Genomic DNA, 72,089 nt, shown 5'->3' with positions numbered 1-72,089 from the left:
GACCCTATAGGACAGGGTAGAACTGCTCCCTAGAGTTTCCAAAGAGCTCCTGGGAGATTCAAACTGCCGACCTTCTGGTTAGCAGCTGTATCACTTAACCGTTACGCCACCAGGGTTTCAGCCTACAGTCAGGCAAAAAGATACAGAAAGAAAGAAAAGAAGAGAATGTGGATCCCAACCAGCCTGTGAAGACATCAGTTGAATTCAATCGAAGTAGAAGTAAATTAGCTGCACTCCCTTTATGCATGAGAATTCCACATACCAAAATCAGCTTAAAAACCTAACGAAAGAGGTGTAAGGTAGGAAAAATGCCAGGATTTGGAGATTGGAACACCAAACGCAGTAAAAGGATAAAGACCTGGAATTCCTTATTGACCTGAGAGTATAACAATGGACTCTCTGGTAGAATCACTCTGGAAATATATAGCCCTGGGCCTCATTCACATGTCCCACCAGTAGGCTATCATGTTGTGGCCTTGTCCTGAGTGTATTCATGCGCCTCTGAGCTACATCTTCCCAGACTCTGGGGGACCAAGAACCTGCTCCATCTATGTCACTCATGACACATGTCTTGGGGTAGAGTTGGACCTCAACTCAGAACCATGTTCTCTGTCTGTAAATAAGAGGGTGTCTGCCATAGTTTCTAGAGATTCCTCAGATTTCTCAGGCTCTCTAATAATTCTCTGAAGAACTATGATTGGCTGTGTTTCCTTGGGACTTAGTGTGTTTTTTGTGCCCTTGGCCTGAGAGATTGCATTAGGAGATTCCATCACAACAAATAAGTTTTTACCCCCAGGTGGGCTCCTTTTTTACTTTTCAATAGCCAGTTTCCCTGTATGTGGTATGGGTAGCACTGGTAGTACTTGAGATAATTTTAGGTGGTACAACGATGAGTGATGAGTATTTTAACATGAATAAGTATGTATCTAATTCCATACTCATGCCCAACATGCATAACAAGCACATCAAGCCCACTTTGATGCCTTCTTTGTAGAGATGAGAAATAGCATTGGTATCATAAGCCTGGTGGCAACACTTCATCAGATGCCCTTTCCACATCTAAACTTTCCTTGGACTTCTCTCCTTGGGTGACAGCTGTCCTGCTTGATGTCTTGCTCCCAAGTCCTACATCTATTGTCATGCAGCTTCCCCAGATACCACCCCAACACACCTGTGGTGACTTGAGATCCTTTAAGTAACCTTTTGCCTTGGTTCTTTGGTAAAACAGCTTGAGAGATTTTTTTCCCCCTAAAGCCTGAGGCATGACGTTTGCCCTAGTTTTCTATCCCCAAAGGGTTTGTTACTTTTTTTCAGGCTGATTGACATTTCCTGAGTAAGCTGTAAACAACTTGATGTTTGATACTTTTTGTCTGGCCCTAAGCTGCTTGCAGTCTGTCCTGTAATTAGTATGCACCTTGCTGGATTGGTCAATATACCATGCAAATGCAGTGACTATAGGCTATGCAAGTGGAGTATCTGTAGGCTACTAAGCAAATGGGGTAGCTGCAGGCTACTATGCAAATGAAGTGTCTGTGGTCTACCAAGAGGGGATTGTTCAATTCATGGCCTTGGTTGGAGGGCCATGTCTTGAAACTGATCAGGAATTTGTATATATATATATATATACAGTAAACCCCCCAGGGGTTTTTTGGACAGGAAGAAGCAGAAGGAAGAAAGAAGAGAGAAGGAGCAGAGAGAGAGAGAGAAGAGGTAAAGAAGTTCTTAAAAGAGCTGTAACACAGGTCAAGGGCTGTAACACTGAACATGGTGACAGGCCTGGAAGGGGCCCAGTGGCAGACTCAATGGTGATACAGAGCAGAGCAAAGAGGAGCCTGTCCTGAGGGGGCCCAGAGGATCCATGAATGGCTGAGAGGAGCTGAGACAGATGCCCTACACTGAAGAAGGGAGACTTGCCTACATGGTTCCTGATCTTGACCCTGAATTGCAGCCTTTTCATCCTGATCCTGAATTGTACCCTGTTACTTCCTTAATAAACCACTAAACTGTAAGTGTGGTTCTATGTGGACATGGGAACAGATCATTGACCCCAGAAGAGAAGTAGAGCGTGCCGTGGGAGGGATGGCTGGTGTCAGAATTGGTGAAAAGTTTGGAGGGTGGAGATATATCTGACTGCCTCTTCATGGGAATCAGCTTTGGGCTGATCCTGCTCATTATCCCCCATGAATTCTGAAAGGTTCTGACACCGATGCTAGTATTCCCACCTTTTTACAACATCCGTGGCCCATAAAGCAGCCTCTTTTTTTTTCTGGCTCCGGTTTTGAAACAGGCAGTCATGGAAGGGTTATTAAGGGTTATTAACCATCCCATAATAGTTTTTTTTCAGAAATGCCTACTCTTGCTACATTTTTGTTAAAACTTTTACAGCACTTGACCATGATTCGTCAGATTCCCAGGTTTCTTCTCTTCTCTTGGCAGGAGACCAAGGTGCAGGTGCACTGACTCTGAATCTATCCACTATATGACCTTCCCGGGGTGGCAGTAGCCAGCCATCGCCATTTTTTCAGGGTTATGTGTAGTATTTTTAGAGCCCTGTGCAAAAAACAATTCTCTAAAATTATGTGGACTGAGCATGCATCGAAAGACTGAGGATCCTCCCCTCACTGTTCATACATATGTATGTCACTCCTTATAAGAGGAACAAATCTGCCCTGGGTCAGGGAGCTGGCAGCCTTAGGTCAGGAGACTCTGCCTATCTCCCAGTTTGCAACTGTGAAGAAAACTTTCTGTTCTTTCAACCTTGTGTCCGGCTGACTTGAATTGGCTAGCCTGCTTGACAAGAACCTGTGAGTTGATGGCTTCAGTTTCCTCTTCCCCCATCTGTTTTCTCAAGGCCTCTCTTACCTCCTTCATGGGCAGACAGCATTAGCTCTCCGTGTGCCTTGGATTTGCACCTGACATGCATCAGGAGATTGGAAAATTAGGAAGGTCCCTTAAGCTGCCCTCTCTTTCAATGCTGCTGGAGACTGTAAATGCTGTTGTTGCTAATTGCTGTCAAGTCGATTACTACTCATCACGACCCCCTGTGTGCAGAGTAGAACTGCTCCATAGGGTTTTCAAAGCTGTGGTCTTTCAGAAGCAGGTTGCCAGGTGTGTCTTCCAAGATGCCTCTGAGTGGATTTGAAACACCAAACTTTGTGCTACTAGTTGAGGGTTTGACTGTTTTTACCATCCAGGGCCTCCAGGAATTTAAATAAAAAGGACATTATCTTCTCACTGTCAGAAATAAGTTTAGATTTTTCCTTTTCTGAAAATGCTGAATATTAAACTATAGAAGAAAACCCTAGATCTTCTGTTGGCAGGTGTGGGCGTTTTGCCACCAGTTCCCAGGGTGTGTGCTCACCTCTCTCTCCTTCTGAGCCACAGTGTCCTAGTAAATTGAAATAACCTGGAATCCTTCTTCACTATCTAAACTGAGAAAAGGGAAGAAGGGCCATGGCGCCCCCTGGTGGCTACTGTGGGCACAGCACAGAGAGATCTGCAAGGCCCCATTAGATACTAGGGGGGGTAAGGAGCTGCGAGACGGGAGAAGACAAGGGCAGGGTCAAAGAAAACCGGCTAAAACGTGAAAGATGCCAAGTGATTCTTCACGACATTGAACTACAAGCCGTGCATCCTACAGAGTGATACAGCTCGATGAAGAAGAGCTGTGAACTTTTCTCCCCAGAGCAAGAGATTTCCTTGCCCAAATATAAAATACCTGAATTAAGAAGGAAGTCCATTTTCTGTGCCTTTCCAATGAAAAAACATGGCTTTGCAGAGAGATTAAGGGCTTTCCTCAGTCAGAGCTTAAGGTCTAAGTTTGCTGTGGCTCCCTGAGGGAGGAGTTTCTGACCTAAAGGAGTCTATCGACACAGTGGCTAGGAACTCCTTGGATACTGGGTTCCAGGCATATCAGATATTCCAAGGTTATTACAAAGATCTTTGATCTGGTCTGTGGCTAGGGGCACTACCTCTGGGAAGGCCTCCCTTCCAGTCCTGGCACCACTACTTCCCTTCTGTTTGACCTTGGCCCAAATCCTTCAATGTTTCAAGTCTGATATGAAAATAATCGTATTAACTGTCTCGTAGAGTTATTGTATAGATTAATGGGATGATATAATAATACACATAACATAGTGTATGGCACATATTAGGTATACCAAAGAAAATCCAAACCTATTGCCATCAAGTCGATTCCAACTTGTAGCGACCCTATAGGACAGAGTAGAACTGCTGCATAAAGTTCCTAGGGAACACCTGGTGGATTTGAACTGCGGACTTCAGCACTACGCCACCACACCTTGAATATCAGGTATGGGAGATAGGAAATAACATCGAAGATAAGTTTTTCCTCCCTTAATTGTTGAAATATAGGAAAAGAGTACATGTTTCTGCTTTGGGCCATAATGGAGTAACAGAGATGGCATTTACTTTTCTACCTTAAACCACTACAAGACCAGACAAAATATATGTGAAAGAGCTCTCTGGAGAAACTGAACCACAGGAAGTGTAGGACAGAGCTCAGACTGAGCCCCTAAGAGTGTGTGTTCCCACCAGCCTGAATGGAAAGAGCATCTAACACATGTGGCATGAAGGAGAGTCTTCAGAAGGGTAATACCTGAACACTGTGTGCACATTAACCTTAGACTAAGGATTTTCTGAACCCACCAAACAAAGCTTAAATACCAGCCTGGAAAGAATCAAACTGTTTCCAAGCAGCTTAAAGACATCCCAGAGCAAAGTCCAAAAATATTTAAAGGATTATACAAAAATATTTTTTAAATACTTAACATAAAGTTCATAATGTCTGGCATCTAATAAAAATTTTTGGGTATGCCAATACTGGAGTCCTGCTGCCAGATGATATGATCCATAACCATGAGAAAAGTCAACAGAAACAGACACAGAAATAACCTAGTTGATAGACTCAATAGACAAAATATTTAAAAAGCTATTATGAACAGACTGTATTCATTCAGAAAAATGGAGGAAAGCATAAGCTTGATGAGGAGAGAAATGAAAGACATATATATATTTATGACTCAAATAGAACTTCTAGAATTGAAAAACACACTAAATGACTTTATCAGTTAATTGGACAGTGTAGAACATAAATTATCTAAAATGAAACCCAGAGGGAAAAAAGAACTAAAAATGAAAAGAACAGAGCATCATTGACCTGTGAGAAAACATCAGGTGGTCTAATGTCCATGTAACTAGAGTCCTCTCAACAGAGCAGCTGGAGTGACAGAGAAAGAGTTTGAAGAGATAACAATAGTCCCAAGGGGAAAGGTCCTGGCTCCTCCTTGTGGCCGCTGTGGAGACAGCAGGTAAGGATCTATCAGTACAACCTGAGGGGCCACCCCATACCAAACAAGTAAGCAAAGAGGTGGATCAAGGGTAGATACAAAGAAAACTAGGCAATGTGCAGGACCTTAAAATGAGAAGTTGTATGGCCTATAGACTGAACTGCCTTGATGAGTAAGAGCTGAGAGCTGCTCTTCTCCTTAGCATGGAACATTGCCCAGTTATATCTGAGCCAACACTGAAGGCAAGGCTTAGCGAGTTATGATGAGGAAGCTGAGATTTGCAGAGTTTAATGGACTGTTTACGCTAAATCACATCCAGTCCTCTCAGTTGTTGATGCTTCAGAGCATGAGCTATAGAGACAGTTATATGTGGGAGGATCTTCAAGTCTATTAGTCCATCTGCTCAGCTCATGAAAAGGGGAACAATGGATGGTCATTTGCTTCCAAGTTGCCCCAATAACATTTTTATAATCTTACAGTGAAAGGACTGAAGAATGTGACACAAACCCCACAATCTTTAGAGTGATGGTACGTAGGAGTACATCAAAATTTAAATTCAAGTAAAAAACACTCTACATAACAAAGAAGTTATTTTTATTTTGTGTATTTTTTTTACCAAAGTACTCTATTATATGCCCAATAGTTTTTTTTTTTTTAATGAAAAACAGTAGTGCCCTGATCATTTTCTACATTCCCTATTCTCCGGAGATAACCAGTTTCAACCCATATAACCAATTATCTGTCTCGATCTCTCTTTACCTCTAAAGAAACATTGTTATGCCTTGATATTCCAGTTTTCCACTGCAGGCCCTGCAGACTGCCTGCAAAGGGAAAAACGCTGTGCATATGGGTGCATGGGTGCACCACCTACTAGTCAATACCAAGGGAGTCCAAAAGGCCCTTCACTTGGCTTCCACTCACTTGCCAACCAACTTAATCCACTTCACGCGTCCACACAGTGAAAGGAAACTTTGCAAGAACAAATGCCAGGCAAGCAGCTTTGAGGTTTACCGGTGGAACGGGTTCTCCAGTGGAACAGGAAGCGATGGGGGCGCTCCTGAGTAAGGAGCATAGGTGGTCCACATCCAGCAACTGAAACCCCTGCTGTGAACGCCCTGTTCTTCTGCCTACCATTCCCTACTTCCTCCTTTTTTCTTTCCAATTCTCTTCTCTGTTCTTTCCAGTCTCTCCTCCTTCCTCAGGTATTTTCTGAGGGTTTCTGGGACCTCAGTTCCTGAAGAGGAGACGTGAGGAAAAGGGTGCAGGGCCGCCAGGCGGAAAAGGCCACAGGGAGCAGGAGGTGAGCAGGGATCTGCAGCAGCTCGCCCTTCTTCCTTGGAGGCCCGAAACCTTTCTAACTCCTTAATGAGGATCAGAGGCGGGACGCGGAAAGGGGAGTAACAAGTTTCATTCACAATTTGAGGTGTTTTTTCAATCCTTCACTTAAAGGAAACACTAAGGTTCCACCGAGACTTGAACTCAGATCGCTGGATTCAAAGTCCAGAGTGCTCACCATTACACCATGGAACCACAAGTCTTTGCACCGGTATGGCGGTAGGAATCCCCAAGTCCACTGCCCAGGGGAAGTCGATTCTGACTCATATCGATGATCGTATCAGTTAAAAAGAAGAAGAAAAAACCTCTTGCTGTCCAATGGATTCTGACTTCTAGGGACCCTGTATGAGCATCTCAATAGAGGTGTGTGAATACTCATGTAGCATCCATAGTTTCCACAACTAATCTCAAGGCAGTCCTCTATCAGACAGGACTTGATAACCATTGACCAGTGTGAGTGGACTCATCCATCTTGCTTTCTCTCTGCACCTCTCTTTTTATTGACTTCTATCATTTCATTTGCATCTCAAGAAATTGTGGTAAAATCCACTTTGGGTTTAGCGTATAGCACAGCTCTTTAAGTCTCTGTCATAAATCACACAGTGGCCTCATTTACCAGCATTTCCTGCCCCAAGGTGAAATTTCTGCAAACAACAGTGTTATTTTCCTTTTCCTTGCCTTCACCCATTACTCATTGCCCAGGGAGGGCAGATAATTGTCAGGGCAGGACCTGGGACTTCCGGGGTGCCTTGTCCAAATAGCATCTACTGCACTCCAAAGCCACCACAGCTTCCCATGTGTAATGTAGAAAGGTGTCTCCACAGTGTTCTATCTGGGGAGTGAGTTCTGAAGGCAGGAGAACTCTCTTTTTCTTCTTTATAGATTTCTTTTTTGGTAAGTTTTTCTTACAAAAAACATGTATTTGTTAGATATACAACAAAAAAACAATTAACCTTCTTTAACATTTATACACTCTGAGAAACCAGACTAACCTCATCTGCAGTGACTCAAAATTGACCACGTGCTGTTGAGGCTACAAGACAGGGCTCTGACACTTACTCAGCCCCAGTCTGTCTTCTGAGAGCTTGGCCATGTCCATTACTTTCCGATTTCTCAATATATCATGACCTAGAAACTTCACAGTTTTTTTATTTGTTTCTTGAAGTGCAGTAAAGATTTAACTCCATCCAAAGAAATTCATCTTTTCTTTGTTTCTCAGAGATAACTCAAAAAAAAAAAAACAAAACACTAAGCCCCTTGGCTCTCAGGTTGATTCTGACTCATAGTAACTCTATAGGACACGATATAACAGCCTAGTAGGGCTTCCAAGGATGGAAATCTTTACAGACACCCATTCCTACATCTTTCTCCCTTGGAGTGGCTGGTGGGTTCAAATCATTGAGCTTTTGCTTAGAAGCCCAGCACTTAAAAGCTGTGTCTCCAGTCCTCCTTGAGATAACTCTAAATGCTTGGAACTTGCTGAGTAATAGAGGTGCGTTTGTTTTGTATAGGCCTCCAGACCACACTTGAGGGTTTATAAGATGACTCAAGTGGGGGCTGGCAAGGCTAGAAAGAGGACCTTCTGGTGTAGGGCAACCTAGGGCGAGGGGTGCAGAGGTTGGGGAAAACTTCATTCAGTCATGCCTAAGAAAAGAGGATCAGGAAAAGGCTCTGAACAGAAAAGCTCCACAGGCTTCCTTGTTGATGAGAGACGTCTATGCACATGGAAGGGTAATGCAGCCCTTTATGAGACAAGGACTCACCATGTTTAGAACCTTCCCAGTCCTTGCCCTATGTGTCTCCTCATTTGTATTCTTTATGCTTTAAAACTGTAATTGTAAGTATAGGATTTTCTGTGAGTCATTCCAGTCAATTATGAAACCCAAGGGAGTAGTGAGAACCAGCAGGTCAGAAGTGAGGGGAATGAGCATCTCTGAGGTTATGGCTGGTATCCTGAAGGGGGAGAGGGAACTTCTGAGTATGTAGCCAGCAGGTCAGAAGTGAGGGGGTCATGAGGACTCCCAAGGTTGCAGCTGGTGTCTGTGCCCTTTACTTGTGAGGTCTGCCCTAGCTCCAGAAGTTTAGGGTCAGTGGAAGAAGCTGCATGTGCACCTGGTGTCAGAACAAGTGTGGAAGAGAATTGGATTGATGTAGGTAGATTTGCGTCGATCAATAAATATTTGGTGTTAGAGAAGTGGGAATTGATTTCGGCTCTTACAACATGTAAATATATCAAGATATCCAGGGACACCCATTTGTGTCACAGGGTAGGTGTATCCAAGTTGCCTTACAGTATTGTCTTGTGATTTCATTTATGTGCACAAAATATCACAACACTAAATATGTGTATAATAGATGTAAACTTTGTCTTTAAATTATACACATAGTTTCATACCTTACAAAGAGATTATTATCATACATTCCTTTGGCACTCAAAATTACCTCTTCTTCCTAAGGCTAGTTTGTGCCTTTGAAAAGTGAGTTGGATCACTTGGCCTAATGATTTCAAAATGGTTAGACTGCATCTAAGACATTAAAGAATGACCTGGTCATGCATACACATAATGGAGTTCTATGTGGCCAAAATGTGAGGGTCTCTATGGACTGCTACTGAGTTATTGCTAGGATAGTTTATGTGAAAAAAAGCAAAGCAAGAAGTGAAAAAATGTATACAGTATTCAACCTTTTCTTTAAGAAAGGAGAGGATAGATGTGTTTGTACTCATTATTAATACTTGCTGATTTTTCAGGAAGGACAAGCCAAAAGGTAATAAAAATGTTTTCATCTAGGGAATGTGGTTTAAGCGATAGAAATGATGGTGAGACTTTGCTAAGTATTATCATTTTTATATAGTTTTAATTTTTAAACCATGTGATGTTTTACATTTTCAAAAAAAGAAGAAAAAGAAAACACTACAATTGATGAAAAGAAGTAGAAAAATTTAAATTGAACCGTATGTCAAAATGATAATACAATCACACAGAAAATATTCATGTGAATTTTAAATGTAGTTCTCTGACTGTGATCCATAGAGGGGTATGTTCTTATGTCAGAAGCATCTGCAAAGAAATTTTGAATTTTGTAGATTTGTTGTTGGTAGTCATATTGATGGAATAATTTGAAAACAATTCTCTGTATTTTAGAAGAGAGCACATGAGTAAATGTATTAAAAATTGTTTGGAATCAGGGTTATCAACATGAGAGAGAAGAGATAAAAATATGGACTAGGAGAAGTGGAGGAAGAACCCCTTCATGTTGGATTGGGATTGAAAGTGACAGTATAAGCTCATGAATTCAATATGAATATTTGCTCACTATGTCCATTTACAGGGCCTAGAAGCAATGCTACCTAGTGGCTACATCTTTGTTGCGAATGCCATTCTCCACTAAAAGAACCAGATTCCTAGGAGAAATGACTGATTTTGGAAAAGGAAATCACAAGTTGAGCTTGGAACTTCTTGTGCCAGAAAGGAAGAATGTGCTCCTTGATTCTTGGAAGCAAGCCAAAGATCACAGGAACCAACTTGAACAGATCCCGAACTGGTCCAAATTGAGACAATTTGAGCATCAAAAACAAGAATGGTAATGGATAACAACACATTGAAGTAAAAAAACAAGCCACGAGTTCATAGAATCTAAGATTGGGGAGGGAAGTACTATAATAAAAATGTGAAGGGAAGCTCTAAATAAAAAGCCCTGCCTAGAGAAAAATGCACTTCCACTGGTGAAAACTAGTTCCTCATCCTCGCAGATCGTGGCAGTGTATTCAGATATTCTGGTGGCTTGCACTAGTGTGTGGGGAAGAAGAGCCAGAGAAGGAAGTAGGAGGAGGAGCAGGGACAAAAGAAGAAAAGAAAGAGAGAAACCCGGAAAAGTTTAAGAACCGTGTAGTGGGGAGAGAGGCAGCTGGACACACTCACTTAGCAGTTTATGTCTTTGGTTTCATTTATATATGATAACTGAAGTCCCATTCAAGTCAGTGTTTGAAGAGCTGAGGGTATAGGGTTAAAGGAGAGTCCATCTATAACTAAGGTATTAGTTTGCTGATAGACATATTTCTATGTATTTGATGGGTTTTCTTTTTATTCTTTGAATTTTTTCATTTTTCTATGACTGTATCTAGGAAAGACTTAGGGAGTAGTAGCTTTATTTTGGAGCCCTGGTGGCACAGAGGTTAAGAGCTCGGCTGCTAAACAGAGGTTGACACTTCAAGTCCACCAGCTGCTCTTTGGAAACCCTACGGGGCAGTTCTACTCTTTCCTACAGGGTAGTTGTATGACTTGACAGAAACATGTTTGGTTTTTTTGATTTTAGATTTATTTCTAGAAGGCAAAAACATGGTTAATTTTCCTCAGACAATATTATTGAGTGTCTATCATGCAATTTTCAGAAAAAGCTTCTCAATTTAATTAAAAAAATAATTATTATATCTAGCCACCCATGAATAAATTCCCTAAAGCAAAGTTTTTTCAAACTCCTCTGCTGTCTACATGCATCACAATCACCAGATAGCTTGTAAAAAGTAAAGACTCCAGGCACAAGGATTGGTCTTTATTTGCCTGCAGCAACATAGGAAAAAGGAGAGTTAGTTATTTCTTTATCCAGCCTAATTGCTCTGGCTAGGACTTCCAGCACAATGTTGAATAAGAGTGGTGATAAAGAACGTCCTTGTCTGGTTCCCAATCTCAGTGGGAATGTTTTCAGGCTCTCTAGATTTAGGGTGATGTTGGCTGTTGGCTTTGTATAGATGCCCTTTATTATGTTGAGAAATTTTCCTTCTATTCCTATTTTGCTCAGAGTTTTTATCATGAGTGAGTGTTGAACTTTGTCAAATGCCTTTTCTGCATCAATTGATAAAATCATGTGATTCTTGTCTTTTGTTTTATTTATGCGGCGGATTACATTAATTGTTTTTCTAATGTTGAACCATGCCTGCATACCTGGTATGAATCCCACTTGCTCATGGTGAATGATTTTTTTGATATGTTGTTGAATTCTATTGGCTAGAATTTTGTTGAGGATTTTTGCATCTTTATTCATGAGGGATATAGGTCTATAATTTTCTTTTCTTGTGGTGTCTTTATCTGGTTTTGGTATCATGCATATGGTGGCTTCATAGAATGAGTTTGGTAGTATTCCGTCCTTTCCTATGCTCTGAAATACCTTCAGTAGTAGTGGTGTTAACTCTTCTCTGAAAGTTTGGTAGAACTCTGCAGTGAAGCCATCGGACCAGGGATTTTTTTTGGTTGGGAGTTTTTGATAACCTTTTCAATCTCTTCTTTTGTTATGGGTCTATTTAGCTGTTCTACCCCTGTTTGTGTTAGTTTAGGTAGGTGGTGTGTTTCTAGGAATTCATCCATTTCTTCTAGGTTTTCAAATTTGAGTGTGGTTTTTCATGGTAATCTGATATGATTCTTTTAATTTCAGTTGGGTCTGTTGTCATACGGCCCATTTCGTTTCTTATTTGGGTTATTTGCTTCCTCTCCTGTTTTTCTTTTGTCAGTTTGGCCAATGGTTTATCAATTTTGTTGAGTTTTTCAAAAAAACAGTTTTTGGTCTTGTTAATTCTTTCAATTGTTTTTCTGTTTTCTATTTCATTTAGTTCAGCTCTAATTTTTATTATTTGTTTTCTTCTGGTGCCTGTGGGTTTCTTTTGTTGCTCTCTTTCTATTTGTTCAAGTTGTAGGGATAGTTCTTTGATTTTGGCCCTTTCTTCTTTTTGGATGTGTGCATTTATTGATATAAATTGGCCTCTGAGCACTGCTTTTGCTGTGTCCCAAAGGTTCTGATAGAAAGTGTTTTCATTCTCATTGGATTCTATGAATTTCTTTATTCCAACCTTAATGTCTTCTATAATACAGGCTTTTTTCTTGCAGGCTATTGTTCCGTTTCCAAGTGTTTGATTTCTTTTTCCTGTTATTGATTTCCACTTTTATGGCCTTATGGTCAGAGAAGATGCTTTGTAATATTTCGATATTTTGGATTCTGCTAAGACTTGCTTTATGACTTAATATGTGGTCTATTCTAGAGAATGTTCCATGTGCACTAGAAAAGCAAGTATAGTCGGTTGCTGTTGGGTAGAGTGTTCTGTATATGTCCACGAGGTCAAGTTGGTTGATTGTGGCATTTGGATCTTTTCTGTCTTTACTGAGCTTCTTTCTGGATGCCCTGTCCTTCTCTGAAAGTGGCGTGTTGAAGTCTCCTACTATTATTGTGGAGCTGTCTATCTCACTTTTCAATGCTGTTAGAGTTTGTTTTATGTATCTTGCAGCCCTGTCATTGGGTACATAAATATTTAATATGCTTATATCTTCTTGGTGTATTGTCCCTTTCATCATTATATAGTGTCTTTCCTTATCCTTTCTGATGGATTTAACTTTAAAGTCTATTTTGTCAGAAATTAATATTGCCACTGCTGCTCTTTTTTTAAATAATTTTTATTGTGCTTTAAGTGAAAGTTTACAAATCAAGTCAGTCTGTCACATGTAAGCTTATATACACATTACTACATACTCCCATGTACTTTCCCCCTAGTGTGTCAGCCTACTCCCTCCTTCCAGTCTCTGCTTTCGTGACCGTGTCAGTTTCTAACCCTCTCTACCCTCCCATCTCCCCTCCAGACAGGAGATGCCAACACAGTCTCAAGCGTCCACCTGATACAAGTAGATCACTCTTCATTAGCATCTCTCTCCAATCCATTTTCTAGTCCTTTCTATGTCTGATGAGTTGTCTTCAGGAATGGTTCCTGTGCTGGGTCAGCAGGTTTGGGGACCATGACCACCGGGATTCTTCTAGTCTCAGTCAGACCATTAAGTCTGGTCTTTTTATGAGAATTTGGTGTCTGCGTCCCACTGTTCTCCTGCTCCCTCAGGGGTTCTCTGTTGTGCTCCCTGTCAGGGCAGTCATCAGTTGTGGCTGGGCACCATCTAGTTCTTCTGGTCTCAGTATAATGTAGGCTCTGGTTCATGCGGCCCTTTCTGTCTCTTGGGCTCAAAGTTATCGTGTGACCTTGCTGTTCTTCATTCTCCTTTGATCCAGGTGGGTTGAGACCAATTGATGCATCTTAGATGGCCGCTTGTTAGCATTTAAGACCCCAGACGCCACACTTAAAAGTGGAATGCAGAATGTTTTCATAATAGAATTTATTTTGCCAATTGACTTAGAAGTCCCCTTAAATCAAAGTCCCCAAACCCTCGCCCTTGCTCCACTGACCTTCGAAGCATTCAGTTTATCCCGGAAACTTCTTTGCTTTTGGTCCAGTCCAGTTGAGCTGACCTTTCCGGTATTGAGTATTGTCCTTCCCTTCACTTAAAGCAGTTCTTATCTACTAACTAATCAGTAAATAACCCTCTCCCACCCTCCCTCCCCTCCTCATAACCACAAAAGAATGTGTTCTTCTCAGTTTATACTATTTCTCAAGATCTTATAATAGTGGTCTTATACAATATTTGTCCTTTTGCATCTGACTAATTTCACTCAGCATAATGCCTTCCAGGTTCCTCCATGTTATGAAATGTTTCAAAGATTCGTCACTGTCCTTTATCAATGCGTAGTATTCCATTGTGTGAATCTACCATAATTTATTTAACCATTCATCCATTGATGGACACCTTGGTTGCTTCCAGCTTTTTGCTATTGTAAACAGTGCTGCAGTATACACAGGTATGCATATATCTGTTTGTGTGAAGGCTCTCATTTCTCTAGGGTATATTCCGAGGAGTGGGATTTCTGGGTTGTATGGTAGTTCTATTTCTAACTTTTTAAGAAAACGCCAGATAGATTTCCAAAGTGGTTGTACCATTTGACATTCCCACCAGCAGTGTATAAGAGTTCCAATCTCTCCACAGCCTCTCCAACATTTATTATTTTGTGTTTTTTGGATTAATGCCAGCCTTGTTGGAGTGAGATGGAATCTCATCGTAGTTTTGATTTGCATTTCCCTAATGGCTAATGATCCAGAGCATTTTCTCATGCATCTGTCAGCTGCCTGAATATCTTCTTTAGTGAAGTGTGTGTCCACATACTTTGGGCACTTTTTGATTGGGTTGTTTGTCTTTTTGTGGTTGAGTTTTGACAGAATCATATAGATTTTAGAGATCAGGTGCTAGTCGGAGATGTCATAACTGAAAATTCTTTCCGAATCTGTAGGTGGTCTTTTACTCTTTTGGTGAATTCTTTAGATGAGCATAGGTGTTTGATTTTTAGGAGCTCCCAGTTTTCTGGTTTGCCTTCCTCATTTTTAGTAATGTTTTGTATTCTGTTTATGCCTTGTATTAGGGCTCCTAAGGCTGTCCCTATTTTTTCTTCCATGATCTTTATCGATTTAATCTTTATGTTTAGGTCTTTGATCCACTTGGAGTTAGTTTTTGTGCATGGTGTGAGGTATGGGTCCTGCTTCATTTTTTTGCAAATGGATATCCAGTTATGCCAGCACCATTTGTTAAAAAGACGATCTTTTCCGCAATTAACTGACACTGGGCTTTTGTCAAATATCAGCTGCTCATATGTGGGTGAATTTATATCTGTGTTCTCAATTCTGTTCCATTGGTCTATGTGCCCGTTGTTGTACCAGTACCAGGCTGATTTGACTACTGTGGCTGTATAATACATTCTAAAATCAGGAAGATTGAGGCCTCCCACTTTCTTCTTCTTTTTCAGTAATGCGTTCCTTATCCGGGGCTTCTTTCCCTTCCATATGAAGTTGGTGATTTGTTTCTCCATCACATTAAAAAATGTCATTGGAATTTGGATCAGAAGTGCATTGTATGCATAGATGGCTTTTGGTAGAATAGACATTTTTACTATGTTAAGTCTTCCTATCCATGGACAAGGTATGTTTTTCCACTTATGTAGGTCCCTTTTAGTTTCTTGCACTAGTACTTTGTAGTTTTCTTTGTATAGGTCTTTTACATCTTTGGTAAGATTTATTCCTAAGTATTTTATCTTCTTGGGGGCTACTGTGAATGGTATTGATTTGGTGATTTCCTCTTCGATGTTCTTTTTGTTGGCGTAGAGGAATCCTAGTGACTTTTGTATGTTTATCTTATAACTTGAGACTCTGCTGAACTCTTCTATTAGTTTCAGTAGTTTTCTGGAGGATTCCTTAGGGTTTTCTGTGTATAAGATCATGGCATCTACAAATAGAGATAATTTTACTTCTTCCTTGCCAATCCGAATGCCCTTTTTTCTTTGTCCAGCCTAATTGCTCTTGCTACGACCTCCAGCACAATGTTGAATCAAGAGCGGTGAGAAAGGGCATCCTTGTCTGGTTCCCGTTCTCAGGGGAAATGCTTTCAGGCTCTCTCCATTTACAATGATGTTGGCTGTTGGCTTTGTATAGATGCCCTTTATTATGTTGAGGAGTTTTCCTTCAATTCCTATTTTCCTGAGAGTTTTTATAACGAATGGGTGTTGGGCTTTGTCAAATGCCTTTTCTGCATCAATTGATAAGATCATGTGGTTTTTGTCTTTTGTTTTATTTATATGGTGGATTACATTAACGGTTTTTCTAATAGTAAAGCAGCCTTGCATATCTGGTATAAATCCCACTTGGTCGTGGTGGATTATTTTGTTGACATGTTGTTGAATTCTATTGGCTAGAATTTTGTTGAGGATTTTTGCATCTATGTTCATGAGGGATATCGGTCTGTAATTTTCTTTTTTTGTGATGTCCTTACCTGGTTTTGGTATCAGGGAGATGGTGGCTACATAGAATGAGTTAGGTAGTATTCCGTCATTTTCTATGCGTTGAAATACCTTGAGTAGTAGTGGTGTTAACTCTTCTCTGAAAGTTTGGTAGAACTCTGCAGTGAAGCCGTCCGGGCCAGGGCTTTTTGTGTGTGTGTGTGTGTAAGTTTTTTGATTACATTTTCAATCTCTTTTTTTGTTATGGGTCTATTTAGTTGTTCTACTTCTGATTGTGTTAGTTTAGGTAGGTAGTGTTTTTCTAGGAATTCATCCATTTCCTCTAGGTTTGCAAATTTGTTAGAGTACAATTTTTCGTAATAATCTGATATGATTCTTTTAATTTCAGTCAGGTCTGTTGTGATATGGCCCATCTCGTTTCTTATTCGGGTTGTTTGTTTCCTTTCCTGTATTTCTTTAGTCAGTCTGGCCAATGGTTTATCAATTTTGTTAATTTTTTCAAAGAACATGCTTTTGGCTTTGTTAATTCTTTCAATTGTTTTTCTGTTCTCTAATTCATTTAGTTCAGCTCTAATTTTTATTATTTCTTTTCTTCTGGTGCCTGATGGCTACTTTTGTTGCTCGCTTTCTCTTTGTTTAAGTTGTAGGGACAGTTCTCTGATTTTGGCTCTTTCTTCTTTTTGTATGTGTGCATTTATCTTTATAAATTGACCTCTGAGCACTGCTTTTGCTGTGTCCCAGAGGTTTTGATAAGAAGTGTTTTCATTCTCATTGCATTCTATGAATTTCTTTATTCCCTCCTTAATGTCTTCTATAACCCAGTCTTTTTTCAGCAGGGTATTGTTCATTTTCCAAGTATTTGATTTCTTTTCCCTGATTTTTCTGTTATTGAGTTCCACTTTTATGGCCTTGTGGTCTGAGAAGATGCTTTGTAATATTTTGATGTTTTGGATTCTGCAAAGGTTTGTTTTATGACCTAATATGTGGTCTATTCCAGAGAATGTTCCATGTGCACAAGAAAAAAAGTATAGTTTGCAGCTGTTGGGTGGAGTGTTCTGTATAAGTCTATGAGGTCAAGTTGGTTGATTGTAGCAATTAGGTCTTCCGTGTCTGTATTGAGCTTCTTACTGGAAGTCCTATCCTTCTCCGAAAGTGGTGTGTTGAAGTCTACTACTATAATTGTGGAGGTGTCTATCTCACTTTTCAATGCTGTTAAAGTTTATGTATCTTGCAGCCCTGTCATTGGCTGTATAAATATTTAATAGGGTTATATCTTCCTGGTCAATTGTCCCTTTAACCATCACGTAGTGTTCTTCTTTATCCTTTGTGGTGGATTTGACTTTAAAGTCTATTTTGTCAGAAATTAATATTGCTACTCCTCTTCTTTTTTGCTTGTTGTTTGCTTGATATATTTTTTTCCATCCTTTGAGTTTTAGTTTGTTTGTGTCTCTAGGACTAAGGTGTGTCTCTTGTAGGCAGCATATAGACGGATCGTGTTTCTTTATACAGTTTGAGGATCTCTGTCTCTTTATTGGTGCATTTAGTCCATTTACATTCAGTGTAATTATAGATGAGTATGTGTTTAGTGCTGTCATTTTGATGCCGTTTTATGTGTGTTGTTGAATATTTCATTTTTCCACTTACTTTTTTGTGCTGAAACGTTTTTCTTTGTAAATTGTGTGTTCCTCACTTTCATAGTAGTTGACTTTCTTTTTGCTGCATTGTTATGTTTTTCTCGGTTTTTAGTTTGAGTTATGGAATTGTTAGACGTCTTTGTGGTTACCTTAATATTTACCCCTATTTTTCTAAGAAAAACCCAACTTGTATCATCCTATATCGCCTTGTTTTCCTCTCCATATGGTAGTTCTATATCTCCTGTATTTAGTCCCTCTTTTTGATTATTGTGATCTTTTACATATTGACTTCAATGATTCCCTGTTTTGAGCATTTTTTCTTTTTAAAATTAATCTGTTTTTGTGATTTCCGTAGTTGAGTTGATATCAGGATGTTCTTTTCTGTGACCTTGTGTTGTGTTGGTATCTGATATTATTGATTTTCTGACCAAACAATTTCCTTTAGTATTTCTTGTAGCTTTGGTTTGGTTTTTGCAAATTCTCTAAGCTTGTGTTTATCTGTAAATGTTTTAATTTCACCTTCATATTTCAGAGAGAGTTTTGCTGGATATATGATCCTTGGCTGGCAGTTTTTCTCCTTCAGTGCTCTATATATGTTGTCCCATTGCCTTCTTGACTGCATGGTTTCTGCTGAGTAGTCTGAATTTATTCTTATTGATTCTCCTTTGTGGGAGACTTTTCTTTTATCCCTGGCTGCTTTTAAAATTTTCTCTTTATCTTTGGTTTTGGCAAGTTTGATGATAATGTATCTTGGTGATTTTCTTTTTGGATCAATCCTGTATGGGGTTCGATGAGCATCTTCGATAGATATCCTTTCGTCTTTCATGATGTCAGCGAGGTTTTCTGCCAACAGATCTTCAACTATTCTCTCTGTATTTTCTGCTATCCGTCCCTGTTCTGGAACTCCAATCACACACAAGTTATTCTTGATAGAGTCCCACTTGATTCTTAGGGTTTCTTCATTTTTTTTAATTCTTTTATCTGATTTTTCTTCAACTATATTGGTGTCAATTGCCTTATCCTCCAACTCCTCCACTCAGCATTCCAATTGCTCAATTCTGGTCCTCCGACTTCCTACTGAGTTGTCTAATTCTGTAATTTTACTGTTAATCTTTTGGATTTCTGAATGTTTTCTCTCTATGGATTCTTGCAGCTTATTAATTTTTCCACTATGTTCTTGAATAATCTTTTTGATTTCTTCAACTGCTTTATCAGTGTATTCCTTGGCTTTTTCTGTAGATTGTCTTATTTCATTTCTGAGGTCATCCCTGATGTCTTGAAGCATTCCGTAAATTAGTTTTTTATATTCTGCATCTCGCAATTCCAGGATTGTATCTTCATTTGGGAAAGATTTTGATTCTTTAATGTGGGGAGTTGTAGAAGAAATCATGATATCGACTGCTGTCTCTGAGCCATGTATGAGATTTTGTAATGATTTATTTTATATTTGCTCACTGAGTCTTATCTTGTTTTGTTTTCTTTCATATACGTAGATAGGTTATTAGATTGTGCTGTCTTGATTGTTGTAGCCTTTGAATCGCTTATGTCCTATTACCAGCTGGTATGGGCTGTTACCAGATGTATAAGTCTTAGAGTCCATTCACTATTCTTGAGTAGAATCTGATTTTGGGTCATCAAGGGTGTGGTGTAGACTGTCACTTATTCACTTAGAGGAGTAGTGGTGATAGTTGTGTGCACCATATTCTAGTAGCAGCAGGGGGTCACACTCCAGGGGGGGCAGGATGCTGACAGGCTTCCCCCAGGTGCCAGTGATGTCGGTGTGTCTCTATTTCTAAAGCACTTTGATGGGTGGGCTCTGCAGCTGTACCTTAGGCACCCAATGCATGTACCTCTACAGATTGGTAAGTGTCACTATCCTCAGACCCCTATGGCAGGAGTCATGGTGGTTTGGGTGGAGCTTCAGCCCTCAGTTCCCCATTGTGGGTCAGTGAGGGCTCTGTTTAATAGGTAGAGATATCAGACCTGGGAAACTTGTCTTTCCAGTAATCTGCTAAAACAATTACAGTCAGATCACTATCAGAATTGCCTTTGCATTATAATAGCCACCTTGTTCCCTGTAGGGATGAAAGCCCAAGACATTGGATCTCATATGCTTGGCTGGAGCTGGTTCAGTATTTTTAGTCCAATTTCGGGAAGTCAGGGAAGGATTTTTGGTCCCTGGGTTTTTTGTAGCTGCTTCTCTCAGGCCAGGAGAATGGGTTACGAAAAGACAAAAAAAAAAACCGCAGAGCACTTCACTCTCTGGCCCAGGAAATTCCAATGTTAATGAAGCCGCCTGGGAAGGGGAGGGGAGGGATCAGATAGATAGGAGAGAGTAGCACCCAGGAATATAGACAAAGTTACTTATCTTGCTTGGCGATGACCGTTTTATCTGAGATTCTGGAGAGGTGTGTAGCCTGTGTGTTGGCTGGGTCGAGATTGCCCCGGAGGGTCAGGCCCGCGTCCTGTGCTTGTGCTGTCTCAGAAGCGGTGGTTAGTTCCTCCGCTCCCAGTCCAATGGCCAGTGCCAAGGTTCCCTGGCGGGGACGCCACATTCCAGGCACCAAAACCAGTCATTGCCTCCCAGTGACTTCTCCTCGTGTCAGCTGCGTCACTGTGCCACCTGCATGCACTGGCTGGGCTTCCCCCAAGGTCACTTCTGGGGGCTAGGGCTGCATCCCATGTTTCCGCCGTCTCAGGATGCCATGCTCAGCTCCCCTGCGGCCAGTTCAAAGCCCAGCGCCAAGGTTTTCTGGCTGGGACGCTGGCTCTAGGCTCTGAAAACAGTCGCTGCTTCCCCATGGTTGTTTGTTCTCTTGTTAGCCCCGTCAGTGTGCAGCCTGCTTGCGCTGGCTGAGTCTGTGTCACTCAGGTCAACTCTTTAGATCTGTGTTTGATAGTCAGGGTTCGTAGATTGTCATGTATGTGATCAATTCACTTCTTTATCTGAGTCTTTGTTGCAAGAGGGATCCGAGGTAGCTTCTACCTAGTCAGCCATCTTGGACCCACCTCCTCCTGCTCTTTTTTGGTTGTTGTTCACTTGATATATTTTTTTCCATCCTTTGAGTTTTAGTTTGTTTGTGTCTCTAAGTCTAAGGTGTGTCTCTTGTAGGCAGCATATAGATGGATCTTGTTTTTTAATCCATTCTGCCACTCTCTGTCTCTTTATTGGTGCATTTAGTCCATTTACATTCAGGGTAATTATGGATAGGTATGAATTTAGTGATATCATTTTGATGTCTTTTTTTGTGTGTTGACAGCTTCTTTTTCCCACTTGATTTGATGTGCTCAGTAGATTTCTTTATATATTGTCCTTTCCTCATATTTGTTGTTGTTGATTTTGTTTCTGCTGAGTCTGTATTTTTCCCTTGTATTTTATTTTGGTGAGCAGGACAGTTTGTCTCATTTGTGGTTACCTTATTATTTACTCCTATTTCTCTAAATTTATAACTAACTTTTATTTCTTTGTTTCGCTATACCTTTCTCTCCATATGGAAGATGTATGATTACATTTTAGTCCCTCTTTATTATTTTAATGTTGTCTTCTTTTATATAATAACATCACCATTACCCTGTGTTGGGCTTTTTTTGTTTTTTTTTAATCTTGCTTAGTTTTTTTTTTTTGGATTTCCCTGTCTGGGTTGACTTCTGGTTGCTCTGCCCACTGTTTTAGTCTTGGGTTGATACCTGATATTATTGATTTTCTAACCAAGGAACTCCCATTAGTATTTCTTGTAGTTTTGGTTTGGTTTTTACTAATTCCCTCAACTTGTGTTTATCTGGAAATGTCTTAATTTCACCTTCATATTTAAGAGACAGTTTTGATGGATATATGATTCTTGGCAGGCAATTTTTTTCCATCAATTTTTTAAATATGTCATCCCATTGCCTTCTTGCCTGGATGGTTTCTGCCGAGTAGTCCGAGCTTATTCTTATTGGCTTTCCTTTATAGGTGACTTTTCTTTTACCCCTCACTGCTCTTATAATTGTCTCTTTATCTTTGGTTTTGGCAAGCTGGATTATAATATGTCTCGGTGACTTTCTTTTAAGATCTACCTTATGTGGAGGTTGATGAACATCTTGAATAGATATCTTCTCACCTTTCACTATATCAGGGAAGTTTTCTGCCAACAAATCTTCAACAATTTTCTCTGTATTTTCTGTTACCTCTCCCTGTTCTGGTACTCCAATCACTTGTAGGTTATTTCTCTTGGTAGAGTCCCACATGATTCTTAAGGTTTCTTCATTTTTTTGAATGCTTTTATCTGATTTTTATTCAAATATATTAGTGTGAAGAGATTTATCTTCGAGTTCAGAAATTCTGGATTCTACTCGCTCAATTCTGCTCCTCTGACTTTCTATTGAGTTGTCTACTTCTGTTATTTTATTGTTAATCTTCTGAATTTCTGATTGCTGTCTGTCTATGAATTTTTCCAGCTTATTAAACTTTTCATTAGGTTCCTGAATAATCGTTCTAATTTCTTCAGTTGCTTTATCTGTGTGTTCCTTGGCTTGTTCTGTGTATTGCCTCATTTCCTTCCTGATGTCTTGAAGGGTTCTGTATATTAAACTTTCATTATCTGCATCTGGTAATTCCAGGAATGCACTTTCAGTGAAAAGATCCCTGGATTCTTTGTTTTGAGAGCCTGTTGAGGTGATCATGGTCTGTTTCTTTACGTGACTTGATATTGACTGATGTCTCTGAGCCATCTATCAGTTATTGTATTAGTTTATACTTGCTTACTGTGTCATAGCTGCTTGCTTTGTTTTGTTTTGGTATACCCCTATGGGTTGCTTCAGTCAGCTAGCTTGATTATTTTCGTCTTTGGTGCTCTGGTCCCCAGCTGGCTAGAGCTGTTATCACGTATATCAGTCTAGGAGTCGATTCAGTTCTCTTGTATGAATTCAGCTCAGGTTTCCAGGTAGCTGATATCACGTGTGTGGTACAGGCTCTGTCCTACAGTCTTAGAGGGGCAGGGGTGATTGGTGTATATACCCATATCTGACTGCAGCAGGGGATCACGATCTGAACAATGCAGGGTGCTGAGAACTGACCCCGAAGTGTCTCTGAGGAAAATGCATCTCTGTTCCCTAGAGCCTGCTGGTGCGTGGACTCTGAAGAGGGACCATGGGCACCCAAAGTTTTTGTTGTAAGGACTGGGAGGTACCAGTTACCCCTGGGCCCCTGACGTGGGTGGTGGGCAACCCAAGTGGAGTCACCAGTCCTGAGTTCCCTGTTGTGGGCAGGTGAGGACCCTGTTTAATAGGTAATGCAATGTCAAATGTCAAACACCCACCTCTCGACCGCACCACTGAAATGGTTGGAGTTTGCCAACAAGGGCGTATTCTCCCGAAATAGGCCCACACAGGTCCATGCAGAAGGGAAAGGTGCTCATGGGACATGGACGGTTTATGCCTGGAAAGGAGCCACTTCTGTCCTGAGCTCCCCCAGTTAATTCAGGTAACAAATTATCTTTTGCCCCCAGTTGCAAATTTGTTCCACCCCAAGACTGGGAGGACGACCCCAGGTGCTCATCAGGGTCTATCTTAGGCCCAGGGATTCCGCCACTGAAGCTAACTTGGGGAGGGGGGCACAGTAAAACATACACAAGTACTTAGCTTTTGCCAAGAGGGTGCCGTTTTCATCAGGTTCCGGAGGTGTGAGTGGGCTATGTGGCTGCCTGCTTCTCCCTGGGGAAGCTGCAGCCCAGTGTGAGGAGCAGCCCGCTGCCACCGTTGCTGCTCCTGGAATGGTGCCTGACGACTCCCTGTGATTCAGATGCGGTAACTCCTCCCCACTTCTGAACGGCCTCTTCCTTTCCATGCCCCTCAGTTTGTTGTCTAAGCTTGCCTTTGATACTCAGGGCTCCCAGCTTGTCACAAATATACTTGTTTCACTTGTTTTTTTTGGTCTTTGTTCTGAAGAGGGCTCAAGGGAACCATGTGTCTATTCCGCATCTTGGCTCCACCTCCTCATATGAATTTTAAATGCAGTTCCATGATTGTGATCCACAGTGGTGTAAGTTCTTAAGTCAGATGCATCTACAAAGAAATTTAGAACTTAACTTTGTAGTTTTATTGTTGGTAGTAATATTGATGGAATAATTTCAAAATAATTTTGTGTGTATTATAGGGAAGAGCACATGAGAAATGTATTAAAAATTGTTTGGAATCAGGGTTATGAACATGAGAGAGAAGAGATGAAAATATGGACTAGGGGAAGTTGAGAAAAAACCTCGTGGTATTGAATTGGGATTGAAAGTGTCAGTATAAGCTCGTGAATTAAATATGAATATTTTCTTACCATGTCCATTTACAGAACCTAGAAGCAATGCTACCTAGTGGCTACATCTTTGTTGTGAATGCCATTCTCCACCAAAAGAACCAGATTCCTAGGAGAAATGACTGATTTTGGAAAAGGAAATCACAAGTTGAGCTTAGAGTTTCTTGTGCCAGAAAGGAAGAACGTGCTCCTTGATTCTTGGAAGCAAGTCAAGAGATCACAGGAACCAACCCGAAGAGATCCAAACTGGTACAAATTGAGACAATTTGAGCATCAAAAACAATAATGGTAATTACTAATAACACATTAAAGTAAAAAAAAGAAGTTACAAGTTCATAGAATCTAAGATTAGGGAGGGAAGTGCTATAATAAAATAAGAATGCGGAGGGAAGCTCTAAATAAAAAGCTCTGACTGGAGAAAAATGCACTTCCACTGGTGAAAACTAGTTCCTCATCCTCTCAGATCGTGGCAGTGTATTCAGATATTCTGGTGCCTTGTACTAGTGTGTGAAGAAGAGGCAGAGAAGGAAGCAGAAGGAGCAGCAGGGAGGAAAGAAGAAAAGAAAGAGAAACCAGGAAAAGCTTAAGAACCGCACAGTGGGGAGAGAGGCAGCTGGACCCACTCACTTAGCAGTTTATATCTACGGATTCATTTACATATGGTAACAGAAGTCTCATTCAAGTCAGTGTTTGAATAGCTAAAGGTATAGGGTTAAAGGGGAGTCCATCTATAACTATGGTATTAGTTTGCTGATAGACTTATTTCTGTGTATTTGATGGGTTTTCTTTTTATTCTTTGAATTTTTTCAATTTTCTATGACTGTATCTAGGAAAGACTTAGGGAGTAGTAGCTTTATTTTGGAGCCCTGGTGGCACAGAGGTTAAGAGCTCGGCTGCTAAACAGAGGTTGGCACTTCAAGTCCACGAGCTGCTACTTGGAAACCCTACAGGGCATTTTGACTCTTTCCTACAGGGTAGTTATGAGTCAGAATTGACTCGACAGAAACATGTTTGGTTTTTTTGATTTTAGATTTCTTTCTAGAAGGCAAAAACATGGTTAATTTTCCTCAAACAATATTATTTAGTGTCTATCATGCAATTTTCAATAAAAGCTTCTCAATTTAATTTAAAAAAATAATTATTATATTCAGTCACGCATGAATCAATTCCCTAAATCACTGTTTTCTCAAACTCCTCTGCTGTCTACATGCATCACAATCACCAGATAGCTTGGTAAAAAGTAAAGATTCCAGGCACAACAATTGGTCTTTATTCGCCTGGAGCAACAAAAGAAAAAGGAAAGATAGGAAAAAGAGTTCAAAATAGAATGTGTGGCTAATTCCCTCCATGAACATACTGCCTCCTTTGCACTGAGACCAGAAGAAAAGGATTGTGCCTAGCTATACTGTACATTTTGATCAAAGATTGTATAAAATAATTCTGATCAAAGGGGGAAAATGCATGTTATGCATTGAATTATGTCCCCACAAAAATGTGTGTATCAATTTGGATGGGCCATGATTCCCAGTATTCTGTGGTTGTCCTCCATTTTGTGATTGCACTTTTATGTTGAGAGGATTAGGGTGGGATTATAACACCACCCTTACCCAGGACTCACCCCTGATCCAGTGCAAAGGGAGTTTCCCTGGGGTGTGGCCTGCATCACTTTTTATCTCTCAAGAGAGAAAAGGAAAGGGAAGCAAGCAGAGGGTTGGGGACCTCATACAACCAAGAAAGCAGCACCAAGAGAAGAGCACGTCCTTTGGGAAACGGGTCCCTGCGTCTGAGAAGCTCCTTGACCAGGGGAAGATTGAGGATAAGGACCTTCCTCCAGAGCGGACAATGAGTAAAACCTTCCCCTGGAGCCGATGCCTTGGATTGGGCACTGTGATCACCACACCGTGGGGAATCAAGCAACTGAACCTGCACGAAAGACAGTAGCTCTGAGGTGGTACAGATACTCAGTGGTGGTAAAGGTGTTAGTGACCATGGCCTTAGGGTCCCAGGAAGGGTGAGGATTGTGGATAATAATTCCAATAGAGTTGGCAGGAAGCAATCAGTAGGACCCTTAGGACAGAGCCTGGATGAATCAAGATCCTGTGATCTTCAACTACACCAGCTTCGTGTGCTCAGCTGCCCTCAGCAGTGTCATCTAATGCCAGAAAGCAGTGGGACATCCAAGTAGGTGTGAAGCTGAGCAAAGCGCTGGCAGCTGTAGTGGCCGGGATCTAGACAGAAATAAGAATGTACAGAGACAACGTGGAAGAGAAGGGTGGGCAGAAGCAGTGAGAATCTGCCTGGAACTGTACACCGCATACCATAAGTGCACTTATTTAAATTGTCAGTTCATGTTTGTAGGTAGAAATCTAAATTAGGCTTTTAACGGGAGTAAATATAAATATTGACTTTAACTAAGGTGTTTATTAGTCGCTGTGGAGTCGATTATGACACATGGTGACTCCATGTGTGCAGAGTAGAATTGCTCCATAGGGTTTTCAAGGCTGTGACCTTTGGGAAGCAAATCACCTGTGTTCTGAGGTGCCTCTGCCTGGGTTCAAACTGTCTAGTTGAACACTTAGCTCTTTGCTCCAACCAGGGACTTCTTTAAAAAAAAACAAAATGATAGAGGTAGATCAAAGGGACACAGGAGTCCATTGAAAGAGCTCCTAATGTGCAAACTAAAATAATTTTAGCAACAATATAAAGACAGTAATATTAGATTAACCCAAAGTATAAAATACACATTCACAAGTTCATATTAATATAAACAAATGATTTTATAAATAAATATAAATGCCACCCACTGTCATAAGAATAGATTAACATCCCTTGCAGAAGAATCCCAAATAATTTTGGTACTCTGGGCTCAAAGAGGTGTGGTAAAAAAAAACACTACTTAAATGTGGCTACCCATAGTGACTTCCTTCCAAAGAATCAGCCTGGAAGGGGAGGGGAAGACCACCTTTACAACAAAGACCTGAGGAACACTACCTCAACCAGGTGACCAAAATTAACATCAACAGTGCTAAGTCATGTTGATATCATGTGATGGAATAGCATTTTACCTCCCAAAACGCATAACCCCAGTCTAATCATAAGAAAAACATCAGACAAATCCCATTGGAGGGATATTCTTCAAAATACCTGACCAGTACTTCTCAGAATTGCCAAGCCATCACACACAAGGGAAGTTTGAGAAATTGTCACAGTTAAGATGAGCTTCAGGAGACATGACAACTAAATATAATGATATATCCTGGAAGAGAAAAACGATATCGAGCAAAAGCTAAAATACCTGAATAAAATATGTATTTCAGTTAATAATAATGTATCCGTATTAGTTCATTAATTGTGTCAAATGTACCATATAAGATATTAACAACAGGGGAAACTGGTTGTGAAATTTCAGTGGTATCGTCTCAAATTTTCTGCATGTATAAATGTATCCTAAGATAAAATGTTTATTTAAAAAGTTAAAAAAATAAAAGTTAAGTCATTTGAAATTGAGGAGGCTCTCTTCACAAAAGAGGATTTTTTTTTTTTTATATAAGATGAGAAATTTATTCTTTCACAGTTCTGAAGGCTAAGCCCAAATTCAGGGTGTCAGCACAGCCAAGCTCTCTCTGAAGGCTCTAGTAAAAAATCATCCTTGTCTCTCTTTCAGTTTTGGGTAACCCCAAGCATTCATTGATGTTCCTTGGCTTGTGGATGCATCTTCACATAGCCTTCTTCCCAAAAGAGGATTTTTTAATACCCAAAAGGCATAAGAAAAAATCTCCAACATCATTACTCATAATGGAAACAAAAATTTAGGTCACCATGTGTCTTAGTCATCTAGTGGTGTCATAAAAGAAATACTACAAGTGGATGGCTTTCACAAAGAGAAATTTATTTTCTCACTGTCTAGTAGATTATAACTCCAAGTTCAGGGCACCAGCTCCAGGGGAAGGCTTTCGTTTTCTCTGATAGCTCTGGAGGAAGGTCCATGTCCTCAATCTTCCCCTCATCGAGGAGCTTCTCAGGCGAAGGGACTCCCTGACCAAAGGACGCGCTCTGCTCCCGGTGCTGTTTTCCTGGTGGTATGGGGTCCCCGGCTGTCTGCTTGCTTCCCTTTTGTTTTATCTCTTGAGAGATGAAAGATGGTGCAGGCCACACCCCAGGGAAAGTCCCTTTACCTTGGATCAGGGAGGTGACCTGGGTAAGGGTGGTATTACAATACCACCCTAACCCTCTCAACATAAAATTACAATCACAAAATGGAGGACAACCACACAATACTGGGAATCATGACCTAACAAAGTTGACATAAATATTTTTGGGGGAACACAATTCAATCCACGACATTCCACCCTTTGAGCCCCTAAAAATCACATCCTTGCAGCAAACAAATCATATCTATTCCAACAAATCATAGCAAAAGTCTTAACTCCAAGTCTAAAACCCAAGCATTCCTTTTCATCTGTGAAATCTAGAATACTAATTATCTGCTTCCAAAGGTACAAGGGCAGAACAAGCACAAGCCAGACATTTCCATTATGAATGGGAGAAACTGGAGGAAAGAAGGGATAACAGGCACCAAGTAAGTCACAGAACACACTACATTAGCCCTCAAAGCTTTAAAAATAATCCTCCGTTCTCTAAGACAACTTCCACAATAACCCTGCCCTCCTGCCTCTAGGTATTGGCCACACTCTCTGGATTCTGAATGGAGACCCCTTGACCCTGGGCTTCAACTCTGCCTTCCAGACCCACTGGGACAGCAACTCTGCTCCCTTGGCTGTAGGCGCACCCTTTTTCTCAACCATCTGAGTGGCAACTCTACCCTTACAAACACCAGAGGCCATGGGTCCACCCTTTGAAACCCCTGAGGTCACGGCCATACCTTTTCAGACTGAGGCAGTTCAACTTCTTGTGTTGTCTCTTGAGCTTCTGCTTCCTGGTCTCTTGGCCTCTTGGCTCCTGGGCCTCACACTCACATCTGCCCTACTGGGGCAAGTGTCCAAAGCTCTGTAAAAAAAAAAAAAAATTTTTTTTTTTAAAGCTCTGTAGCCCCACCTATAAGTGCCTGGAGGCACCCCACTCCACCAGGAAGCCTCCTGCGCCCAGGCGCTCAGCTCTCTGGCTCTGTGGGTTGGCTCCAGCACCCTCTCGTGCTGGTCTCCAGGTTCTGCTGCTGGTTCTCTGCTGTTGCCCCTTCTCTGCTGCTTCAGGTTCTCTGCTGTCCTGATCCTCTGCTGCTTTCACAACTCGATCTATTCACGGTTTCAAAACCGCTTCCACATTTTCGGTATCTGAAGAGCAGCATCCCACTCTCTCAGTACAAAATTCTGTCTTAGTTGTCTAGTGCTGCCGTAACAGAAATACCACAAGTGGATGGCTTTAACAAAGAGAAGTATATTCTCTCACAGTCTAGCAGGTTACAAGTCCCTATTCAGGGTGTCAGCTCCAGGGGGTGGCTTTCACTCTCTGTGGGCTCTGGAGGAAGATTCCTTGTGCTCAACCTTCCCCTAGTCAAGGAGCTTCTCAGGCAAAGTGACCTTGTGTCCAAAGGACGCGTTCTATACCCAGTGCTGCTTTGTTGGTGGTATGAAGTCCCCAACTCTCTGCTTGCTTCCCTGTAGTTTCATCTCTTGAAAGATAAAAGGTGGTGGAGACCACACCCCAGGGAAACTCCCTTTACCTTTGGTCAGGGAGGTGACCTGAGTGTGGATGGTGTTACAATCCCTCCCTAATCCTCTCAACATAAAATTACAATCACAAAATTGAGGACAATCACACAATACTGGGATCCATGGCCTAATCAAGTTGATACACATATTTTTTGGGGGATAGAATTCAACCCATGACACCCTGGTATACCATCATACACCCATCAGAATGGGTAAAACGTAAAACACAGAAAATGAAATAGAGAAAATATATTTCTTTTGGTGTTTTAGTATTGGAATAGAGAAAATATATTTTTCTAGTGTTTTAGTATAGCTGTATAAACTGTGATTAATTTCTAGTTTTTGAAACATAATTCCTTCTTCTGAAGTCTGTCTCATGATTGTTCCTTTAAAGAAAAATAAAGTAATCAATTTTAAGTTGTTGATTAAGCTATGTTCCTCTCCCAAGGAAAAAAAACCCAAAACCAAGGTAGCTGAACAAAGCTTACATCATCTTGTGATAGAAACCAGGATGGCATGAAGAGACTTGCAGGACTTCAATAATAGATCACTTTATCATCGTGTCTATGTAAAAGAAAAACCAACATTCCTGAAAACCTCTAAATCCTGGCCTTCCTGCTATAAAAACTCTCCAATTAGTCATCTAGGTTTAGACAGAACTTGAGAGAAATTTAATCCCCTCTTTCTCTCATACGCCGGTGTTCATTAAAGGCCTCTTGTTGCTTACCTCCTCCTGTCTCAGTATTGGCTTTGTGGCAGCCGGCTCGAATCCACGATTTACAGTAACAAAAACACCAATTGGTGTCAAGAATGTAGATCAATGTATCGCTTGTTCATGTTGAGGCAGTAAAATAGCTCAACCATTCTGGAAAACTACAAAACCCACTGATTCCAATAATAGATACATACCCAAAAGAAATGAATCCACATATCCATAAAAAGACTTGTACAAGAATTTTCATACCAGCCTTAGTCACAGTAGCCAAAACCAGAAATGACCCAATTCTTCATCAACTGTCTCTTGTTCACACATTGAAATTACACTCATCAATAACACCAAAATGAGACACAGACATGCATGAAGCGATATAGCTCAAAAACCATAGGTTGCATTAAAAAACAAAAGACAACCACAAAAAAGTATAGTCATTTATGTAAATTTCAAGAGTCAAAACTTGTCTATGGACAGAGAAAACAGAATGGTGATTGCCTAAGAGGGAGTGAGGTAGGGATTGACTGGAAAAGTGTTCAGAGGATCTTTGTGAGTTGATGGAAACTTTCTGTAACTTGATCGAGGTGATGGTTATGTTTATCAAAAACCATTGGACCGTGTACATAAGATCTGAGCATTTTACTAAGCTCATACCTATCCGTAATAACGCTGAATGTAAATGGGTTAATGCACCAATAAGGAGACAGAGAGTGGAAGAATGGATTAAAAAATACCATGAGTCTCTATGCTGCCTGCAAGAGAAGCACCTTAGAGTTAGAGACACAAACTAAAATTCAAAGGATGGAAAAAATATATCAAGCAAAGGAAAATCAAAAGAGAACACATGTGGCAGTATTAATTTCTGAAACAATAGACTTTAAATTTAAATCTACCACAAAGAATGAGGAAGGACACTGTATCATGATTAAAGAGACAATATACCAGGAGGATATAGCCATATTAAATATTTATGCACCCAATGACAGGGCTGCAAGATACATAAAAGAAACTCTAACAGCATTGAAAAGTGAGATAGACAGCTCCACAATTATAGTAGGAGACTTCAACACGCCACTCTTGGTAAAGGACAGAACATCCAGAAAGAAGCTCAATAAAGACACAGAAGATCTAAATGCCACAATCAACCGATTTGACCTCATAGACATATACAGAGCACTCCACTAAACAGCAGCCAAGTATACTTTTCTTTCTAGTGCACATGAAACATTATCTGGAATATGCCATATATTAGGTCATAAAGCAAGCCTTAGCAGAATCCAAAATATCGAAATATTACAAAGCATCTTCTCTGACCATAAGGCCATAAAAGTGGAAATCAATAACAGAAAAAACAAGGAAAAGAAATCAAACATTTGGAAACTGAGCAACATCCAGCTCAAAAATGACTGGGTTATACACGACGTTAAGGATGGGATAAAGAAATTCATAGAATCCAATGAGAATGAAAACACTTCCTATCAGAACCTTTGGGACACAGTGAAAGCAGCACTCAGAGGTCACTTTATATCAATAAAGGCATACATACAAAAAGAAGAAAGGACCAAAATCAAAGAATTACCCCTACAACTTGAACAAACAGAAACAAAAGAAACCCTCAGGTACCAGAAGAAAGCAAATAATAAAAATTAGAGCAGAATTGCATGAAATAGACAACAAAAACAATTGAAAGAGTTAACAGGATCAAAAGCTGGTTCTTTGAAAAAATTAACAAAATTGATAAACCATTGGCCAAACTGACAAAGAAAAACAGGAAAGGAAGCAAATAACCCAAATAAGACATGAGATGGGCGATATTACAATAGACACAACTGAAATTAAAAGAATGATATCAAATTACTACAAAAAATTGTACTCTAACAAATTTAAAAACCTAGAAGAAATGGATCAATATCTGGAAACATACTACCTACCTAAACTAATACAAACAGAGGTAGAACAACTAAATAAACCCATAACAAAAGAAGAGATTGAAAAGGTAATAAAAAAAACTCCCAACGAAAAAAAGCCCTGGCCTGAACGAATGGCTTCACTGCAGAGTTCTACCAAACTTTCAGAGAAGAGTTAACACCACTACTACTCAAGGTATTTCAGAGCATAAAGAAGGACGGTATACTCCCAAACTCATTGTATGGAGCCAGCATAACCTTGATACCAAAACCAAGTAAAGACACCGAAAAAAAAAAAAAAAAAGAAAATTACACACCTACATCCCTCATAAATTTAAATGCCAGAATCCTCCACAAAACTCTAGCCAACAGAATTCAACAACATATCAGAAAAATAATTCACCATGACCAAGTGAGATTCATACAAGTTGTGCAGGGATGGTTCAACACAAGAAAAACAATTAATGTAACCCATCATACAAATAAAACAAAAGAGAAGAACCACATGATCGTATCAATTAATGCAGATGCATTTGACGAAGTCCAACACCCACTCATGATACAAACTCTGAGAAAAATAGGAATAAAAGAAAACTTCCTCAACATAATAAAGAGCATTTATACAAAGCCCAAAACCCAACATCACCCCTAAGTGCAGACGGTCTGTAGCATTCTCCTTGCGATTGGGAACCACACAAGGATCCCCTTTATCACCAGTCTTATTCAACAGTGTGCTCGAGGTCATAGCTAGAGCAATTAGGTTAGCTAAACAAATAAAGGGCATCCAGATTGGTAAGGAAGAAGAAAAAGTATCTCTATTTGCAGATGGCATGATCTTATACACAGAGAACCCTAAAGAATCCTCAAGAAAACTACTGAAGCTAGGAGTTCAGCAGGTTGTCAGGATACAAGATAAACATACAAGAATCCATTGGATTCCTCTACACCAACAAAAAGAACATCCAAGAAGAAATCACCAAATCAATACCATTTAAATTAGCCCCCAAGAAGATAAAATGCTTAGGAATAAATTGTACCAGAGACATAAAAGACCTATACCAGGAAAAGTAGTAGACGCTCCTGCAAGATGAAAAGACATCTACATAAGTGGAAAAACATACCATGCTCATGGATAGGAAGGCTTAACATTGTACAAATGTCTCTTCTACCAAAAGCGATGTATACACACAATGCAATTCCCATCCAAATTCCAATGAAGTTTTTTAACGAGATGGAGAAGCAAATCACCACCTTCATGTGGAAGGGAAAGAGGCCCCGGATAAGTAAAGCATTACTGGAAAAAAAAAAAAAAAAACGAACAAAGTGAGAAGCCTTACTCTACCCTATTTTAGGAACTATTTTACCGCCACAATAGTCAAAACAGACTACTACTGGTACAATAACAGATAGATAGACCAATGGAACAGAATTGAGATTCCAAATAGAAATTCAACCACATATGAAAACCTGATATTTGACAACGGCCCAATATCAGTTAAATGAGGAAAAGGCAGTCTCTTTAACAGTCGTGCTGGCATAACTGGATATCCATTTGCAAAAAATGAAACAAGACCCATACCTCACATCATGCACAAAAACTAACTAGAAATGGATCAAAGACATAAATGTAAAATCTGCAGTGATAAAGATCATGGAAGAATAAAATAGGGACAGCACTAGGAGTCTTAATACACGCCATAAACAGTATACAAAACATTACTAACAATGCACGGACACCAGAAGAGAAATTATAACTGGGAGCTCCTAAAAATCAAACACGTATGCTCATACAAAGACTTCCACAAATGTGTAAAGAGATTACCTAAAGTTTGGGAAAAAGTTTTTAGCTATAACATTCCCAATCATCATCTGATCTCTAAAAACTACATGATACTGCAAAAATTCAACTACAAAAAGACAAATAACTCTATTAAAAACTGTGCAAATGATATGAACAGGCATATCACTAAAGAAGACATTCAGGTAGCTAACAGATACATGAGGAAATGCTCATGATCATTACCCGTTAGAGAAATGCAAATCAAAACTACAATGAGATTCCATCTCACTCAAACAAGGCTGGCATTAATCCAAAAAACACAGAATAATGAATGTTGGAGTGGTTGTGGAGAGACTGGAACACTTATACACTGCTGGTGGGAATGGAAAATGGTACAACCACGTAGGAAATCCTTTTGGCGCTCCCTTAAAAAGCTAGAAATAGAACTACTGTACGATCCAGCAAACCCACTCCTTGAAATATAGCCTAGAGAAATAAGACCCTTTATATGAACAGATATATGCACACCCATGTTCATTGCAGCACTGTTTACAATAGCAAAAAGATGAAAGCAACCAAGGTGCTCATCAAAGGATGAATGGATAAATAAATTATGGTATATATATGTATTTTTTTCACACAATGGAATACTATGCATTGGTAAGAACAATGATGAACCTGTGAAACATTTCATAACATGGAGGAATCTGGAAGGCATTATGCTGAGTGAAAGTATTCAGTTGCAAAGGGACAAATATTGTATAAGACCATTATTACAGGAGCTCAAGAAAAAGTTTACACAGAGAAGAGGATATTCTTTGATGCTTACGAGAGTGTGGAGGGAGAGGTGTATTCGCTAAACAGATAGTAGACAAGAACTATTTTAGGTGAAAGAAAAGATGCTACACAATACAGGAGACGTCAGCACAACATGATTAAACCAAAAGCAGTTTCCCGAATGAAGTGAATGCTTCAAAGGCCAGCGTAGCAGGGGAGGGGGTTTGGGGACCATGGCTTCAGAGGACATCTAGGTCAATTGGCATAATAAAATCTATTCAGAAAACATTCTGCATCCCACTTTGGAGAGTGGCATCCGGGGTCTTAAATGCTAGCACAGGGCCATCACAGATGCATCAATCAGTCTCAAACAACCTAGAGCAAAGGAGAATGAAGAACACCAAACACACAAGGTAATTATGAGCCCCACAAACAGAAAGGGCCACATAAACCAGAGACTACATCAGCCTGACACCAGAAGTTAGAACCCATGTCTGGTTATAACCCATGACTGCCCTGACAGGGAACAAAGCAGAGAACCCCTGAAGGGGCAGGAGAGCAGTGGCATTTAGACCTCAAATTCATGTAAAAAGGCCAGACTTAAAGGTCTGACTAAGACTAGAGGGACCCCGGGGCTCATGGTCTCCAGACCTTCTGTTGGCCCAAGACAGGAACCATTCCCAAAGCCAACTCTTCAGACAGGGACTGGATTGGATTATAGAATAGAAAATGATACTGGTAAGGAGTGAGCTTCTTGGATCAAGTAGACACATGAGACTATGTGGGCAGCTCCTGTCTGGAAGGGAGATGAGAGGGCAGAGGGGGCCAGAAGCTGGCCAAATGGACACAAAAATAGAGAGTAGAAAGAAGGTGTGTGCTGTCTCATTACAGGGAGAGCAACTAGGAGGATATAGCAAGGTGTCTATAAATTTTGTATGAGGGACTGACTTGAATTGGTAAACTTTTACTTAAAACACCATGAAAATCAAAAAAAAAAAAAAAGCACCCCTTTTGAAAGAAGCCTCTCCCATTTATCTGATCCTTCCCCCTACTACTGCAGCCCTTGAGCCAGCTTCAGTGGTGCTGTGCAGGATGAGCCATTCTCCTTGCCTTGGAGAAGGAATAAATTAACAAATGGAGGAAAAACAACCTGCCAGATCCCCTAACCTGGGAACTCAGGGCAGAAGCAGCTCCTATCCAGGCACAAGCAGTCCATGGACTTTGAATGCCTTTTCTCCAATGGGTGGACCTCTGTGGGCCCATTTCAGTAGCTTAGGCCCTTGTTGGTGTAGTGCAACAGTGTACGTGCCTGAGCTCTGACTTCAACTGTTTCAGCTATGGGGCAGAAAGGCTGAATATTGACATTTGACACCGGCCTGCCTATTAAGCAGGGTCCTCACCTACCCATAACAGGTGGCCTAAGGATTGGTGGCTCCACCCACAGCACCTAGCCACCCACGACAGGGGCCCAAGAATAAGTGCTGTCTGCTAATCATTACAGCCAAAAGGACTGGGTCCCCATTGTCCAGCTACAGAACCCACCGAACTGTGAGCTCTAGGGCACAGGGACTCCCTTTCCTCACAGACACTCGGGGGACAGTTGCCAGCCCCTGCCTTGTTCAGAGTGTGACCCCCTGCTGCAACCAGATAGCTGCACCTACACCAGTCACCCCTGCCACTCTAAAACTGTAGGCGAGAGCCTCCAACAATTACTTGGACACCTCTGCTGAATCCATACAAGAAAAAAAGTGAATGGACTCCTAGGCTTATATACCCTGCAACAGCTCTAGCCATCTGGTGACAGGATGTTATAGCTTCAAAGGCACCAATAATCAAGCTAGCTCACTTGAGCAGCCTATTTGGGCATATGAAAACAAAACAAAGCAAGAAGATAAGACACAGTAAGCTAACATAAAATAAATTAAGACAATAACATACATGACCCAGAAACAATAGTTCAAATCAAATCACATAAAAAAAGGAGAACATTTTCGCTTCAACAAGCTCCCAAAACAAAGAATCAATGAATCTTCTGGACAAAGATATATTCCTGGAATTACCAGAGGTAGAATACAAAAGATTAATATACAGAACTCTTCAAGAGATCAGGGAGGAGAGCAGGCAAAATGCAGAACAAACCAAGGATCCCACAGATAATCTGCTCAGGGAAATTAAGGTTACTGAAGAGCATAATGACATATTTAACAGGCTGCAAGAATCCGTACTGAGACAGCAATCAGAAATTCAGAACATTAAAAATAAAATTTTGGAATTAGACAACTCAATAGAAAATCAGAGGAACAGAACTGAGGAAATGGAGATCAGAGTTGGTGATATCAAAGATAAAACTCTTGGCACCAATATATTCCATGAAAAATCAGATAAAACCGACAGGGGCACTCACAGCTGGGGAAGAAATGCTTTCTTGTCAACTAGAAGTTGTTTCAGGATCATCTGGCTGTGAAAATGCAGGATTTTTTTTTTTTTTTTTTTTACCAACATTAAGAAAATCATCAAAAATGGTCATGAAGAGAGAGTGGAAGGAGGGAATGGGCTGTCTCATGGGGGGAGAGTAATTGGGAGTATGTAGCAAGGTGTATATAGGTTTTTATGTGAGAGACTGACTTGATTTGTAAACTTTCACTTAAAGTACAATAAAAATTAATTAAAAAAAAAAAGAGCATCCGCCATGTAATTCTCTCTCCCTCTAGTGTTAGCGATTGAATTGTGTCCCCCGAAGGGGAAGATCACACTCCTAACCCCTGTACCTGTGAATGTGACCTTTTTTGGGGTAATAGAGTTTTTCGATGAAGATGAATCCACTGTGGGTGGACTCAATTTTGACTCACAGCGGCCCTATAGGACAGAGTAGAAGCCAACTGCCACATCTTTCTCCTGCTCTTTGAAGAGAGTACCAGTTAAGTAATACCGGAGGAGGGTGGGTCCTAGTCCTAATCCTTTCTGAGTGCTGTTTCATAAAAGAGAAGAGACGTGTAGAGAGGGTCAGGCTTGGGAGGGAGAAAACATGTGAGGGTCTCTCACAGACCAATGAACGCCAGGAGATACCTGGGGACTACTGACAAGGACAGTTCTTCCTGCATGGGCCACACCACTGCCCCACACCACTGAACTCCTAGAAATTTCACTGAGGTGGAAGGAGCCTGAAATATTGTGGAATTTATTTCCCAACTCCTAGCACGCAAGTATTCTACCAATAAGTCCAGAGTCATTGGCACTTCGTCCTTACTATGTCCAATCAGCGTAGGGTCATCAATGCAATGGACCAGTATGATGGCCTGAGGAATGGAAATGCAATCAATGTCCCTGAGGTCTAAATGAAGACATAGGGCTGGAGAGCTGATATATCGCTGAGGTAGGACAGTGGAGGTGCATTGTTTGCGTTTTCAGCTGAGGAAAAGCTGTTTCTGATGTTTCTTCAAAACTGAAAATAGGAAAACAATATTGTTCAGACCAATAGCTGGATGCTAGGTACCAGGAGATATATTAATTTGCTCAAGCAATGAAACCACATCTGGAACGGCAGCTACAATTAGAGTCACCACTTGGTTAAGTTTATGGTAATCCGCTGCCATTCAGCAAGGTCCGTCTGTTTTCTGCACATGCCCAATAGGCGAGTAGAATGGGGATGTGATGGTAATCACTACCCTGCATTCTTCAAACCCTTGATGGTGGCAGTACTCGCCGCAATTCCTCCACGAATGTGGTATTGCTTCTGGTTTTCTATTTTCCTAGTTAGGGGCAGGTTAATTGGCCTCATCTTGGCTTTTCGTACCCTGAGAGACCCACTCCTCCTGTCACGTATCCAGTGTAGAGGTTCTGGGAGTTGCTGAGTAAATCTATTCTGATCATGTATTTTGGAACTGGGAAAATCACTAAAGGATGGGTTTTGGGACACATCGGACCCACTGTGAGGTGAATCTGAGCTAAGAGTGCAATAAGAATCTTACCTTCATATGCCCCTACTCTGACTGGTGGGCCACAGTGATGGTTTGGGTCTCCTGGAATTAGTGTGTGTTTAGACCCAGTATCCAGTAATGCCAGAAAATTCTGATTATTTCCTTTCCCCAATGAACAGTCACTCTCATAAAAGCCTTTAGATCACTTTGGGAGAGGCTGGGAGAAATTTCACAGCGTAAATTTTTGGCAGTGTAGGGCGTCTTTCCTCAAGGGAACCTGGCTTCCCCTTCATTCAAGGGGTTGTGGGTCAGTAAACTAGCTCTAGGGTGGGAAGTGATTGAGAGGCTGCAACTCTCTATTCTGGTGATTCAAGATAGATTACCATTCACTTGGCCTGGAATTCTTCTCATTGTAGAGATCAAGTAAACATTTAGCAGGTTTCATGTCTATTTCACTCCGAGGACACTTGACTCATTAGCCAACACCATAATTCCATACAAGTCAGAACCACTCTCACCTTGTCTTTGTCAGTCGAGTGCTGCCACTTCGCCCCTAAAACCACGGGGTCCAATCAGCCCCATTGGAGTTAGGTGTTTTAATTCAGTTAGGGCAGTTCTCACTGTCAAGCCTTACTCACATAAAAGGGCAATCACAGCAGTCTTCAAGAATGCTGTGACCCTGTTAGCAAATTTGTTTCTCACTGTTGTGGTAAATGGTGTGTCCTCTGGCACTCCATGTGTGGGCATGTGGGTCTAACCTGATAAATACACTCTAATATACCAATTTCCCTAAATCTTTGAATACCTTCTTCTACAGTATGCCAGGGCAGGTCTTTTACTTCAATTTGATTTACTCTAGGCCACCATGTAATCTGTACTTCATCGACCAAACCAAATAAACTATTAGATCTTTTCCTAACCTCTTGAGCAGAAACACTGAATGAAGAATCTGTGCTTTATGGGCCCATATCTGTAAACTCAGACTGATCCATGTTTATGTTACTCGCACCATTATCCCACACCCTTAATAGCCATTCTCACACATATTCCCCAGGTTTCTGTTTGTACATATTAGGAAAGTCAAACAGTTCCTTTGGAGTGTGGCGTGCCTCCTTCTTGTTCACACTTTGTACTTCACCTTTTGGGACATAAGTCTAGTTATAGACCTAGATGAAAAATGGGTAGTGGTGGTGAGCGCTGGAAATATTCAGAAATGTCTTGAAAGACATCTACATAAGGTGATGCCTCAGGCAAAGACCAGCTGCCACCTCAGGTGATATCTCAAAGACTCTTCAGACACAGTTGGGTTAATCTCATCAAACGGGAGTGGAAGGTATATCGGTATTACTGGAGGGCAGTAGCTTCGCCGAAACCCTGGTGCCATAGTGGTTAAGAGTTGGCTGCTACCCAAAAGGCCAGTAGTTCAAATCTACCAGAAGCTCCTTGAAAACCCTATGGGAGTAGTTCTATTCTGTTGTATGGGGTCACTATGAGTCAGAATTACCTCCTATTAGCCAGAAATGGGTTTTTTCATTTGTTTGTTTTATTTGTTTTGGTGGCTTAGCAGAAGAAGATGGAGTAATCTCTTCAGATGGGAGTAAGAGTGTTGATTCTCCTGGCAGCAATGATTCAACAGAATTTAGAGCCTTGGTGTCCCCAGCTCCCTGATTATCTGCCCATATGTTCCCATTCCAAGTTTCAGGGTCCCAAACTCCTCAATCAATGGCCTCGCTTTAACTTCAGACACCATTCGAGGTTGGGAAGTTAATTACATTGTTATTCAGCCACTCTTACAATAAGACTCTGAGTTAGATTTCCTCAATATCAGCTCTGTTACTACAAGAAATAAGGCTTTCTTTCAGGGCACATGTTGCAACTTTGAGGTATTTTATAAGGCACTTGAACTGTGACTCTGAAGCCCTGAGCTCATCTGTCTCATCACTTTTTCCAGTGAAAGTAGGACCAACCAACCAGATCCCTTACTTCCCGGCAAAATCGTGGAAAATTTTCACACATGTGATCACCTAGAGCCTCGCTTCTCACCAACAGTTGATCTCTTTCTGATGATACTTGGCACATTAAAATTGTCTCCTCTTGCCATGGATTAGCAGCACCCTTTTTAGAACTGGAGGTACAGTTGTCAGCACTTTTAGTACTAGTCAAACTTGAGAACCAATTGAGAAAACTCATCCTTACGATTCTGTTTGTCTGGAACCATGCTCAGTACCAAGTGTCTTGGGCTAGGATCTCAAAAGAAGCAAAAGTAGTGGAGCCTATGTATGGATGTGTGTGTGTGTTTGTGTGTGTGTATGTATGTACATATAACTATGTATATGTGTAGAGAAGGAGAGAGAGAGCTTTATGTCACGTAAATTGCTCACGTGATTGTAGAGCTAGCAAGTCCCACGTCCATGGGTCAGACTCAGGTTGGAGACTTCTCCCGTCTCACATACCTGTAGGGGCAGAGGAACCCAAGTTCAGCAGGAAAGGAAGCAGGCTGCTGGCTAAAGTCCAAAGACCTGGAGGTCAGATGATAACCAGTTGGATGCAGGACCCAGAGCAATCCAGTAAGCTTTGCCAAAACTTTTATACATATATGGGGTGCAGGGCCACACCCCCGAGGAAAATCTCCTTACAACTGATTGGCTGATCATATCAGATCACATCATGCAGGATGACTACATCACTATATAACTCCCAAACCAGTGAGAATCATGGCCCAGCCAAGCTGACACACAACGTTAACCACCACACGTTACAAGTCCAGTGATTACCTTAATAACTTTCCCAACCGGTAGCTAAAACAGCCTATAAATATCTACTCCTCTAAAAGTGTTAAAAAATATATATATATATATACATTTATCTACTCTACTTTTGCATCCTAGGAAAGGTAAATCTCATGATAGTCAAAGTTAAATAGATGTTGACGTTCAAAATTTGCCTCATTCTCGTTTCACTGATGATCAACCCTGATGACAAGCCTTCTGAAATATTTTTTATTATGAAAATGAGCTAATAACACACCTAAGTGTTTATACTACTATGGTGTAAATTCCAAATATTCTGGTATTAAATGATATTTACTAAGATGTCATTTTACTCAGGTAACTTTGGTGGGAGAACACCATTTGGCTAAAGGTCTAAGACAATTTCTTTCTGACTGTATAAACGGGTTCTTCCTTGAGGGGATCTACCTCTTTTTCATTCGAAGAGGTCTGTGCTTGTGAATTTGTTGAGGGTCTGAGACTGTCTATTGCTGTGATTCAAGTCAGATTGTGTTCATCAGACCTAGAGGGTTTCTGCTTATACAAATCAAGTAAGTTGCTCATCTATTGCATTTCCAGAGACACTGACCAAGGAGTTCATGCCAAAGAGGTTTGATGGACAGACCATTCTGATTACAGTTTCAGCTGTGTATTCAATGTAAGAAGTAAGATCACCTTGTCTTTTAGGCTTAAATGTTGTGACTTGGCCCTTCCAATGCCGTCTTGCCATTATCCCCCTTCATTTCAATGATCCCAGTTCCATGGTAGCAGTTCCCACTGTCCTTCATAAAATAGCCACCACAGAGTTCTTTGAGAATGTGAAAATAGTTCTGTAGGATCTATTTCTCACAGCCTTGTTGAAGGTAGTGTCTTCTGGACCTTTCCAGGGGATAAAAGTAGGGGCGAATGACCATGTCTGTGGAGTGTACAATTAATTTTTACTCAAAGGATTTGGACTTTTCCCCTGGTTTCTGAGAGGTAACCTCTAAACACCTGAGATTTTCCCAGTGACTGGAGTCTTTGTAATTTCTGGAGGGGCTCCAGGTCACACCTGTGAGTTTATGCTGAAGGGGCAAGGAGGGCCTCATTGACAGGACAAAGAGGAAAAGTCCCTAAGAGGCTGGTTTAGAGGGATATTCCCAAAGGAAAGGAGTAACCAAAGGATCTTGAGATATCAGCAAGTTACTCTGAAATGGGGTAGCAAATACATATATATAGAGGCATGGACAAAGCAAATGTGGAAAATGTTCATTGGTAAATGGACATGAAGAATAGATAAAGTCACTACTCTTTCAACTTTTTTATGTTTATAATTGTTTTGAAAAGGAAGATTGGGAGCTCTTGTCCCAGGTTCTACTTTGTTTTCTTGAGATGGACTTTCTGAAAGATGAGGACCACAGGAGTAGTGATAGTTCCTAGTGGCCCAGAGCAGGATACAGCTGTTGGGGGCCCCAAGCCTCTGAAGAGCTGCTCATCGCCTCTCACCTCTCCAAGCCTGGGCCATGCTGGGGACTCTTCTGCATCAAACAGTGCTAAAGAAGATTCCTGCGGAGGAGAGACGTCGCAAAACAGCTTTCCCTGACCGGGAATCGAATCCGGGCCGCGGCGGTGAAAACGCCGAATCCTAGCCACTAGACCACCGGGGACCTGCTGGGGGCCTGTTATTTTCGGCCTCCAGACTGTACATCTCTTTGCACCCAACTCCGGGAAAGCCTGGACGCCTACCGTCCTTGATGCTGCCCTCTCCTTCAGCGATCCTCCCCCAAGGCCCTTTCCTCCTCGCCTTCTCCAAAACACGAGACAGCCTGCCACACGCCTCGCGCTGTCAGGTCTTGCCAAGTTTAGGAGGGAGGCGGCTCTGCCCTGCGGCACCTTAGACCTGACCTAGAGATGCGCCTTTGCACGCGGCAGCGTGTGGAGAGACGGTGGCCGGGTCCAGCGCAGGGGACAAGCCTGCAGGGAGGAGGCGCCCAGGGTGGGAAGGGGGCCGAGCACGAGGCCCGGAGAACTCCAGTATCAAAAAGGGCTCAGACGGATGCCGAAACAGAGGCAGCCTGGATGAATAACTCTTGGAACCAGGGCCCCGGGACCCCGAATTTTCCCCCAGAAGTCCTCTGCCCCTGCCATTTCCCCATCTTTGTTGATGGCCACTCCATCTTTCCCTATGCTCAGGCAAAAAACTGCGAGTTCTCCTTGGCGATGGTCTTTTCCTCAGACCCCACATCTAATTACTCAGGGATTTACGTGTTCTCCTTGGTGGTACAATGGTGAAGAGTTGGTAGCTCGAATTCACCAGCCGCTCGGTGGAAACCCTATGGGGTGTTCTACTGTGCTCGCTATGAGTCGTAATAGACTCGACCTCAATGGATCTTTTGGTTTTTGTCCGTCAAATGTGGACGTTGGTCTACGCAGTCCCTCCCTTTCCTGAGCTCTGAATTTGCACCGACGACTTTCCTGATAAAGGCGGGAGGTCAATTTAAGGCGTAGCCCTCGTCTCGCTCAGACCTTAGGGTTCGAGACCCTTAATTTCCGGGCGTGGGGTTCTGCTGCATTTGCCCCTTTTCTTTGGCTCTGTCCCTCAAAATCAGCCTGTTTCTGGCCTGTCTTGAAGAGTTGCGGACATGCCTGGGACCCCTCCGCTCCTCTTCTCTCTCCAGGATAAGAAACCAACCCCCTTCGGGTTCCTCCTGCAGAGAAGCTTCGGAAGGCGCTGTTTTTCCAGTCTGGAAGTGTGCGCGCCCAGGTGTGCGGTACGCGAGGGCGCAAGTGGTGAGTTTGCGGTTCTCCAGTAGCCTTCTCTTCTCTCCCCCCTCTGTAAGGGAAGGACAACCGCCCTCTTCGTCCAATTCAGGAGGGATCCCCAAGGGTCGTGACCCGACAGAAAGGGGGATCCAGAAGGGAAGGGGAAATGCACGTTATGAAATTTCCTGATCTAAAGCTACTGGGAAGTCAGCCTCGTCTGGAACAGGGTCGTAGGTCGCTGAAGCGCTTAAGGTAGTCCAGTTGTGTCCCCGTCTCCACTTTGAGCCAAAAAACAAAGTGGAGCACCGAGTCCTGGTTTCCAGTGAGCAAGGAATCTGCGCCCACCCTAGGGCGGGGGAGCACTTGAACTTCAGGTGTGAAGGCAGCGCGGTAACCTCAGCACCTAGAGCAGCAACTGCAGGAGAAAAGGGCACATTCTTGTCCCCCAGTTTTTTTTTTTTAACTTGATTTCTAAAGGGAACCCTATGGAGAATAACATTAAAGCCTGTGAGCTACAGAAACTCTTTGCCTATTGGCGGTTGCCCTGAGGCGAAGGTGAAAAACCTGTGTAAACCGCCTCCGTTAACTTTCGCACTCCACGATCCGTTGAGGAGAAAAATAAAAAAGGCAAACGAAGATGAGTTTCCAGTATGGAAATAAAACTTCCCTTCAAAAAGAATCTCCAAGAGTGAGGAGGAAGAAATCAAGCGATTGTGAATTCTGCGTGAGCTTCCCTTGGGTCCTGCGCTTTATACTGGGCTTCTTGGTCCGGTGTCCAAAGGAATCCAGTGCAGGCCTTCAAGGCTGGCTTGGCCTGTGTTGGTTGTTCGATATTGTCAAAGAGCCAAATGTCCTAAGACGCATGTTTCACCTTTGCTAAGGTACGGCTAAAACATGAAGGCGTGATTAAAGTAGTGGAGTGAAATGCAGCCGCACAGTGGAGAGGTGCTGAGGCAAAAGGGCTTTGGAGGAGAGAGTGCAGGTCAGGCCTCAGGGAGAGTGCACGCTAGGGCCTGCAGGGAGGGTTCTACTGTTCCTGGGTGGACGGGAAGTGTGGATCATTCTGAGTGTGAGTGATAAAATAAGTAACAAAACACTTGCCATTTCAACCTTCAGTGACAGTGCTTAGGTTCACCATGTTGTGGAACCATCACCACTATCCGTTTCCGAAGTATTTCATCACCCTTAACAGAAATCCAGTGCCCCTTAAGCCGTCATTCCTGCCTTTTCCCTCCCACCTGCCCCTGGTAACCATTAGTAAACTTTGGCCTCTCTGCATTTGCTGTTCTAGAGATTCCAAGTAGGTGGGATCATATAATATTTGTCCTTTTGGGTCTGGCTTATTTCATTCAGCATAATTTTTCTAGGTTCATCCATGTCTTAACATGGATCAGGATCTCCTTTCTCTTTATGGCTGAATAATATTCCACTGTATGGATATACCACATTCTGTTTATCCACTCCTCTGTTGATGGACACTTGGGTTGTTTACACCTTTTGGCTCTTGTGAATAATGCTGCAATGAGCATTGGTGTACAAGGATCTGTTTGCATTTCTGCTTTCAATTCTTTGGGGGTATATACCTAGTAATGGAGGTGTTGGGTCATTTGGGAATTCTATGGTTAACTGTTTTGAGGAACCATCAAGTGGATTTCCACAGAGGTTGTACCATTTTACAATCCCACCAGCAATGGGTGAGGGTTCCAATTTTCCACATCCTCAGCAATGCTTGTTTTCTGGTTTATGCCAAAAGGTTGAGCATTCGACTACTAACTGAAAGGTTTGTGGTTGGAACCCACGCAGAGGCACCTCGGAAGGCAAGTCTGGCGATCTGCTCCTGAAAGATCCAAAACTCCAAGCCATTGCCATCTAGTCAATTCTGACTCATAGCTACCCTACAGGACAGAGTAGAGCTGCCCCATAGGCTTTCCGAGGCTGTGATCTTTACAGAAGCAGGCCGCCACATCTCTCTCCCACAGAGGGGCTGGTGGATTCAAACTGCTGACCTTTCGGTTAGCAGCCGAGCGCTTTAGCCAGTGCACCACCAAGTCACAGCCTTCAGAACCCTATGGAGCAGTTAGTTCTGCACTACACTCATGAGATGGTCATGAGTCCTAATCAACTCCATGGCAACTAACACCAAGTGGGGGGATGAATAAGGAGTAATGACATTGAACATCTTTTCATGGAAACACGGATCATTTGTCTGGAACACCAGCGCCCTTAAAGGGGCCACCGAGGCGCTGGTCCGAAGAACCAGGGTGAGAGCCTTCACAGCTCCTGGGCTGTGGGGAGCTGGAGAGCCCGAGAGGAGCTTAGTTCTGAAAATGGAAACTCTAGCGAACTTTGGGCTCCTGAACCCCGGCGGAGCACCCCACCCCCCTCCCCCTCCTGAAGTCCTAGCTTTCGGCATAAAACCAAGGTCTAACGGTAGCCACAAGCTCCTTTGCCTGAAGGGATTGTTGGTGTTTTCCCCGAGGGCTTTCTCCAGCTGCTGCCAGTGGAATTTCAAATGTAGTTGAATTTCGTATGTTGCAAGCCAAAGTACTTGGAGACTGCAGGGCTTACGATTTTCAGGGACAAATTCTTAGGCTAGCTCAGTCACGTGGTTTCCGTAGGGTAGTGGTTATCACGTTCGGCTCAGGCGGGAAGGGTCCCTGTTTAGAAGGCAGGCTAAAACAGGTTTCTTTTCCTGAAGGGTTAAGCGTTTGCCAATAGCCTTTAAGGAGGAAAAAAAAAAAAAAAAAATGACAGGAGGACTTCATTACTGAGTACCTAAGCCAGACCTCATTTCTCTGCGCTAAGTCATGGGAAACCAGGACACAATTCTCATCTGGTTCTTGGGAGGCGGGGCAGCAAACGAGACAGTCCTTATGTTAGTTATAGTTCCAGAGAGTTGTAAAGGTTCTCTTGGTTCTCTTCTATCACCTGAACCTTCTCCACAGGCTGACACTGAAGAAGAAAACGGCCTCAGGAAGCACCGAGCGAACCCTTCAGGCAAAGGAGACTGAGACTCCCGATATGCCCTGGCTTAGGGTTCCTCGCCTACCCTGGAAACAAGGACCATGGGGCCCCACACGCTGGATTTGACATCTCACATCAAAAGCAAACTGAAGTGGCAGGAACAAGAGAAAGAGCTAAGAAAGGCCTTAAAGCTAATTCTTGAGAGAAATGACCGGTCAAGGCAAATGCAGTGAGCCTTGGTTCGCTTGGTGCTTACTGAGGCCCTTTCCAGGACTTTGCTGCTGCCAGTCGAAGTTCGAAATGGGATTGAATTTGGTTCATTGAAAGTCACCAAAGTTCAAGAAGGCCACCATAGAGTTTTCACGGATGTTCCTTAGATTATGTGAACCTCAGGGTTTCCGTAGTGTAGTGGTTATCACGTTCGCCTCACACGCGAAAGGTCCCCGGTTCGAAACCGGGTGGAAACAGTTGCTTGTTTTACTCCTCAGAGCCCATTGCTACTTTTCCCCGTTGCTTTAGATCTTTTTTTTTTTTTTAGATCTAGAATCAGACACGAATCCCGGAAAGTCCCAGAGGGAAATGCACAAACTGTGATGACCCATAGGAAGGTGCAATACCACCAGAAGTACTGCAAGATTTCTGCCACTGTATATGAACCTAAATCCTAGGGATCGTCTATGGAAATGGATCCTAAGGGAGTAGAAGCAGGGCGGAAGGAATGTAGTGTTGGATATGGCTAGGTTTACCGATTGATACAGGTGCACTAGGTAGAAATTCTGGAGCCACTGTATTAGTTTGAGCAGCTGTCAGCAATTCTACATTGTTCACTTGAACCAATTCACTGAAAACTTGCACCCAAAGGTGGCCTACAGTAAATGAACTTGAAATGGCACAACGTCTTTGATACATTTCTTGTAGTGGGAAATATCTAAAGCCTCAGGGGGATTAAAAAGCTACAGTGAATTTACCGTGTAAGACATGGTCATTCGCCCACATCTATAGCCCCAGGTATTATCAGGAAGACATAACCTTCAACAAGTCTGTGAGAAATATACTTATTGGAACTGTCCTTGCATCCTCCAAGCATTCTGTGGTGGCGGTTTTATGAAGGACGGTGGGAACCGCTGCCATTTCCTGGGACTTCTGAAATTAATGGGAGTGTAAGTCAGGGTTGTTAAAGACACAGAACGAGGGATTGTAAACAGATAGCTAATGGTGATTACAACTTTTTTTTTGTCCATAAAACCATAGACCCAGCTTAATTTCCAAAGTATATGGAAAGGGTTAAATAAATAATACCAGAACCAAACCTGTTGCTGTCGAGTCGATTCCGACTCATAGCGACCCTATAGGACACAGTAGAACTGCCACACAGGGTTTCCAAGGAGCGCCTGGTGGATTCAAACTGCCGACCTTTTGGTTATCAGCCGTAGCACTTAACCACTACAACAACCAGGGTTTCAATAAATAATAGTACAAGTAAACAAAGTGGAAAAAAAAAACTTGTCAAAAGCAACTCCGATGATTCCTCTCTTTCAATCATTACTGAGTTCTCAGTTTCCAAGCAAAGAGGATAGAAGGCTAACTGACGTTGCTCTCTGCCTTTATATAGTAAGATGTAAGGAGCAGAAGCTCGGGGGACATCTTAACTCTTATAAAACCTAAGGAACGTCCCTAGGTGGGCTCGAACCACCAACCTTTCGGTTAACAGCCGAACGCGCTAACCGATTGCGCCACAGAGACCACGGGTAAACTTTCCATTTTCAACAACGAGTGAACGCCTGTGCATCGCTAGGTGGTGCCAGAAGCTTTCTGCCGAGCCATTTGCGCAAAGCCTCGGAAAACCCGACAGGTTGGGGCGACAAACCCTGTTGTTCGTCGCGTTGAAAGCAGTGCGTTTGGGTGAGTCTGAAGCTAGGAGAGCAGCCAAAACGGCCTTCGCCCCTCCTTGCTCCTTGTCCGCCTCAGATGCCAGCGACCCCCGGAGACCCCCGGGTCTGCAACCCCAGTCTGAGCCCAGTGGGGTCCACGACAGGGTTGCTCCGCCTTCGCCCGACCGCCCGCCCGCGCCGTGGACGCCCCCGGCTCGCCTCGGTTGCGGTCGGTGTGGCGGGAGCGCGGAAAATAAACGGGGAAAGGGGATTGGTGAAGAGGAGAGAAGGAAAGCTGGGAGGCGTGGAGGAGAACCAGACCTCCAGGAGGCCTGTGCAGAGACTCAGGCGAGGTCCTGGGGAGAAGAGAATGGTTTTTAAGGTGTAGCGCAACGGGAAAGGAGGAGCTGAGAGAAGGCAGGAAATCGGAGAAAAGCGAAGCACTTGTGGCTGTTCCAAAACAAAATAGTGTGAATGTTTTTCTGTCAATACAGTTTAAGAAGACCAGCGAGCGCTGGTAGGGTTGTGGTGCGCCGTGATCGTATAGTGGTGAGTACTCTGCGTTGTGGCCGAAGCAACTTCGCTTGGAATCCGAGTCTTGGCAGTGTCTGGCGCTTGTTTTGTCACGTACCGGCGCGCTTCTTATGGCTTGGTCTGCATTTCATTCCCGCACTACATCGCTCCCCACCTGCGGCTAGAAGGCCTTCCAGCTAGGGGTCAGAAGGACAGGAACCCTGGCAGTGAGCGTACCTGGAGTCTGGTCTAAGGGAAACCTTGCGTGTGCCCAACATCTGGGCAAAAGGTGAAATGTTTATGCTGTGTATTAGGACTCTTAGCGCTGTTCCTATTGTATTCTTCCATGATCTTTATCGTTGTAGATTTTACATTTATGTCTTTGATCCATTTGTAGTTAGTTTTTCTGTGTGGTGTAAGGTATGGGTCTTGTTTCAGTTTTTTTGCAGATGGATATCCAGTTATGCCAGCACCATTTCTTAAAGAAACTGTCTTTTCCCCCATTTTACTGATTTTGGGCCATTGTCAAATATCAGGTTCTCCTATGTGCTTGAATTTCTGTTTGGAATCTCAATTCTGTTCCATTGGTCTATGTATCTGTTGTTGTACCAGTAGCAGGCTGTTTTGACTATTGTGGCGGTAAAATAGTTTCTAAAATCAGGTAGAGTAAGGCCTCTCACTTTGTTCTTTTTTTTTTTTTTTTTTCAGTAATGCTTTAGTTACCTGGGGCCTCTTTCCCTTCCATATGAAGCTGGTGATTTGCTTCTCCATTTCGTTAAAAAACTTCATTGGAATTTGGATGGGAATTGCATTGTGTGTATACATCGCTTTTGGTAGAAGAGACATTTGTACAATGTTAAGCCTTCCTATCCATGAGCATGGTATATTTTTCCACTTATGTAGATGTCTTTTCATCTTGCAGTAGCGTCTAGTACTTTTCTTGGTATAGGTCTTTTATGTCTCTGGTACGATTTATTCCTGAGCATTTAATCCTCTTGGGGGCTAATTTAAATGGTATTGATTTGGTGATTTCTTCTTGGATGTTCTTTTTGTTGGTGTAGAGGAATCCAACGGATTCTTGTATGTTTATCTTGTATCCTGACAATCTGCTGAACTCTTAGCTTCAGCAGTTTTCTTGAGGATTCTTTAAGGTTCTCTGTGTATAAGATCATGCCATCTGCAAATAGAGATACTTTTTCTTCTTCCTTACCAATCTGGATGCCGTTTATTTCTTTAGCTAACCTAATTGCTCTGGCTAGGACCTCGAGCACACTGTTGAATAAGACTGGTGATAAAGGGCATCTTTGTCTGGTTCCCAGTCTCAAGGGGAATGCTACATACTCTCTCCATTTAGGGTGATGTTCGGTGTTGGCTTTGTATAAATGTTCTTTATTATGTTGAGGAAGTTTTCTTTTATTCCTATTTTTCTGAGAGTTTGTATCATGAATGGGTGTTGGACTTTGTCAAATGCATCTGCATTAATTGATAAGACCATGTGGTTCTTGTCTTTTGTTTTATTTGTATGACGGATTACATTAATTTTTTCTCTTATGTTGAGCCATCCCTGCACACCTTGTATGAATCTCACTTGGTCATGGTGAATTATTTTTCTAATATGTTGCTCAATTCTGTTGGCTAGAATTTTGTTGAGGATTTTTGCATCTAAGCTCATGAGGGATATAGGTGTGTAATTTTTTTTTGTGTGTGTGTGTCTTTGCTTGGTTTTGGTATCAAGGATATGCTGGCTCCATAGAATGAGTTTGGCAGTATATCTTCCTTCTTTATGCTCTGAGATACCTTGAGTAGTAGTGGTGTTAAGTCTTCTCTGAAAGTTTGGTAAAACTCTGCAGTGAAGCCGTTCAGGCCAGGGCTTTTACTCCTTGGGAGTTTTGTTTAATTACCTTTTCAATCTCTTCTTTTGTTATGGGTTTATTTAGTTGTTCTAACTCTGTTTGTATTAGTATAGATAGGTAGTATGTTTCCAGTAATTCATCCATCTCTCCTAGGTTTTCAAATTTGTTAGAGTACAATTTTTTTTAATACTTTGATACGATTCTTTTAATTTCAGTTGGGTCTATTGTAATATTGCCCATCTCATGTCTTCTTCAGGTTATTTGCTTCCTCTCCTGTTTTTATTTTTTAATTTGGCCAATGGTTTATCAGTTTTGTTAATTTTTTCAAAGAACCAGCTTTTGGTCTTGTTAACTCTTTCAATTGTTTTTCTGTTGTCTATTTCACGTAATTCTGCTGTAATTTTTATTATTTGCTTTCTTCTTGTGCCTGAGGGTTTCTTTTGTTTCTTTCTTTCTATTTGTTCAAGTTGTAGGGATAATTCTTTGATTTTGGCCCTTTCTTCTTCTTGTATGTGTGCCTTTATTGGTATAAATTGGCCTCTGAGCACTGCTTTCGCTGTGTCCCACAGGTAGGAATTCATAGAATCAAATGAGAATGAAAACACTTCTGGTAGGAAGTGTTTTCATTCTCATTTGATTCTATGAATTTCTTTATTCCATCCTGAACATCTTCTATAAGCCAGTCGTCTATGAGCAGGGTGTTGTTCACTTTGCAAGTGTTTGATTTCTTTTCCTTGCTTTTTCTGTTATTGATTTCTACTTTTATGGCCTTATGGTCAGAGAAGATGCTTGGTAATATTTCGATATTTTGGATTCTGCTAAGGCTTGCTTTATGACCTAATATGTGGTGTATTCTAGATAATGTTCCATGTGCACTAGAAAGAAAAGTATACTTGGCTGCTCTTCATTGGACTGATCTGTATATGTCGATGAGGTGAAATCGGTTGATTGTGGCATTTAAATCTTCTGTGTCTTTATTGAGCTTCTTTCTGGATGTTCTGTCCTTCACCGAGAGTGGCGTTTTGAAGACTCCTACTATAGCTCTGGAGCTGTCTATCTCACTTTTCAATGCTCTTAGAGTTTTTTTTTTATGTATCTTGCAGCCCTGTCGTTGGGTGCATAAATATTTAATATGGTTATATTTTCCTGGTATATTGTCCCTTTAATCATTATATAGTGTCCGTCCTCATTCTTTGTGGTAGATTTAACTTTAAAGTCTATTTTGTCAGGAATTAATACTGCCACACCTGCTCTCTTTTGATTGTCATTTGGTTGATACTTTTTTTCCATCCTTTGAATTTTTGTTTGTGTCTCTAAGTCTAAGGTATTTCTCTTGTAGGCAGCATACAGACTCATGTTATTTTTTAATCCTTTCTGCAACTCACTGTCTCTTTATTGGTGCATTAATCCTTTTACATTCAGCATTATTATGGATAGGTAGGAGCTACATAAAATGCACAAATCTTATGTACACAGTCCAATGGATTTTGACAAACATAACCATCACCTCGATCAAGTTACAGAAGGTTTCCATCAACTCACAAAGATCCTTTGAACACTTTTCCAGTCAATCCCTACCTCACTCCCTCTTAAGCAATCACCATTCTCTTTTCTATCTCCACAGACTAGTTTCGACTATTGAAATTTACGTAAATGACTATATTTTTTTGTGGTTGCCTTTTTTTTTAACGCAACCTAATTTTTTTGAGATATATCGCTGCATGCATGTGTGTATGTTATTTTGGTGTAATTGATGAGTGTAATTTCAATGTGTGAACAAGAGACAGTTGATGAACAATTGGGTCATTTCTAGTTTTGGCTACTGTGACTAAAGCTGGTATGAAAATTCTTGTACAAGTCTTTTTGTGGATATGTGGATTCATTTCTTTCGGGTATGTTCCTATTATTGGAATCACTGGGTTTTGGAGTTCTCCAGAATGGTTGTACTATTTTACTGCCTCAACATGAACAAGAGATACATTGATCTACATTCTTGTCAGCACTTGGTGTTTTTTTTTTTTTTTTTACTGTAAATCTTGGATTCGAGCCAGCTGCTGCAAAGCCAAAACTGAGACCAGGGGAAGTAAGCAGCAAGAGAGCTTTATTGAACACCCGCATACGAGAGAAAGAGAGGGTTAAATTTCTCTCAAATTCTGTCTAAACCTAGACGACTAATTGTAGGGTTTTTATAGGGGGAAGGCCAGCGTTTAGAGGTTTTCAGGAATGTTGGTTTTTCTTTGAGGTAGACACGATGATAAAGTGATCTATTATTGAAGTCCTGCAAGTTTCTTCATGCCATCCTGGAGTTCTGCAAGTCTCTTCATGGCTCCCTGGTTTCTATCACAAGATGATGTAAGCTTTGTTCACCTACCTCGGTTCTGGGTATTTTTTTCCTTGGGAGAGGAACATAGCCTAATCAGCAACTAAAAATTGATTACCTTATTTTTCTTTAAAGGAACAATCATGAGACAAACTTCAGAAGAAGTAATTAAGTTTCAAAAACTAGAAATTAATCACAGTTTATACAGCTATACTAAAACCCTAAAAAATATATTTTCTCTATTCCAATACTAAAACACCAAAGGAAATATATTTTCTCTACTTCATTTTCTGTGTTTTACGTTTTACCCGTTCTGATGGGTGTATGATGGTATACCATGGTGTCATGGGTTGAATTGTGTCCCCCCCCAAAATGTGTGTATCAGCTTGATTAGGGCATGATTCCCAGTATTGTGTGGTTGTCCTCTATTTTGTGATTGTAATTTTATGTTGAGAGGATTAGGGTGGGATTATAACACCACCCTTATTCAGGTCACCTCCCTGACCAAAGGTAAAGGGAGTTACCCTGGGGTGTTGTCTCCACCACCTTTTATCTTTCAAGAGATATAAGGAAAGGGAAGCAAGCAGAGAGTTGGGGACTTCATACCGCCAACAAAGCAGCACTGGGTATAGAAAGGACTTCATACCACCAACAAAGCAGCACTGGGTATAGAACGTGTCCTTTGGACACATTGTCATCTTGTCTGAGAAGCTCCTAGTCCAGGGGAATGTTGAGGACAAGGAATCTTCCTCCAGCTATGACAGAGAATGAAAGCCACCTCCTGGAGCTGACACCCTGAATTGGGACTTCTAACCTGCTAGACTGTGAGAGAATTTACTTATCTTTGCTAAAGCCATCCACTTGTGGTATTTCTGTTATGGCAGCACTAGATACCTAAGACAGAATTTTGTCCTCTTATTCCTAACTCTCCTTTTTCCTTTGTTGCTGCAGGGAAATAAAGACCAATCCTTGTGCCTGGAATCTTTACTTTTTACCAAGCTATCTGGTGATTGTGATGCATGTAGATAGCAGAGGAGTTTGAAAAAACAGCGCTTTAGGGAATTGATTCATGCATGACGGAATATAATAATTATTTTTAAATTAAATTGAGAAGCTTTTATTGAAATTTGCATGATAGACACTCAGTAAAATTGTTTGAGGAAAATTCACCATGTTTTTGCCTTCTAGAAATAAATCTAAAATAAAAAAAAAACAAACATGTTTCTGTCGAGTCAATTCTGACTCATAACTACCCTATAGGATGGAATAGAACTGCCTCGAGGGGTTTCCAAGGAGCAGCTGGTGGACTTCAAGTGCCAACCTGTTTCGCAGCTGAACTCTTAACATCTGCACCACCAGGGATCCAAAATAAAGCTACCACTCCCTAAGTCTTTCCTAGATACAGTCATAGAACAACCAAAAAATTGAAAGAAGAAGAAGAAAACCCATCAAATACATAGAAATAAGTCTATCAGCAAACTAATACCTTAGTTATAGTTGGACTCCCCTTTAACCCTATACCTTCAGCTATTCAAACACTGATTTCAATGGGACTTCAGTCATCATATGTAAATGGAACCATAGACATAAACTGCTACGTAAGTGAGTCCAGCTGCCTCTCTCCCCACTGCACAGTTCTTAAACTTTTCCTGGTTTCTCTCTTTCTTTTCTTTCCTCCCTGCTGCTCCTCCTACTTCCTTCTCTGGCTCTTCTTCCCCACACACTAGTGCAAGCCACCAGAATATCTGAATACACTGCCAGGATCTGAGAGGATGAGGAACTAGTTTTCACCAGTGAAAGTGCGTTTTTCTCTAGGCAGGGCTTTTTATTTAGAACTTCCCTCTGCGTTTTTATTATAGCACTTCCCTCGCCAATCTTAGATTCTATGAACTCGTAGCTTCCTTTTTTGCTTCAATGTGTTATTATCCATTACCATTATTGTTTTTGATTCTCAAATTGTCTTAATTTGGACCACTTTGGATCTGTTCAATTTGGCTCCTGTGATCTTTTGACTTGCTTCCAAGAATCAAGGAGCACATTCTTCCTTTCTGGCACAAGAAGTTCCAAGCTCAACCTGTGATTGCCATTTCCAAAATCAGTTATTTCTCCAAGGAATCTGGTTCTTTTCGTGGAGAATGGCATTCGCAACAAAGTTGTAGCCACTAGGTAGCATTGCTTCTAGGCTCTGTAAATGGACATGGTAAGAAAATATTCATATTTAATTCATGAGCTTATACTGATACCTTCAATCCCAATCCAACACCACGAGGTTCTTTCTGAACTTCCTCTAGTCCATATTTTTATCTCTTCTCTCTCATGTTGATAACCCTGATTCCAAACAAGTTTTAATACACTTACTCATGTGCTCTACCCTATAATACACACAAAATTGTTTCCAAATTATTCCATCAATACTACTGCCAACAATAAATCTACAAAGTAAAGTTCAAAATTTCCTTGCAGATGCTTCTGACATAAGAACATACAAGGCTGTGGATCACAGTCAGAGAACTGGATTTAAAATTTACTTGATTATTTTCAGTGTGATTGTATTATCATTCTGATAAACAGGTAAATTAAAAATTTTCTACTTTTGTTTATCAATTGTAGTGTTTTCTTTTTCTTCTCTTTTTTGAAAATGGAAAACATAACATGGTTTAAAAATCAAAACTATATAAATAAGATAATACCTAGCAAAGTCTCACCATCATTTCTATAGCTTAAACCACATTCCCTAGATGAAAACGCTTTTATTACCTTCTTGCTTATCCTTCCTGAAAAATCAGCAAGTATTAATAATGAGTACAAACACTTCTATCCTCTCCTTTCTTAAAGAAAAGGTAGAATAATGTATACATTTTTGCACTTCTTGCTTTGCTTTTTTTCACATAAACAATTTATCCTAGCAATAAGTCAGCAGCAGTCCATAGAGACCCTCACGTTTTGGCCACGTAGAACTCCATTATGTGTATGCATGACCAGGTCATTCTTTAATGTCTTATATGCAGTCTAACCATTTGGAATCATTAGCCCAAGAGATCCAACTCAATTTTCGAAGGCACAAAGTAGCATTAGGAAGAAGAAAGGCAATTTTGTCTGCCAAAGGAATGCATGATAATAATCTCTTTGTAAGGTATTGAAACTTTGTGTATAATTTCAATACAAAGTTTACATCTATTACACACAGATTTAGTGTTGTGGTGTTTTGTGTTCATAAATGAAATAATGAGACAATACTGTAAGGCAACTTGGATACACCTACCCTGTGACACAGCAATGGGTTCCCCTGCATATCTTGATATATTTACATGTAGGAAAAGCCCAAATCAATTCCCACTTCTCTAACACCAAATATTTATTGATCATCCCAAATCTACCTACTATCAATTCAATTCCCTTCCACTTTTGTTCTGACACCAGGTGCACATGCAGCATCTTCCTCTGACCCTAACTAACCATCTGGAGCTAGAGCAGACCTCACAAGTAAAGGGCACAGACACCAGCTGCAACCTTGGGAGTTCTCATGACCCACTCACTTCTGACCTGCTGGCTTCATACTCAGAAGTTCCCTCTACCCCTTCAGGATACCAGCCATAAGCTTGGAGGTGCTCATTCCCCTCACTTCTGACCTACTGGCTCTCACTACCACCTTGGGTTTGATAATTCACTGGAATGAGTCACAGAACTTACAGAAAGTCCTATACTTACAATTACAGTTTTATAGCAAAAGGGATACAAATGAGGAGACACGTAGGGAAGGACTGGGAAGGTTCTGAACATGGAGAGTCCTTGTCTCAAAAAGGGCTGCACTACCCTTCTATGTGCATAGATGTCTCTCACCAACCAGGAAGCCCATGGAGCTTCTGTGTCCACAGCCTTTTTCTGAGCCTCATTACTTAGGCATGACTGAGTGAATTTTCCCCCAGCCTCTGCACCCCTCACCCGAGGTTGGCTGATATCAGGAGGTCCTCTTTCTAGCCTTGCCAGCCCCCACTTGAGTCAACTTATTAGCATAAACCCTCAAGTGTGGTCTGGAGGCCTATAGAAAACTAAAGCACCTCAATTACTCAGCAAATTCCAAACACTTAAAAGTTATGTCAAGGTGCACTGGAGAAACAGTGCGTAAGTGCTGGGCTTCTAACCAAAGGCTTGATGGTTTGAACCCACCATCCACTGCGAGGGAGAAAGATGGAGCAATGGGTGTCTGTAAAGATTTCCATCCTTGGAAGCCCTACTGGGCTGTTCTACCCTGTCCTATAGAGTTACTAGCAGTCAGAATCAACCTGACAGGAAAGTGTTTAGTTTTTTGTTTGTTTGTTTGCTTGCTTGTCTTTGGTTTAGAGTTATCTTCGAGAAACCAAGCACAAAGAGTACTTTCTTTGCATGAAGTTAAATCTTTTCTGCACTTCAAAAAACAAATAAAAAACTGTGACGTTTCTCGGTCATGATACATTGGGACTTTGGAATGTAATGGACATGGCCAAGCTCTCAGAAAACAGACTGTGGCTGTATAGGTGTCAGAGCCCTGTCTTGTAGCCTCAACAGCATGTGGTCGATTTTGAATCACAGCAGATGTGGTTCTTCTGGTTTGTCTGAGTGTATAGATGTTAAACAAGGTTAATTGTTTTTTGTTGTATATCTGAGAAACATGTTTGTTGTAAGAAAACCTTACCAAAAAAGAAATGTTTAAAGAAGAAAATGAGAGTTCTCCTGCTTGGTGAACTCACTCCCCAGATAAAACACTGCTGAGACACCTTTCTGTATTACACGTAGGACGCTGTGGTGGCTTTGGAGCGTAATAGGTGCTGTTTGGACAAGGCACCCCGGAACTCCCAAGTCCTGCCGTGACAATCATCTGCCCTCCCTGGGCAATGACAAATGGGTGGAGGGAAAGAAAAGGAAAATAACACTGTTGTTTGCAGAAATTTCACCTTGGGTCAGGAAACTCTGGTAAATGAGGCCGAGAATATGATTTCTGACAGAGGCTTAAAGAGTGTGCCATCGCTCTAAACCCAAAGTGGATTTTACCTCAATTTCCTGAGATGCGAATGAAATGATAGAAGTCAATAAAAAGAGAGATGCAGAGAGAAAGCAAGATGGATGAGTCCACTCACACAGGTCAAGGATCCTCAAGTCGCCTCTGATAGAGGACTGCCTTGAGATTAGTCGTGGAAACTCTGGATGCTAAGAGTATTTAAACACCTTTACTGAGATACTCATGCACTGTCCCTAAGAGTCCGCAACAGGTTTGCCCTTTTTTTTTTTTTCTTAATTGAAATGATCATAAATATGAGTCCGAATCCTCTCACTCCAGGCTGTGGATTTGAGGACTCCCACTGCCATAGGACTGCAAGGAGTTGTGGTGGTTCCATGGTGTAATGGTGAGCACTCTGGACTCTGAATCCAGCGATCCGAGTCCAAGTCTTGGTGGAACCTTAGTGTTTCCTTTAAATGAAGGACTGAAAAAAAAAAAACCTCTTTAAATTGAGAATTGAACTTGTTACTCCACTTTCCGTGTCCTGCCTCTGATCCTCTTTTAGCAGTTAGAAAGGTTTCGGGCCTGGAGGGAAGAAGCACGAGCTGCTGCAGATCCCAGCTGCCCTCCTGCTCAGGGGGGGTTTTCTGCCTCGCGGCCCGGTCTCCTCTTCCACTAGTCTCCTCGTCAGGAACTGAGGTCCCAGAAACCCTCAGAAAATAGCTGGGGAAGGAGGAGAGTCTGGAAAGAACAGAGAAGAGAATTGGAAAGAAAAAGGGAGGAAGTAGGGAACGGGATGCAGAGGAACTGGGAGTTCACAGCAGGGGTTTCATTTGCTGGGTGTGGACCACCTATGCTCCTCCATAGCTTCCTGTCCCACAGGAGAAGCCAGTTCCACTGAGAAACCTCAAAGCTGCTTGCCTGGCATTTGTGCTTGCAAAGTTTCCTTTCACTGTGTGGACTGGTGAAGTGGATTAAGTTGGTTAGCAAGTGAGTGGAAGCCAAGTGAAGGGCCTTGTGGGCTCCCTTGCTGTTGACTAGCAGGTGGTGTACCCATCCACGTATATGCACAGTTTTTTTCCCCTTGCAGGCTGTCTGCAGGGCCTGGAGTGGAAAAGGGGAATATCAAGGCATAACAATATTTCTTTAGAGATTAAGAGTGGTAGAGCCAGATGATGTTATATGAGTTATGGTTTTGTAAATGTGATAATTATGGCAGTTTGGGAAATTCAGATAATTCAGGATGTTGAACTAGTCTGGGATACTGATTGGCTCTCTAGAAGAGTCAGTCCTGGAGGAATTATAGGATTAAGAGGGAAACATTACTTCCAGGAAGTATGAAGAATTGTCAACCTTTTGAGAGACTGCAATGGAGCCCATGGGGTGCAACAGTTAAGCACTCGGCTGCTTAACTGCTCAGCTTACTGTTCGAACCTATCCAGAGGCTCCACAGGAGAAAGATCTAGTGATCTGCTCCCTTAAAGATTGAAGGAAAACTGAATCCGTTCTCGATGACTTCCTTCCGACTCATCAAACCCTTATAGGACAGGGTAGAACTACCCCATAGGGTTTCCAAGACCACATCTTACTTGCGCGGAGGGCTGGAGGGTTCCAACCGCTGACTTCTTGGTTAACAGCCAAACACTTATCTACTTCACCAGCAGGGCTCCTTCCATAAAGATCATAACCTAGGAAACCCTATGGGCAGGTCTACTCTGTCTCATGGGCTTGCCATGATTCGAGATCGACTCCACGGCATGCCACAACTACAACAACAAAGAGACTATGGGCTATTTTGAGCCGTTGTGTGAAAGGTCAGGTGCAGAAGTAGCAGACATAGGACAAGATGGAGAAAAGCATTTGAAGTCCTGTGCTTACATCTCACTCCAATGGCCCTGGTCAATCACTTCGTGCTCAAACAAGAAAGAATCAGGTGCATTGAAACCAGCAATGTGGTAGCTCTGATATGATATCCGGGGACTACACAGCTTTGCTGAAGAAAAGAGTTGATGAAAACGGTGCGGACAAACCACATGCCCCCAGATATGCCTTTTCCAGAGTCTCCTCCTCCAAACCTCCAGAGCCAAGCATTTCCGTGAAGAAAACCGACTTTTGTTCCTTCAGTTTTCTCTGTTGTTTTTTCACTTTTTAATGTCAGTGGTTTCTGCTCTTATTTTTATTTCCTGCTGTGTTTGTATTGAGTCAATCTTACTCTTCTTCTTTCTTGAGGTGATAGTTTAAAGCTCTTGACTTGAGACTCTTTTCTAATATAAGCATTTAGTGCCATAAATTTCCCTCCCAGCACTGCTTTACCTGCTCCCCACGGATTTTGATATGTTGCGTTTTTATTCAGTACACATATACCAAGTACTGGAATGGCTGGGTCATGGGGTAGGTGCAAGTTTCACTTCATCAGAAGGTGCTAAACAGTTTTCTAGGACGGAATTCTAACCAGCAATAACTTACTTCGTATCTTGTCAGGGCTTTGTGTTCTCTGTCTTTTCAGTGTTGCCTGTGCTGGTGGGTGTGTAATGTTATCTCATTGAGGTGTTTTTTTGTTTGTTTGTTTCATTCTAGGTGAGATTTTTATTTTGTTGTTGTTGTTGAGCATATACACAGCAAAACAGGTATAGGAGCCCTGGTGGTGCAGTGATTAAGCATTCAGCTGCTAGCCAAAGAGTTGGCGGTTTGAATTCACCAGCCACTCCTTGGAAACCCTATGGGGCAGTTGTACTCTGTCCTATAGGGTTCCTATGAGTCCAAATTGACTCGATGGCAACAGTTGTTTTGTTTTAGTATATGCAGGTGTTCATATATATACATGTAAGTGTATGGGTCCGTATATATGCATATATGCAATAGAACACACAGGTGGCACAAACACGGATGCTTATTAAACACCTTGTGGGATTGGTTTATGGGGCCTGAAGGCTTAGGACCATATAGTCTTGTGGGACAACTCAATTGGCATAATATAGTACGTTAAGTTTATGTTCTGCATTCTAATTTGGTGAGTGCTCGCTTTTTAAGAAAGCAGGAGGATAGTGACCGGTGCGGGAAGATCCCTAGAGGAGCAGCGCACCACCAGAAGAATAGACGAGCCTGGGTTTCCTAGAGCTCAGCTCATGGAGAGTTAGTTACTCCCTGAGGGTTTAAGAAAATAGCCAGATGTAGCTCCTTGATGGTCTAATGGTTAGGGGTTGGAGCTTTCGCTATTTTGGGTCAGGAAATTCGTTTGCAATGTCTGTTATCAGGCAAAGGAGCCCTGCTGTTGTAAGGGTTAAGTGCATGGCAGTTTAGCCAAAGGTCACCCTTCAGGAGAGAAATACCTGGGGCTCCTACAGATCTTAAAGATACTGCCTAGGAAACCCCATGGAGCAGTTGAGCTCTGTCATAAAAGGTCACTATCAGCTGGCGTGGATTTGAGGGCACACAGCAACTGTCAGGCAGGGGAATCTTCCTCCTTATTCTTGCAGTTGTGGTGCACTGCAAGAAGGGTCAGACGCAGAAGAGCCCCTGCACAGAACCTCAAATCTCTGCCATAGGAGAAGGCAGAGGAGAAGATGAGAGCTTGTCAACATTTCTAGAAACTACTTATCTAAGGGTGTGCATTATCCCACTTCTAGCTCTCTTCCCGGAGAGGAGGAAATGGATCACTCTCTTGCTGCACCAGAGGGGAGCATGCAGGCCATCTCCCTAAGTAGGCTGCTGAGTGAGATTTGCTGACCACAGAGGGCTGACACCTACTATTGAAGTTGGCCATGCTGTCTCTTCCCTATGTGAGTAAAGAGTTGTTTTGATGTTTCACTGGACATTATGAATGCCTGAGTGTGTTGTGTTTATATTGGGATGCCTGCAAGCCTTGGAGTGGGTTAGACATCCTAGTGTTGTTGCTGCTGGTGACAGGCATTGTTATACTCTTTGCTATTCTCCATTCATTGGGACACCTCAATTATAGGTGCTGATGTCTTACTTTATAATTTTTATTTCCTGATGAGATTTACTATCTTTTCACTTATTATGGTCCTCTTCTACTTTACGATCTGGACCATAGTTGTAATTATAGGTTACAACTTCTTGCTTCCTACTTCCAACATTTAGCTGACCTCTCATGGTCAGTCTCCCGTGATTGTCTTGTCTTGACCATGCACCACCTTTCTGCTTTCTCTTATGTAATAATTTAGTAGAGTAATATATGTAATTTTGGATTGTATTGTAGATGTTATGAATGATAAAGGTAGAGACTCTTGGCTTTTATGTATTATGAAGTGTACTGAATTTTTCTGTTTCTTTTTAAAAGCAGTCTGTTACTTTGGTTTATATCAAATTGCAAACACTGTCTCCTCTGCAATGGAGAGCAGGCGAAATCTCATTTCAGTCCTTTAGCCACAGCTGGACTGCTTGGAGGGTGCTGCCCATACAAGCATAATTCAGGGGTCAGTCAGAAATTTGGGCAGAGTTTTTACACAGAGCTTGGTGCTTCCCTTCCATGAATTCTCCCTTTCTGGGTGTAAAAACCGCATAGGGGTGATGTCTGACCTCCTCTCACTTCACAAGGGGAAAGGAGAATCAAGTTCCATAGCATAAGGCTGGCTCCTATGAGGTGGAGGCCACACAGGCTTTTCTGTCCACCATCTTTACCAATTCTGACACCAACTGTCCCTCCCACAGCACTCTCTACTAGGTTTGATAATTCATTGAGATGGCCACAAACCACTCAAAGACCAAACTCACGTTTCTGAGGTTTATTCTAAGGGAAGTAATAGTTGTAATTCAGGCTTAGAAACGCTCGGGATATAGTTCTTTCATCAGGATAGCCTCTCCCCAGCCTTGCTTACAGGCACCACCTCTCCCTGGCCCTCAGTCTCTGCCCAAAGGCACTCCGCTTTCTCTCTTCATGGGCTAGGAAGTCCACTGTGCAGTCTCCTGCTGCTTAGTCTCTGCTGCTGGGTCTCCCTGCTGGTTCCTCCTTCCTTGGTGATGGTGGTGGGCATCTCCTCCTCTCTGCTTTGGAACTGGCTCTCTTTTAAGGCAAAACTGACCAATCCCTTTGGTAAACCACAACTACCCTATCACACAGTCACCAAGGTAGGAATTGGAAAACCTTGGCTAGAAAGACCACACACGAAAGCAATTAATTGCACCACAGTGGGGGTTTCCCCCTTGATTTTCCAACTTTGTTGCCCCAACATTGTCCTCTGATCCTTTTAGTCAGCAAGACAGCTTGGTTTTTGAATTTTGCTGACCCAAATACAGCAGACTAAGCTTTGCCCTCAGACAAAAATCTGAAGTATGAAAAGTCGCTCCCTGTCATCCTTTCCTCCATGTGCCTGCCTGCATTTGTTCAGTCTCCCAGAAACTTCAGATGATTTAAAAATATATATTTTGTCTACATTTTATAAATGTTATCTGGTGGAGTGGCTCTGTAAAGAGTAAACAGCCATTGCCAGAAGCCAAACTCCCTCTCAAAATAACAGCAGCCATGCACAGGGGTGGTGGGGAGGGGATGGTGGGGGAGAGCCTCCTTGGCTTAGTGGTTAAGAGCTATGGCCCCTAACCAAAAAGGCAGTTCAAATTCACCATGTGCTCCTCAGAAACTCCATGGGGCAGTTCTACTTGGTTCTATTGGTTCGCTATGAGTCAGAATCAGTTTTGGTTTTATTATCTTTATTATGTTGGTTTAGCACACTGAGCAGAAGACCTGGTGGCACAGTGGTTATCTGCTCGCTTCAAACTGTAAAGATTAAAGCCTTGGGAACCCTATGGAGCAGATCCACTCTGCCCTATAGAGTGTCTATGAGTCAGATTCCACTTGAGGGCAATGGGTTTGGTTTGGTATTTTGATAGCCATTGGGCGAGAGGCTCCTGCAGATGGAATTTCTGCATGACTATATACCCTTGGGCAACATACTTAGCAGCTCTCTAAAGACACTCCTCCCTTGTGTGAAAAGGAGAAAAGGCAAAAACCATGTGCCCTGAAGAAGAAAAGAGGGAGCTCACCTAATACAGTCTGCTGCTGGAAGCCTGAGTGGCGTGGTGTCTATCCCTGTGTTTGAGAAGTGACCAACGGTCAGCCATTATGTCTCCTCCTTCACCAGAGTTTTGGCACTCTGTGTGTGTGGCTCTTCTACACTTGGCCCTTGTAGCACTGCGGGGGTAAAGAGGAAGGGTCTTGTCAGAAGAGAGACATTGCCTAAAGATTTCCCTGACCCTGAGGGAATCAAATCCAGACCTCAGGATGAATATGCCATATCCTAAGCAGTAGACCGCCAAAGACCCTTAAGTTAAATTCTTTCTCTGAATCATCTGGCCCCTTGCATTAAGCTCTGAGAGGTCTGAGTTCTCTCACCTTTCTAGGCGAGGACCCAGCCTGCAGGGATTTTGTCTAAAAGTCATTCCCTCTCTGCTTTCTTCAAAAGGCCTGCCAAGTCCAAAAGTTGTGGAGGGAGTTGGCTCTTCTGGACTATGCCTTTGCTAGGCAGCAGCATGTGGGGAGGTGATTGCAGGATCCAGGGCCCTGGATGAGGTTGTGGGTGGGAGGGAGGGGAAGGTGGAAGGAGAGGAGCCCAGGTTGAGAAGGGCCTAGCACTGCCCTTCCTTTAGCTCAAAAGAAAAAAAGAAAAAGAAAAAAACGGTGGGGGCTGGAAGGGATATATATGTAGAAAGGTAGATACCTTAGATGGAAATCTCTTTAGACCAAGACCTCAGGCCTGAAACGAACTGCGAATGTCCCCCTAAAATCTTCTGCAGAGGTAGTGTTTCCATGTCAGTTGATGGCAACTCCATCCTTCCAATACTCAGGGCACAAATTTAGAGTTTTTCTTGACAGCAATCTCTTCCTCAGACTCCACATCTAGTTAGTCATGAATCTGCGTTTTCTTGCCAGTGAAGCTTGGAAGGTGGTCTACACAACCTTGTCATTTCTATCCCTGAACTGAGCAAAGGACTCTCCTGATAAAGGGGAGATCAATATAACTCCAGACCCTCAGCTAGCTCAGACCTTAGTGTTTGTTACCTTAATATTGGGACCCTGGGTTTGGTCTGCCCTCACACCTGTTCATTGTCTGTGTGTGTCACTGAAAAAAAGCCTGTTCTGTGGGTCGTGTCTTGGTGATCTGGAACCACCACACCGTTCTGGTGAAACCTGCAGAGAAACTTGAGATCCTGCTGTATCGAGTTTGTTCAAACCCTGCCAAGCACATGTGTGTGATGCACAAAGACTTGTTCAGTGAGTTGTGGTTTCCTGGGGCCCGCTGCTCTTTCTATTCTCTTTCTGCTCCTGTAGGGGAAGGAAAACTGGCCCCTTTGCCCTGTCCAAAAGAACACCAAAGGGACACTGGGACAGAGTAGCTGTGAATCCTTTCCACAGGGTGGGGGTGCGGGGTGGGGGAAGGGGGCAGGAAACAGATCAAGGAAGGAAGGAAAGGGAAAAAAACATGTCATGAAATTTCCTGATCTAAAGCTAAGGTGAAGTCAGCACTCTCTGGAACGGGGCCCTCAGTCGCTGGGGGAGGGGGACAGGTGATCTAGTCCAGTTGTATCCCGGTCTCCAGTTTGAACCAAAGCAGAACAAGGCCAAGCAAGGCATCCTGGTTTCCAGTGAGCAGGCCAGTCCGGGCCTTTCCCAGAGTGGGAGCCCTTGAACTTCTGGTGTGAAGGCAATGTGGTGTAAGCACTGCACCAAGAACAACAACTGCTGGAGGAAAGGGCACATTCTTACCCACCTGTGTTTTTTTGTTTGTTTGTTTGTTTTTGCTTTTTCTTTGTTTCTTTAAACTTAAAGTCAAAGGATGAAACTGTGAGGCACATGAAGTTTAAGACACATATTCAGAGCATACAAGGGTGAATCAGATTCCTAACCCAGAGTCTGAGCTCTTGAGCACAGACTAGACTAGGTCTCTCTCATTCATTTTTTTCTGGGTTTCTCAGCTACAGAAAAGGAGAAACAAAATGTTAGAGAGATGGAGGGATGCATGGCCCCTGTAGCTGTCAGAGAGCAAAGTAGGTAACTACTGTGGATGTTTTTGCAATATGGGGAAGATTTCTGGGAGGCCATCGAATTGGTAGTTGACAAGCTTACTGTGATCAGGAGAGGAATCTGAGATGCCAAAGATTCAAAAAGTAAAACAAAAATGGTAAAGCTCCTTGAAGTAAATTCAGGAAAATGCGGTCACCATCCTGAGGTAAAAGGATTTCTTAGAGAAAACAATAAAATATATATATAAATATATATTAAAAGTTTCTTTTAAAGATACATTAGATGTCATTGAAATTAAAAGCCTCTGTTCGTGAAAAACCACCTAAGAAGGTGAAAAGGCAAGCCACGGCCTGGGAGAAAATATTTACAACATGATTATCTGCAAAATGACTCAAATCTTGTACACGGAACTTTCAGAGATCAGTAATAAAAAATGGAGCCAAATAACAGTGCACAAAATATCAAATAAGCTTTCTTCACAGAGGAGGATTTCTAAACAGCCAAAAGCTTTAAGAAAACAAGCTCTACGCCAACACTTATTAGGGAAACACAAATTTAAACCATGAAAAGGTACCCTTACAAGCCCATCAGAATGGTAAATTTAAAAGACAGAGAACAAGTGTTGACAAGAATATGGAGCAACTCCAACTGACTTTGCTGGTGAGAAACCATTGTAGGGAGCCCTTTGGCAGCTTCTATCAGAGTTATACATGCACCTATCCCTTGACCCAGCAACTCCAGTACTTCAAGGGAAATAGATGCACATGTCCACACAAAGACTCAGACAAGCAGGCTCCTAGCAGCCTTTTCACAATAGCCAAAACTAGAAATAACCCCAATGTGAATTAACTGTGGTGTATTCACACATTGGAATAACATTCTTCAACAATACCACAATTAAGAAGTGATAAATGCAACAACATAGCTACATCTTGAAAACATAATGTTGAGTGAAAAAAGACAAAAACAGACAAGAGTCAGATGCAAAAAATGTGCATTCAATCCTGTGCATTTCAAGAACAGGGAAAAGTAATCTGTGGTGAGAGACCTCAGAAGAGTGATTAAATCGGGATGGGGGTGGGGGATGGGGATTACCTGCAAAGGAGCTCCTTGGACCTTCCTGCGATGATGGAAACTTTCCATAACTTAATTATGTCTGTCAAAATTCAATACTTGTTCACTAAGGATTTCTGCACTATCAAAACAATAAACAAAACCCAGTGCCTTCGAGTCGATTCCGACTCATAGCGAACCTATAGGACAAGGTACAACTGCCCCATAGAGCCTCCAAGGAGTGCCTGGCAGATTCAAAGTGCGGACCCTTTGGTAAGTAGCCATAGAACTTAACCACTAAGCCACCAGAGTTTCCTTCTGCATTAGACTCAGTGTGAATTACACTTCATTTTAATGTATTTTTAGCATAAAAACGGAGGGACAAGGGGTGAGGGACATGGCCCACACACGGAGTATGGTAGGAAAGTTTGGATTTTACTGTAAACGCATTAAAAGTTTATTCTGGTTTCCTGTAAAAAAAGCCCAGCTGGTATTTGAAATACCTTTCCCAGGAAAACGGTTATGACCACATGATCTCAACAGTGGAAGGTACTTGTAAGGCTGAGTGAGAGGCATTTTACCTTTTCCCCGGATGTGGGGCGCAAGCAAGGTTTCCTTTAGACCTGGCTCCAGGCATGCACACTGTCAGGGTTCCTTCTCTTCTACCTCTAGCTATAAGGATTGCTGCCTTCTAGCCGCAGATGGGGAGCAACGCCGGTGCGGGAATGAGCCGCAAACCGAAAGAAGCTAGCCAGTGCGTAATAAAATAAGCGCCAGGCACAGCGGTGACTCCGATTCGAACCGAGGTTGCTGCGGCCACAACGCTGTACTCAACACTGTACGATCACCGCGCACCACAAACCTACCAGCGCTCACTGATCTTCTTTAAACTTTATTGACATAGAAATATTCGTACTGCTTTCTCTGCTGTTCTTCAACAGCCACAGGCGCTCTGCTTTTGCCCTACTTCTCGCGGTCTCTCAGCTCCTCCCTCTCCACTGTGCTACAATATGGAAACCATTCTCTCCTCCCCAGCACCTCGCCTGAGTCTCAGCACAGGCCTCCTTGAGGTCTGGTTCTCCTCCACGCCTCCCTGCTTTCCTTCGCTCTTCTTCACTGTGCCCCATTCCCCACTTATTTTCCGCTCTCCCGCCCCACCGACCACAACCGCGGCAAGCGGGGGGCGTCCAGAGCGGGGCGGGTGGGCGAAGGCGGAGCAGCCGTATCGTGGGCCCCCTTGGCCTCAGGCAAGTGTCCAGACCCGGGGGTCCACGGGGGTCGCTGGCATCTGGGGCGGACGAGGAGCAAGAAGGGGCGAAGGCCATTCTGCTGTTCTCCTAGCTTCAGGCTCACCCAACGCACTGATTTTAAGGCGATGAACAACACGATGTGTCGCCCAACCTCCGGTGATGTGGAGGCTTTGCTCAAGTCGTACCGCGGAAAGCCGCTGGCACCGTATTGAAACAGGAGGGGTTACTTGTGGTCTCTGTGGTGCAATCAGTTACCGGTTCGGCTCTTAACTGAAAGGTTGGTGGTTGGAGCCCACCCAAGGACGGGCCTCAGATTTTATAAGTGTTAAGATGTCCCCAGAGTTTCTGCTCCTTACATCTTACTATATAAAGGCAGAGAGCAACCTCAGTTAGCTTTCTATCCTCCTTTTTTGGAAACTGAGAGCTCGCAAATGATTGAAAGAGAGGAGTCCTCGGAGTTGTTTGTGGACTAAGAAGTTTGTTTTATTTTTATTTTTATTTACATTTGTTTGCACTATTTTTATTTAAACCCTGGTGGTGTAGTGGTTAAGAGCTATGGCTGCTAACCATAAGGTTGGAGGTTTGAATCCACCAGGCGCTCCTTGGAAACCCTGTGTGGCGGTTCTACTGTGTCCTATATGGTCGCTATGAGTCGGAATCCACTCGACAGCAACAGGTTTGGTTTTGGTATTATTTATTTAACCCTTTCCATATACGTTGGAAGTTAAGTTGGGCCTATGGTTTCATGATTACAAATAAATCTGCACTCACCATTAGCTATCTAGCTATCTGTTTACAATCCCTTGTTCTGTTTCTTTAGCAACCCTGACTAAGACAGTCTCATCAATTTCAGAAATCCCAGGTCGATGGCAGCGGTTCCCACCGTTCTTCACAAAATCACCAACATAGAATGCTTTGAGGATGCAGGGATAGTTCCCTTGCATGTATTTCTCACGGACTTGTCAAAGGTTATGTTTTCCTGATCATACCTGGGACTGCAGATGTGGGCAAATGAACAGGCCTTAGGTGATAAATTTACTGTAGCTTTCGGTTTTTTCCTCTGAAATAAATGCCTCAAAGACGCTCTGGCAGTTCAACTGCATTTACTGTAGGCCACCTTTGGGTGCAAGTTTTCAGTCAACTGTTTCAAGTGGACAATTTAGAATTGCTGACAGCTGCTCAAACAAATACTTTGGCTCCAGAATTTCTACCTCTTGCACCAATATCAATAAGTAAACCTAGCCGTATCCAACATTATGTTCCTTCTGCTCTGCTTCTATCCCCTGTGGATCCATTTCCATAGATGCACTTTAGGATTTAGTGGCACTGGGTTTTCTTGGTTTTTTAAACTGGCATAAATCTTGCAGTACTACTGGTTGTATTGCACCTTCCTATGGATCATCACAGTTTGTGCATTTCCCTCTGGGAATTTCCAGGACTCTGATTCTAGATCTTAAGCAATGGGAAAAAGCAGCAATGGGCTCTGAGGAGTAAAAACGCAACTGTTTCAGCCCGGTTTCAAACCGAGGACCTTTCGCGTGTGAGGCGAACGTGGTAACTGCTACACTACGGAAACCACGTAAGTGGACTTGCCTCAGAATTTTTCCTTGAAAATTGTAAGACCCGCGGTGTGAGTACTTAGGCTTCCAACAAACGAAATTCAACTACATTTAAAATTCGACTGTAAGCAGCAAAGTGCTGCAGAAATCACTCCGGAAAATCACTAACAATTCCTTCAGGCAAAGGAGTCTAAGGCGTCCCTTAGGCCCTAAGATGGTTTTCTGTGCCAAACAAGGAAGCTGGGACTAAGGGGGCGAGGGGGAGGGGAGGAGTGGTGATGCCCTCCCCCGGGCTATGGGACCGCGCAGCTCACTAGAGTTTCCATTTTCAGAACTAAGCTCTCTGGGACTCTCCAACTCCCCACAGCGCAGGAGCTGTGAAGGCAGTCACCCTGGGGCATCGGACCAGCGCCTCGGTGGCCCCTTTAAGGGTGCTGGTGCTCTTGACAAATGATCCCTGTTTCCATGAAAAGATGTTCAACGTCATTACTGGTTATTCTCCCCACACTTGCTGTTAGTTGCCAAGGAGTAGATTAGGATTCATGGCGACCACATGAGTGCAGTGCAGAAGTGCCCCATAGGGTTTTGAAGGCTGTAACTTGGTGGTGCAATGGTTAAAGCGCTCGGCTGCTAAGTGAAAGGTCAACAGTTCAAATCCACTAGCTGCTCTGCGGGAGGAAGATGTGGCAGTCTGCTTCTGTAAAGATCACAGCCTTGGAAACCCTATGGGGTAAGTCTACTGTGTCCTATAGGGAGGACATGAGTCAGAGCGGACTCCATGGCAATGGCTTCGAATTTTGGATCTTTCAGAAGCAGATCGCCAGACTTGTCTTCTGAAGCGCCTCTGTGTAGGTTCCCACCACAAACCTTTCAGTTAGGAGTCAAGTGCTCAATTGTTTGGTAGAAAACCAGAAAACAAGCATTGCTGAGGATGTGGAAAATTGGAACCCACACCCATTGCTGGTGAGATTGTAAAATGGCACAATCTCTGTGGAAATCTGTTTGGCAGTTCCTCAAGAGTTGTCCATAGAATTACCAAATGACCCAATACTTCCACTACTAGGTATAAAAAATATATAGCCCCCAAAATTGAAAGCAAGAATGCAAACAGATACTTGCACACCAATGCTCATTGTAGCATTATTCACATTATCCGAAAGGTGTAAACAACCCAAGTGTCCATCAGCAGATGAATGGATGAACAAAATGTGGTCTATCCATACAATGGAATATTATTCAGCCATAAACAAAAAGGAAGTTGTGATACATGTTAAG

The 72,089-nt window shown here is 42.2% G+C and overlaps 4 non-coding genes across 4 annotated transcripts; 2 read left to right on the top strand and 2 right to left on the bottom strand.

The window, feature by feature from the left end:
- Positions 1 to 6,767: 6,767 nt before the first annotated feature.
- On the bottom strand, positions 6,768 to 6,839 carry TRNAQ-UUG (transfer RNA glutamine (anticodon UUG)). The gene has a single exon. It is a non-coding gene; the product is annotated as a tRNA-Gln (tRNA).
- Positions 6,840 to 47,836: 40,997 nt separating this feature from the next.
- TRNAV-CAC (transfer RNA valine (anticodon CAC)) lies at positions 47,837 to 47,909 on the top strand. Its single transcript has one exon. It is a non-coding gene; the product is annotated as a tRNA-Val (tRNA).
- Positions 47,910 to 49,111: 1,202 nt separating this feature from the next.
- On the bottom strand, positions 49,112 to 49,185 carry TRNAN-GUU (transfer RNA asparagine (anticodon GUU)). Its single transcript has one exon. It is a non-coding gene; the product is annotated as a tRNA-Asn (tRNA).
- Positions 49,186 to 59,363: 10,178 nt separating this feature from the next.
- On the top strand, positions 59,364 to 59,435 carry TRNAQ-CUG (transfer RNA glutamine (anticodon CUG)). The gene has a single exon. It is a non-coding gene; the product is annotated as a tRNA-Gln (tRNA).
- The last annotated feature ends 12,654 nt before the right edge of the window (positions 59,436 to 72,089 follow it).

This window comes from Elephas maximus, chromosome 3, assembly GCF_024166365.1.
Source record: "Elephas maximus indicus isolate mEleMax1 chromosome 3, mEleMax1 primary haplotype, whole genome shotgun sequence".
In the NCBI taxonomy this organism is placed as follows: Eukaryota; Metazoa; Chordata; class Mammalia; order Proboscidea; family Elephantidae; genus Elephas; species Elephas maximus.
This window is presented reverse-complemented; position numbering and strand designations above follow the sequence as displayed.